The sequence below is a fragment of the Phaethon aethereus genome (assembly GCF_964289735.1).
Source record: "Phaethon aethereus genome assembly, chromosome: 3".
In the NCBI taxonomy this organism is placed as follows: domain Eukaryota; kingdom Metazoa; phylum Chordata; class Aves; order Phaethontiformes; family Phaethontidae; genus Phaethon; species Phaethon aethereus.
The window spans coordinates 27,035,962-27,108,050 of record NC_138576.1 but is presented as its reverse complement, the minus strand read 5'-3'; the positions used below and the strand labels follow the sequence as shown (position 1 = coordinate 27,108,050).

The window sequence follows — 72,089 nt, the reverse complement described above, 5'->3', positions numbered from 1 at the left end:
CACTAACTGTTCCTTTTAAGCAAACAATTATGCAAGTCATTCTACCAAGAAAGCTGCTAACCTTAGCATAAAGGACAAAGCTTTAATAAATAAATAAAATACTAAATAACACACGTAACATTAATTTCTGAAATCCAAGCTGTTTTGCAAATGTATATATGCTTTTATGTTTTTCTCATCTTGGACAGCAGGAAAGACAAAACGGGAAAGCTATTTTAACATCTACAAAAGTTTCCAAATACGCTGGCACACATTCCAGGGGAATTTTCTTGGATTAAAAACAATCAAAAGGGACTCTACTGTTTTCTTTCTTTAAGCAAAAAACCTTGTGTAAACACCACGTTTTTGAAATTCTGACCAGCTTGGCTCACGGTTACTGAGTGAATCGGGAGCTGAACTTAGCAGCTGGAAAGTGTCTACGGCTGGTCCTACTGGTCCTATTGCTCAGAGCGCTGAATCACACAGTCTCTATTTCCTTCCCCCATCTACAGCCCAGAATTATAAACCAAGGTTTAACTGGTGCTAATTTCCAATTAGTCTGAGTCAAATCAGCATAACATTTGATCATCTGAGCATCTTCTCTCCACAAAACTGTCCGCTCTGCTGTTTTTAATCCAAAGTATGAAAGAGATTTACAGCTTGGAGAACCACGTTTCTGTCACCTCTTGTAGTCCTCCTTCCATTTTTGTGAGTGAAATTGTCTCAACTCATACAATAAACCCTTGGGAAAAAGGATTGCATAGGTATATACCTTATCCTTGTATTCAAGTTACTAATATAATTAGTAAAGGACAATTTCCCAGCAGTAAATTAGTTACACCAAACTAATGTCTTTATACGGTAATTAAAAGGACAATAAAACTAAATCATAAGAACATAGAGCCTCTAGCAAGTAAAACCTTGGACTATCGAAAATCACTAGATAGAATGAAGGAAGAGCAACTAGTCACCCATTTCTTTGCTAACACAAGTACTATTTTAATAGCTGCACGTGAACAGACAGTAATAATATCTGCTGATAAACCATTTCAAAAGACAAAACTAGCCCAACTTTCTTATATCGCTAAATGCAGAGGAACAAGCACATTAATCACAGCTCAGTCTCACAGATAGAAGGCTCACATAATTTTCTTGGTGAAGGAGTATTTCAGATAATCTTAAAAAAAACATTGCCTGAGACTTCTGTTAATCAACATCTCAACTTATAAGAGGACATTAGCTAGCTTTTCCATTATGGCCAGAGTATATTTCAAACACACGGCCAAGGCAAGAAGAAACAAAAGCTCGAAAGCAGCAGGTAAGTCTTGGTATGAAAACAGCTTTGAATTGAAAGGCTCTTTTATTACATCCAACTTGATTACTGGACAAAACTATACCTAAACAAATGATCGGTACCACCTTCTGATTCTTGTGACAAAAACTTTTGACATTTCTCAGCAGACGGAATCAGATCCTTATCTTCTACCCTCAACAAAAGTGTAGGTAACTAACATCTTTCTCTGTTTGCAAACTTGGCAATATTTCAAAACATGAAGCTGATGCTCTAAGCAATCATTTTTCCTTCAGCGATGAGAACACAATACGCTCCTCATTAAACCTTCTGTTGTATGATGTAATAATGCAACTGCAGTCTAAGGACATAGGCCAAAGAAGGGTTGTAGGCAGAGTCTTATTAGATGAGCTAGAAAAAGCATGACGTTTCAGATATACACATCCTTATTCAGAACTCATGTACCTGAAAAGCTTCTCTACTTTTCTCAGATAATGACTTTTTATACTACTTACAGGTTAAGAGGTTAATTCTACCTGTCAAGATTGCCTAGCACGTAGTTTATGCATGGCAACTCCTAACAAATCATCTTTAACTGTATGAAAATAAGGATTTCTTGGCAAAATAAGAAATTGCAAGGGATCGCATGTTCAAAATCATGATTTATTGATGTTTTTTTAATCATGTAGCTCCTTGCAAAGATACACTTTATAAATTATGGAACAAGTATAGTTATTTCCACAGCTTTCACATTTTAGTCCTCAAGTCCAGGTCAGTATTTTGAAACGAGATGTTGAAAGGTAAATTATGCAAAATAGCTTTAAAAAAACTACACTAAAAAGCTTCAGTTCTTTCAGAATCCAAGATACATATATAATAAGCAGCATTACAGTGTCTGCACTACACCCCCAAGCGACATATGCAGGAGAAGCAGCGTACAGTACCTGCATCAAACCTCAAGGTACACTTCATGATTAGCAGTACACAGCACCTTAACATCTACAGCAGCCTCAAAATTTATCTTAGTACAACAAATGCTCAAAAGGTTTACAGCATCTGTAGCAAGGTTAGATGAAGGGTTATAACAGATTACAATCACGTCCAAGTGAGCCCTGCTTACCTGTGCATTCAGACCTGGCCAATGCACAAGCAGTACACACCAGCATCTCACCGTTGCACTGTGACACTTCCCAAGCAGAGCACGTACCCTGCAAACTCATCCTACAGTACAAGGGAACAACTCACTGCTTATATCCCTCTCCCCTTCATGCCCATCCTGTCGAGAAGGCAGGCTCCACTGAACATCTATCAAGACCAAATTACATTTATGACTGACTGACATCACTGCATTGGTGGGGATGTACCTCTGCGGCTAAATTTTGTACATCATGCTTGCTTGCCCTTGATTGTTTTTTCTTAAGGTTGATGTTGACAAAATGCAGGATCTTAAAGGCAAACAAAATAAGTTTAATTTAAAGAAAACATTTATTTGAAGTTCTTTTAAGTCACACAGTTTAACAGATATAAGACAACTTTCTCCCCTTCACATTTCAAGCCTTCACCAGAGACCACACATGCTGTCCCATGGACAGTGACGTTTTCCTATAACAATTCCTTTTGGACAAACCAGTGTCCAGGCAGATGAAGACTCACGTTTTTAAGAAGACTAATTTATAAAATCTGTTTAAAAACAAAACAAACAACAAAACTTTGTTATCAAATTCTTGTCACAAAGTAAAGGTGTTTAATATGCCTAAGCTTGATGTCAAAACAAAACCCCAGCCATTCATAATCAAATAGAACATACTGCCTTCAAAAATTTCCCCAGAATTTTAAAATGTTCCAAATATATACAATTTATAACTTAAGTGCTCATTAGCTACAACCTTTTATTCATGCAAGAGTTGTGAGAGGATGAGATGTTTCTTAGAGCGGCTTTTCTGAAAATGCAGTAAAACTCTTCACTCGTGCAAAGAACAAAGGGGTGTACATTTTGTCGATGTCGAAAGTAGTAACAGCTGTCTCACCAGTCGATCTGCAAAGAGTATTGCAAAAGTTAAATCAGACGCAAGTTGCTGTTTAAGTCCCTCAATAATGCAATCATGTTCCATAGTACAGTGCATGCACCAAACTACAGCTGGAATGTAAGCATCTTTCATACTGCCTCCTTGTGAAAGTATTCCATTCTAATCATTAGCCCCAAGACTTGAAACAGCATAGGATGGCACTCAAGTCACCATATTAATATTGAAGTAAAAAATCCCTTTTAATTTTTTTCACTTCAAACCCTGAATTCAGAATACAGAGTGACAGCAACAACTCGTATGTTTACAAAACTTTAAAAAGAAGAAACACAAGTATTTCTGAACATCAGTGACAAAAAGCATATATCTTCCTAGCTGTGTTTTATACTCATCTTTATTCTAGTTTCAAAAGGACACAATCACACTGAGAGGTACAGCAGACTCTCAGCAGTACAGAAACTTCCTGCTGAAAAGAATGCCTGTGTAACTGCCACTTCTTCATAAATTAGGTATGAATATATTAGTTTTTATAAAAGCAATTTTTCTGTTTATGGAAGCTACCTATACTCCCAACTACCAGCAGTTTAATTCCTAGATTTTATATACTTATAGCTCAATTGCTGAGCTATGTCCCTATAAAATCTGAATTTAGGGATTAAGAAGACCGGAAGACAAGGCCTAAATCTACCCTAAATTCTGACATCAAACATCCGGAGAGCTAACTTGCCAGTAATTTAGAGTGACAGGTGCAAGTACAGTGGCCATGGCTCTTGCTTGGTTAGTGATCAAAAGAGCTGATCACATACCCATTTTTGCACTGCTGGATTATATAGTTTGTAAGCATTTCAGTTCTCACATGATGGGTGCAGACACTTCTAGCTTGCACATCCACAGAGGAAAAGAGATATACCTTAATGAACATACATTCTCCACACCCCTTTACTAGCACCACACTAAGTCATTCAACGCCGATTCAGTTCTGAAATCATTCAAACACTGTGCATAAATCTTTTAAAAGGCTAAAATAGTGAAGTTCTACTACTTAGGAAACTTCCCATACCATTATGAAAAGTTACTAAAATTTTGAGATTTCGTAAAGTGAAAGTTCATCATGACATATCAAATCACGACCAGTTACTGTTTTGAGGACATTCTGTTAAAGCCTCGTAAGTCTCACAGCCTTTACATCTTCTGTACTTAGTACTGGAGAAATTAATGTCACCCGCGTTTCTATAGTGAAGCATCCTTCTTGGATCTTATTCTCCATTTACTTACTTGTAAGTTATGTGACAAGAATGATGTATCCAGACAAGTTTGTTGAACCTCTGGCGCCCACTGGAGCACAACTGTAGTCCTACATGAAAACTGTGATCTGTTTCTTGCGCAGGAACACGGCGGAAATACCTGTATTTGTGGTAGTCCATTGGTTTCTGTACAAAGAGAAAAGAAGTTTCATGACCTACAAACTACTATTTATCCTGAGGCCTAAATAAGTGTGAGGATAGACTGTTAAACTCTCACAGTTAAAAGCAAGTACTGGTATTCCTTGAAAATACATAAATCTAGATGTTCATTATGGAAGAAGTTTTCACAGAAAGGTAAGCGTGGAGGACAACACCCAAACTATGCAAACTCATTGTAAAGTAATGTAACACTTCCAACTCTTCACAAGTTTCTCTTGACAGACACTTTGTTAATCAGAAAATTTTGTGATGTAAATAAGTTGACCAAATCATTCAGAGTTCAATTAATGAATACTCTTCTTTAGTTTTATTGAATGCCGTGGAACATGACTGCACACAGTCAAAACTGATCTTAGAAAATGACCTCTTCATCCTTCCTTTCTGTTTGTTAATGAAGTTAGGTAGTATTAGGTAGTGTTAACTACCTAGTAACACCACTCATGGCAATTAAGCCTAAGGAGGAGAACCATTACTCAAATGTGAACCAGATATTTATCTGTCTTAATAAAAAGATTACTACAGATTTGGGAAAAAAAAGTAAGATAAATCACCATGCTTATTTATATTTTATTTTTGAACCATTAAAAAAAATAAATTTAATCTTCTGGTGTAATGTCAAGTCTTCAGGTGCCTTAAAATATTCAGTGTGAGGAAAAAATTATTTAAAAGCCCCCTCCTTAAATTATTTCCTCTATTCTATTTTGCTACCTACCTCTTCCTTTTTCTTCATTATTACAGCAAATACTTTGGTTTGATTGTCTATTTCCTGGGAAAGGCGATAATGGCCAAGCAAGATTGCATCCGTTCTGGAAAGTTAAGAGGAGGATAGTGTCAAGGACATAAAAATATCCTCTGTCTCAAGAGAGTGATTTATAACACAGCAATGAAAAGAAGACTGACTGCATATCACAATCAAGGAAATAATTATTTATTTCCATTTAGTAAAGTACCAGGCTCATTGATGATACGAAATGATGAAAACATTTTGGAAGGTTGCTTTTAATTTCCCAGATAGGACAGTAAAGATAAGCTAGTCAGTTCTCCCTGGCCTACTGCTACATATTTTCAGACTTCTGGTGAATGGCTTAAACCTGTTCTGAAGTCGCAAACAAATTTCCTATCTTTTGAAATGGTTTGTGCAAATATCACGAAGAAACCAAGCAATAATTTAGTCATATCCCACCAAAATCTTCACATTTCTTCAAACAGCCCAGGAAGTGTGAGAAGGCAGTCAACAAAAAAGCAGTATCCTTAAGAGGATTCTAAAACCACCAAGCTAATAGCATGTATTATTTCATCTACTTCCTTTAAAAGTTTAAAATCACATAACCCACACAGGAAATCTAATTACAATATCAGGACCTTAAAATGAAAGGTACCTTTCATAAAGACCACATTTTTTTTAGTTCTCAGAAGAGAATTATAGATGTCTATAACACAATATAAATAACATTGTATTTTTACTCTTGTTTAGCTAAGCCACAATATAGAATCCCAGACAAAAGGAAATAGAAATTGCCAGGTAAAAACAAGATGAAAACTGTAACCAAATATTTTATTTCAATAACCTTGTATTTTTAGTCCGTAAGCGAGGAACTATAGATGGAGGATCTTCAGGAGTTGTTAGCATCATAACTTGACCATCTGGAAAGAATCTCAAATACCTGCAAAAATATAATTACACAATACAAACCTAGAAAATATACCCTTCTTCTGTTGTGTTGTTTTTTTTTTTTTAAAATCACAGGATGTCTCCCAGAAGGGTACAGAACTTAATCGGTAATAGGATTTGAAAACACATTTCTTCACACATAATGTAACAGAAAAAAAGAGACCAGAAATCAAAAGAGAGTTTTGAAGACTAAAAGATCAAGTTATGAAGAGTTGTGAAAGAGGGCAGAAATTGAGGAGTTTTGTCACCTCTAATCAATACAAGAAGGATATCCTGGAATCAAGACTGACCTTAGGTAAGTTTCTCTATTCCTAGCATCGATTGAGACAAATGCAACAAAATCTTAGTTACAGTATCAGTACAGAATGGACAATGTCATGGCCTTTTTCAGGTTCTGGAATCTGATCAATTTTTACAGTACTCAGATACTGTGCTGATGTTTGTGAGACTACAGAAATAGCCACAAGATTCAATGATTTCTATTAACAGTTTCCAGCCTCAGAAAGGACTGCTGAATGGAACAATAAATGCTGGGAACAGAAAGATGAAGAACAGCAGAGGAAACAAATGGCAAGGTATTTATAGTGAGCTGAGAAAACCCAGCCTCTGGATTATTTACAATTGCTTACAAATAAATTAAAAGACAATTCTTGTATAATTACTTGTTTTACCTCTGCTGAAAACAACTATTATATCACAAATGTAAAGCAGAAGTGATTTGGGGAAAGAAATCTGTGAACGAGTATTACTGTTGTTACTCCTTAAGTTTTATCCACATGAAATGGTATAACTGAGGACGAAATGTGTTTCCAAGCTCATCTCTAATTATCATAATAAATCCTACTTCTTAAGACCTATTCTCAAAAAACATACATAACTTTATACACTGTAGTAAGTTTTACAGAACGATTAATGTTTGTGATACCAAGGGCTGGATTTAAAGAACTTAAGAGAGAAACACTTCACTCACTCATTGTACTACAGTTCTACCTGTAATATTCCACTTGGTGCCACGCTCTATAGAAACCATCAAGAGATTGTTCTCCTTGACGTATGTATTTTGTCTTGCTGATATATACACCTACAGGAAAGGAAGATATAAGCATACAAACAAAAATTAAGTACACAGAATATTTAAGGTGGAAAAACCAATAACCTAAAACTTTTGAGTTTACTTTTGTTACTTAAATACATGAAAGATTTTATTTTCATCCCTTGCACCATCCCCTCCTCTTTACAAATACTCTACAGATTCAAAAGCCCAAACAAATTCAGATTAGGTCTAACAACAATATCATAAACATCAAACCCACCTGATTGCTTCTGTCACGGTTACACACAGTAAAAAAACCAAAACTATTTCCAAAAAGTACACCTTACCATCAAATCGCACGCGGGGCCTTTCCAAAAACATTTCCCTCCAAGAGGTATACGGAACAAGTTTATTGCAGCTCCTGCCCCATATTTTCAAACAGACTTGATGCCAGATTTCAGGATCTCTAGTGAAAATGAGAAAAAAAGCAAACCCCGTAACTTTTCTGCAAACCTTGTTTAGCTTTTATATATCAAAGTAACACACTCCATTACTTAGTTTAGATGCAACTGAAAGAAACTGAAAAACAACAATAGCTCATAATTTAAAATCATTGACTAATTTACTTAATCCTGGAGCATTAAAAAGCCACTTCTTCCCAGTGAAATTCAAGAACACAATGCCATTTTCAGCCAAGTACAGGACAACAACATTGCAGCAGCCTGGCATCTCTCTGTGTGGCCGTATGAGGATGACAACACAACAGAATTATTCTGGGGACCTTGCAACTCTGACTTTCAAACAAGGTACAGCAAGTGAGACTTTCAGCAATAGTTTTTATTACAGTGAAGTCATCTATCTAACATACCATTTAATGGTGTATTCAAAAGCTGATTAGCACTGTGAGGAGCATAACATGAAAATTGCCATGGGAAGAAAAAGCCCAACATAGTCCTACATGTACGATTTAGCAACCTAAAAGCAAAAAAAAAACCCAACCAACAACAAAAAACCCCACCATTCCAACACAAGCAATTTTGCCCTATGGATTTATTATCCACCTCTACATACTGTTTACATATGCTTGAGCATAAAAAAGCCTTTTTTTCTTCCTTAGAGCAGACAGAAGTTTCACTCTAGATAACTAATCTACAATACCTGGCGCAAATGTAAAATCCTCGACAAACAAGAGATAATTGCTCTAATGATCTGAGGTCCAAGTCACTCGAAACCACCCATCGGAAAATGTACATTAGTACTTCCATAGGCAACACTACAAAGAGAAAATAAATCCTTGTTAGACGGTAACCTGTAAATCAACAGGTTAGCTACAATTGCAGGTTTGACCATTACTGAAGTTCTGTCTTTCCATTAAAAAAAAAATCCTACTTTTCCACATTGCAGCCAGATGCCAGAGAACAAAAGAAATTATCTTTAATTTAAAAAGTCATTATACATTAGAAAAAACTCACATAACAAAAGACCATAATGTACTTTCAGCTCTTGATTTTTGTTAAGATGATAGTATAAAACATGGTTTTAGACTATAAATGTCCACAACTGTAATACCAAATTTTGTTATACCGAAAGTTCCACATGCACATTGCATATCCACAGTGCCTGCAAAGCAGTAGTTTCTTCAAACTGACCTCGCATGCAACATTATCTCAAAGCACACTGCTTTTGCATGACAAGCTAAATAAGCTCAGGTCAGGTTCAGTATGGGACAGGAGGTCCTAAGAACAACCTATCCACTATGAAATTGATAGAATATCACTCTGTATTTCGTGGTACAGGTCCAGTGATTGAAAATGGTATCACATAGCATTGTTGTGTTGAAAGACTTTTTCTAATGTAATGTAAGATGACAGAATCCTCATCAAAGCATGACAAGAACATATGGTAATTTTCCTAGCATTAAAAGTTCAGTGAGAAAACCTTGGGAAATGAAGCCAAAATTCTTTCTAATAACTTTCTGCCTCCCTAAGTTTTCTCTGTTGTTTCAGTTGGGTACAATCTTGTTTACTAATCTTATACCATCAGGAATTACACTTCATTTATTTTCAACTACTGCTGCTTTCTGGAGCCTATGGCTTGAACTGTATCACCACACGTACTGAAGACTTGATGATTTTACTCAGTATAACTGCTTTGAGATCAAATGGAGAAAATAGCTGAGCAGCACTAGGTGTAAATACCATGGTAGAGACTGTAATTTAATAAAATTCTGACTTTTAGTGAAAAAACATGCTTATAAAAACTGCATTGCTGCACTCCCACAAATGCACCAAGATAAAATTTGATGAAACTTAAGTTTCACATTTCAGAATACTAACATGATAAAAAGTACAGACACCTCATTGGGCACCAGTTTCTGTATTCATTTAACACACATCTCATTTCATGAATCTGACTTAATTCTATGTTTTATTATTGAGAAGTCATAAATTTGCTATATTGCCTGTATTTGCAACCATTAAATTAATGTTCCAGTATAAACAGAACTTGTGCAAATTATTACTACAAGGTACAAAACAGTCTCTGGCAACTTATGAGCTCTTCAGTATGTGAACTCTTAGTGCCTTGGAGAATGGGAGATACAAGGGCTTAAAAATCTCTTACAGTGCTACCAGGTATACATATTCCACTCTGATAGTCACCAGTCAGTCAAAGCCTTTGATTATCTATTTTACCATCCATATTCCCAAGTTTCTAGTAAACCTGGGATTGTTAAGACACTTTTGTTCAGATACTGGGCACACCCTGCAGGAAAAATATTACACTATTTCTGGTGAAGAATGCTATCTTGGTCCTAAGCTTTGCTTGTGTAAAAGAAAAAAAAAAAAACACAACTATTACAAAAAATTACTCGTATCCTAGGGAGGGGAAATGAATATATTCAGTATGTCAGTTACATAGAGGTCTGATCTTGTCCTGTACTAAGGGTTAACCAGTATTCTAAGATTATGAATGTCAATAAAATGTAAAATGGAACACAAGAAATCAATTCAGCCAAGTCTATTACTTCACATTGTTTCAGTTTTCCTTGGGCTGCTGAGGTCTGCAACTATTGTACTACTGTGATGACCAAGAGGGATCCTTTCCAGCCTACTAACTTCTGAAGCAGACATCATGACATCAGTTTTACTTCTGCTATAAAAGAGTCAGTAAAGATACTGTAACACAGGAGTGGCAGGAAGGCAGAAAATAAAACTAGAAAGAGACTAAGATCGCTGCTCAACAGAGATATCTCCTGAGATGATTTTATAGTAATATCTACAGCATCTTGACTTCACTGGCAAAAAACAGAACACATGCTTTCCCAGGTGTACAATGCCACAGTTGTTAAAATTAAAAAAAAAAAAAAATCCTGGTTTCTTTATGTTTTGACTTGAACAGCTTGCCACATTTACTTTATTCTCCTTCCTTGAGCAGAACAGAGAACAGGCCAAGATTTCCAAGAGCAATTGATAATTCAGGACACAAAACACACAAGCTTTAGAGGCATCTGATTTTAAGTGTTTATAGCGTATATACACTCTCTACAATTTAGATCTCATAAGGACTCTCAGGGTAACTGTCATAGAACTGAAGCACTCAAAATTGTTAACCTTCAAAATCCCTACTAGCTGTTATATAGTCTTGCTGAACCTGAAAATGTATTTGTTGTAAAAATCTGATACAGAACCAGATAAAAACAGGAAATGCAAAGACGCATATTCTTCACAGAACAATCGTCTCTTATTCACATTTAAGAATTGTAATAAATATTTGCAAACCAAAACAAAAACACCCACATTTCAGTTTTTCATACATTAACTGGAAAGAAAACTGGAATACACTTACTTAGCAAGTCTGTTCCTAGAAGTTGCTACCTTTAAGTATGACTCCGATCCTGAAAAATTCTACTTAGTAGTAGCAGTACATGGAAAAGCTTGTGCAATAGAGGCAAAATCATGTGTGAGGAAGAGATCTGTTTAGCTAGTTGATGATCTTTTTTCCTTTACATCTAACTATAAAAGTAAAGATACTGTGTACATTTCTTTAAAGGTGGCTTCAGAATGGAGACAATTGTTTTAATAGAGTGAAACATCTCTATGAATTCTGCCTCTGAACTCTTACAGTGTATCTTAACTCATACCTGAGATATGGGTCTGGCTGACATCAACCTCAGGTTGACAAAGTTTGACTGAAGATTCCTGAAGAGTTAATTGCTGCTGGAAATCCGACAGGAGATCAGCCATTTTGTCATCCTCTTTGTTATCCTCAACACTAGAAAAGAGGGAATGCCAACACTGTGATATTGGACAAAACATACCAACAGATGTCCTTACCTTGGCATCAATCTGCTGTCTTACCCTCCTTCAATATAGTTGTATGTTTTCAAAGCAATCTCATTTCATTATAAGATGAAACAACTACTACAATTTTATTAAGTCCATTTAGATTTTGCTGGAATCTACCTCACAGTAACAACTTTTTTTTCATTTAATCCCAATTCCAGTTTCTTTTTGGATTTGAGAGTTCACTGTTTTTAGTGAAGTCACTGAAGAATTGCTTGACCCCATGAAAAGATAAATCTCATCTTTTACTTTGTCTAAGATAAGCCGTATGCAGGAAATAAATTATCATTGATGGAAAGTTGTATTTTGTAATCCTTGTCACAATGTGAGATACTGAAAACAAGGATTGTTGGTTTTTTTTTTTTTTTACTCTTGTGTTATTACTGCAGAGTGATCCTCAGTGGGTTTATTCATCAATAATGAAGGAAAACTTTCCTTTAGGAAATCTACTTTTAACCAATTCTTTAAATAGTCAGACATAAAAAATTTCAGGAGCAAGAACAAGATAGCAGAACAGAAACAATATGCTTCCTACTCGTCAGTAAACTTGAAGGATTACTAAGTGATGAAAGAACATTAGCATATTAAAAAAAATGCTAAATGTATGTTGTATGTCATAACATGATCCTTTAATAGGTGCATGCTTGCTCGCACCATGTAACCACAAACTACACAATTCTCCTTGATTTCATCACAAAACACTCTTTCCCCTGACTTGGTATACAAGCTAGCTAAGAGACCGTCCAGTTACTTTTTAGTATTATTCAATTCGACTCTAAACAAGCTTATCAGAACGAGCTGAGAATATAAGCAAGCAACTAGGAGAACTACCAATGGGTTTTAAAGTATTATAGAGAAGACAATTATGTTTGGGCCTGTCATAACTAAGACAATAGTAAGATGTTACACTGAACATACCTTCCCTCATTTTGATGAATATGATGGCCAGTCCCAAGTACCTACAGGCCACACTGTAAATTGTTTTTCCAAATGTAATCGTGTAATTTGCTTTTTCTCACCAAGATTGTATGAAACATCTCCAACAGTAATTCAGAAAGCAAAACCACCACAACCAGAATCTCTTGAAAAAAACACACTTCTACAAATACTGCTTTTTTAAAACAACAATTAAGAGTACTGGCTATTTTTCCCTCACTGTCCCATAGTGCTGGGGACAGTGCAGCAATATATATAAAACTGAACAAAAATTCATAAAATCATAGAATCATTAGGTTGCAAAAGACCTTTAAGATCATCAAGTCCAACCGTTAACCTAACACTGCGAAGTCCACCACTAAACCATGCCCTAAGTTCCATATCTACACGTATGGTGTACATCAGGTACATCTACAAGTACCTCCAGGGATGGTGACTCAACAGCTCCCTGGGCAGCCTGTTCCAATGCTTCGTAACCCTTTTGATGAAGACTTTTTTCCTAATATCCAATCTAAACTTCCCCTGGTGCAACTTGAGGCCATTTCCTCTTGTCCTGTCACTTGTTACATGGGAGAAGAGACCAACACCCACCTCGCCAGCACCCCTTTCAGGTAGTTGTAGAGAGCGATAAGGTCTCCCCTCAGCCTCCTCTTCTCCAGGCTAAACAACCCCAGTTCCCTCAGCTGCTCCTCATAAGACTTGTGCTCTAGACCCTTCACCAGCTTCACTGCCCTTCTCTGGACACACTCCAGCACCTCAATGTCCTTCTTGTAGTGAGGGGCCCAAAACTGAACACAGTATTCGAGGCGTGGTCCCACCAGTGCCAAGTACAGGGAAACAATCACTTCCCTACTCCTGCTGGCCACACTATTTCTGATACAGGCCAGGATGTTGTTGGCCTTCTTGGCCACCTGGGCACACTGCTGGCTCACATTCAGCTGGCTGTTGACAAACACCCCCAGGTCCTTTTCCACTGGGCATCTTTCCAGCCACTCTTCCCCAAGGCTGTAGCATTGTAGGGGTTGTTGTGACCCAAGTGCAGGACTCAGTGCTAAGCCTTGTTGAACCTCATACAACTGACCTCAGCCCTTCACTCCAGCCTGTCCAGATCCCTCGAGCCTTCCTACCCTCAAGCAGATCAATGCTGCCCCGAACTTTCTGTCAAAGAGGCTTAATGAAGGCAGTAGAGAAAATGATGCTAAAATAAGAAATATTTTTAAATTCTTTTATTTTCATTTTTAAAAAATAATCCTAAGAAAACCAAGATTTTTATGTGACTGTAGTTTATCATATGGTATTTTCCCTAGTGCACAAATGCCCAGCAAATATTTCATGCTAGCAATGCATTCAGTAAGGGACGTAAATAAAGCACTTAGCTCATCTTACTCTCTTTTATAGTCAACCACTGGATTGAAGCTGTACTGTCCTGGGGCAACAAGACTGAGCTAGTAATACCATATGGACATGGCTGTACTTTCCTCTTCTATTTTCAGTTTTAAAATTCTCAATTTCTTGTAGCTACCAGCAGCATCTACGGCTGCTACCAGTAAGTAGTGAATTGGGAAGTTCTGTTTCGTAAGCTTGCCTTCACTACACTGTCTGAGCTATAACAGAAGTTTTGGCCCTAACCTGACTCCTGTCCTCAAACATAAGTCTTGGGCTCAAGTTAGGCCAACTTTAAGTGGCTATACATCGGGCATGTTGAGGCAAGGGGTTTTCTGATGCTTGTAATGATGAAAGACTAGGCTACTCAGACTACAATCTATAAGCTTCTAATGTATTGCTCTACTTATTGGAAATGCTCCCATTTGGCCGTGTTAGCACAAGAACAGTAGTATATTCCCTTGCTTAATTATGATGCTTATTCCATGGTACAAAACTTTTACCAACTGATCTTTTTGCCGTCTACAATTTTGTAGATGATCCTAAATGTATAACCCATAAATCTGAAAATCAGAAATCAAAAGGAATAAAGCAACTGATGCTTTTTACTTTAAGTAACAACATAACTATTTGTAATCCTTCCACTCCAATTTAACTAGCTCCAAACAAGCCTGTTACCTTCTTTGAACTACAGTATAGAAAAGACCTCCTTGGATTAATGCATCTGTAAACTTTCTACGAAGCAGTTTATTCAAATGAAAGTAAACAAGTTTTCCAAATGTGAAGAGACTTACAACTGTGTATCATAGCAGAGCATTCATATGCTTTAGAAACAACACTTCAGGTTTCAGTACTCCTATGCACTTAAATAGTACAATTTTATACTCACCATCTCTTTCCAACTCCATCACCATCTGGGGACCGTGTATAGGTGATCTTGAACTCTATGTCAGGTACAAGCTGCATGGCTAGACGATAAAACTTGATGGCTGAAAATACAGGTTTAATGTTTAAACATGTCTGATCCCTAAACTAGCTTATCAAAGCAGAGATTTTTTTCAGAGAGACAGCTTCAGCTAAAAGCACTAAAAAGGTGGAAAATGCCTTTGCCTAGTAAATCTTATTTAGTCTAAACTGATTAGGTTTAAATTCAATACAGAGGAGAGGCACATTAAGCACCTATTTTCAAAACTAAAAACTTCATGTATTCTTTCAGAATCAAGAGCTCTCACAGACGTATTTCAGCTTTTACAGATTCACCTTAACTATTACAAATTCAATTATGGAGTACAAAATTTTACATTAAAACATTACAAAGTTCAATTTTGTTTGTTACCCAGCACTTACTAAGCTTTCTCAACAAGCTGTAAAGATTTATATATATAAATCTAAAAATATATAAAGATTATGTTCATAAGTAACCATAAGGAACATGAACAGAAAGATGATGCAGGTACCTTAAATCCCCAGTATAGTACAGACAGTCACTCATACACAACATTATAAGGGTGAGAAAGATCAACAAAATATGGTATAATTTTAAAACTTCAAAAACAGACAAAAAACAAGTAAATTTTACTGTCACAAAACCCTGGAAACTACAGAAAGCACAGAAGCAAGCCACTGAAAGCACTGAGGGTGATGAACCTGAGTGGATGAAAGCAGCCTTTTCAAAAAGCTATTTTGCAAGCACAAGGCTATGGGGCGTGAAGGAAAAACTGATAGATCTGGTTTCTTATAGCACACAGAGAAAGTACTTCTGCCTTTAACACTCCACAGATGCTACAAACACTGAGTAGAGAAACAGGCCCAGGAAAATCACCCTGTGGGAATGAACTGTTATTTAAGCTGCAGATTGTCTATCTTCTGAGTTAACTCTGTGGATCCTTCTTAATTTAAGTGGATTCACTGTATGTACGTTCAGTCTGTTTTAATACCGATTAAGTATTAAGATCATACATGTATTTATATGTCTCTCTGTATTCCCACATGGTGGTAACCAAGATCAGAGGCCAATTCTCCCTCAGTTTGGACCCTTAAAAACAAAACCCAAAATAAAACATCAGTGAGTGTGGAGCTCAGAATTCGATACATTAATGAGTCTGAGAAGCCTGAGTTTGGGGCACATAAGCGTTCCTATTTTCTTGAGTCCGTGTCAGGGCTGGAGACTGACAAGTAGTATCCTTTGACTGGTGAGGATGAGGAATAGCACCAGCCAGCTAAACAGAGATCCGTCTCTACTTTAGCATTTAACCTTGCAGCAAGGCCTGTAGCGTACTTAAACATGAACAAGCTGCTGCACGTAAGGTCTCACAAATGTCAGGTATCAGCAGATTTCAGAAGCAGGCTGAAATGCCACTTGGATTCTGGTGACCTGGGCCAGGTCAGCAGATAAAAGTGTGGTCTGAAAACAGATGATCCAACTTGTACTCAGTAATATATATCTGTGTCTGTCTTTAAGTCTCAAATCAAATTCAACTGAGAAAGAATGGATTCATACCCATGCAATCCAGATGCCTAGAACACCTTTGAGAATGAAACTGTTAGATACTACTACTTCTCTGCTGCTATGTTTAACATACAAGGAGTGCACTCAAGAAGATGAAGCTGTAGCTTTCATTTTATATACACAATGCTTATATAGACTGCTTTCCTCACATTTTTTTTTTTCATGTACTTGGAAACTGTTGGTATGAAAGAACCTTCAGTCTACTGCACAATTTCCTAAATGGTAGATTACATATCAGATTTAGTTCTGACATCTTTTTTTACTGTGCATTTAATTCCACACCCAAAACACAAAATACCGTAGCCTAAAGTAATTTTGCCCCGTAAAAAACTTATAATAAATTAGAAACTGAAACAACTTATTTTATTACCTATTGGTAACTCATATTTCTCTCAGTTCGTCTGAGATCTGGAACAACAACCAGAAACCCCTTGCAAGGGAAGGAAAACTCCCATAGTGCAGAGGAAATTCTGTATTCAACAGGTGGCTCAGTTCAGGAGCTTCCAGAGTACTCTCGTTTTGCATATCTTGATGTATTTTGCACCTGCACTTTAACCAAGTTGGCCAAAATCTCTAGGGGATGAACAGGATGGCACGTACATTCTGTGTTCCTTTTTTTTTTTTCATGAAAGAAATAGAAAACTGGTATCTCCACTACTGACCTACAGGACTGGAAGTTAGTACAGGCTTCTTACTCTATATATTCTGAAATCTAAATATAAGGAAGAAAACTTGGAATTTCCATTTTTACTAGTGCTGATAGCAAGAGGGCAAGCAAGCTAAGTATCTTAAATATTTATGTCAAACCTCATAAAACAAAACTACCAGATTTAAACAGTTACTTCAGGAATTCTTAAAGAAGCTGTCTCACCACACTGTGTAAATTAAAAAAAACCCCAAAACCAAAACACCACCACATTCCATGGGTTAAGTAGTTCTGTTCAAAGTGGAACAAAGAAAACTGTGAGCACAAGAAATACAGTATATTGCCCTCATGCTGCAAAAGTCATATAAAGAAGCATGCTATATAAAGAAGCAATCCTGTGCTTCATTAAATTGCTAGACTGCAAAATACTGTCATTTTGCCTGAAAGCTAGAAATTCTTTCCCTGATCTCGCTTTAGCTTCACCTCAACCTTAGAACCGTAATATGGTTCCTTCTATAACAAGTTTGTTTGCTTATCCATATAATCGAGCTCTCAAATTACTATTAGCCTGCAGTTTGAAGTTCACTGGCATCATGCAGTCTTGCACATAAATCAGAGAGTGTTAGATTCCTCTGCAATAAGGGTGTTCATTGTAGACTTCCATATTACCTTCATAAAGGGCCCCATTTTGTTCTTCTTCCACTGCCTTCAGGAAAAGTTCTTTTGCCTGCACAATAAATTACACAGAACACTTCTTAAATGCCCTACAAATACAAGAGCATTGTCACTTGACTTAAAATTATTTTTCATCGTACCTACTGTACCCCATGAAGGAGATGAATAGAATAATTCCGTAAATAGAGTGAGAAGACATATTCATGTGCTACAAGCCATAACTGAAATCCCAGTCAACAAACTACCCATGTTCCTGCTGTTCGCTTCTCACCTGCAGTGTTTCAGAAAGCAGACTGGGAAGGTGACGCAAAGCCAAGCATAAAACTAGAAAAATTGGTGTAGGATTATGGAAGGACATTAGTATGGAGACAACAGGTTAACCACCTCTGCTGTTTCTCCAGATTTAATTTAGCATTAGCTTTTAGGATAGTTACACTGCAATACTAACACACACACAAAACAATGCCAAAATTATACATCTATTTTTTTGTACCTTTTCCTCTTTTGCTATCTCCTGTTTCCCTCTGGCATCTACGGACTTTACTGCAGGTCCTCTTGACGATGCTCTGCATGGCAGAGGTTCCAACCCACTAGAACTCATACCTGGGGCAAGCTCAAACATCCACTGAGCTCTGAACATCTGGAGCTCTGCCTAAAAAGTCCAGTTAATTCTGATTTAGTGTCACATATTCAGACAGTACATCTCCTGAGGAGAAATTATAAAGTACAAAGACAAAAAAGAATTTAAAAACTTTTCTTTACATTTCCAAGTCTTAAATGGCTTCAGTGAGTTTCGACATGGAGAGTTAGCAATTGTTTTATAGTAAATTTAAAAAAAAAAGCGCACAAGTACTTCTTCAATCTCATTCAATAAAGTTTAGTGCTTTTATCCGGACTGTTCACCTCAGAAGAAAAACTGACGTTTCAAGAAGTGGTTGTTAGTACTATGGTTATGACCATAGTATTCTTTCTAGACATGATGTTTCTTCTTGTTTATGCAGAGTTATCTTAAGCAAGAAGTCAATTAGCTCCTGAATTAGAATTTAGAAAACCTAATTTTTTGTACGCAAGCATACTAAGCTTTCTGACAATCAAGGCTGCCATTTATATAATATACAAGTAAGACCTCACACTCCTTTCTCTTTTAAAAAGAAAGGACTATGCTCTGTGAAACAAAACAAGTTATAATTCTTGCCACACATTTTTTTTGGCATCTTTGAAGTTACACTTTACATGTCTCTTGAAATCATCATGACTTCTGCGGAGCAACTACACAGAAATCTAGTATTGTAAGAGAACACGCTTTTCTATTAGACTGCTTTTATCAGCTTTCTGCTCCAGAAAAAGTGTCAACTTAAACTGGAATTTGATCCATACAGAAACTGCTGTCCAATTTCTACAGTTCTTCAAAGAAATTCCAAATCTGCCACAAACTTTCTTTTCATCTACACAGATAATTGAAGACTGAATTTGACACTTGGAACACAATGCAAAATTTATCTATTTCACTTTTGGAGGGGCAGACAGATTAAGTATTTGTCAGATCAAAAAATGTGTGGTAACTAAATAAGCATAAGTAATGCAGCTTAAATCACAGCAGTACTATGTTTGTTAAAAAACACTAGCATGAGAGACATACCTGAAGATTTGCTTCACCAGATCTTTCATTGTCATCGGTTCTTACCAAATCGGAGTGACAATCTTCTTCAGCTTCTGCCTAGTAGAGAGCAGTCAGATGTGATTATAGAGTCTGCAGAAGTCCCTACAGCACATTCACAAAGCACAACTGTCATGGACACACATTTAAAAAAATGTAAGCGTACTCCTCTTTTCCACACCCTACCCACCTACCCCATACATCAATCTTAACTGATTATAAAAATTAATCTTAAAATTACTGTTATTGTTTGCACTTCCCTATTAACCCAATGGGTTTTGCATTTCAGTCACATCAATCCAACACAGATTAGTTATGTATCACTTGAAGGCTTACAAGCATCAGTACACTGACATAATACCTGAAAAAATACACTCAGTGTCTAAGTCAAAGCATAGAACCAAGGCTTCAGTATTAAACAATAATGTTTCAATAGCTTCAACAATAGCTTCTTACAAGAAATTAAAATTTAATCACTATCTTCTCAGTGTAAAGATAAACAGTTTTGATCTGAAACCAAGACAAATACCTACAAAAGCACAAAAAGACTAGTACTTTGAGTAGCAATAGATACTTTATGAAAACTATGGGACAATATAGGCAATCTCAAAAACTACATGTGAAACTAAACAAGAAATGTACTGTAAAAGAAAGTAAAAAGCTAGTATGAGAGCCTGACAGCTGGTGTTATTTACAGTACTGCTGTGAGACAGGTTAGACCTTAAATAAAGTCTGTAACTAAACTTACAGGGCTCTACACAAAAGTTAGCTAGTTTAAGAGCAAAACTTCAGAAGACGCAAATAAATTCTCATTATGACATATACTGAGATTTATAGAATCTATACTAAAACAAAGGAAAACTGATTCTGAGCATCAGTGACAAACCACTACAATGACAACAGCAGCAAGATGCCTGTAAGGAAAAAAAAAAAACTCAACGAAGACTAAAACATTTGTTTGAAGTTCTTCCTGTAGCTGAAGCATCCCAGTTTTTCTACCATTCTGCGCTGAAATTCACATCTATAGTTCTGCAAGTACATAATGCAAAGTGAGATTATAAGAAGGTAAACCTGACATTAAGATTACCACAGCCACTTACAGAAGTTTTGTTTCCCACTCCTTCCTATTGTAGATAGTACTCAAAGACTTCAAGTGACATTCTGTCAGCAGGCGTCTTCCAAGTTCTCATAAAGAAATCTCTATCTCCTGCACAATCCAAGTGCAGAAATCAAAGCATTCTTGTATTCAGAAAATTTATGTAATTTTTATAGTATCTGGAAGTTCATGATCAAACTACAGAATACTGGCAAACCTGATGAGAAGGCAACATTTAATCTCTCTGTCTTGGTGACAAGCACCTCCCTGGAGTTCAGCTGTAGTACTTGGGTTCCCCAAACAACCACAAACTTACAGGTTTGTCATCTGTGAACATGTTTTCACTGATGTCTCAGTCAATTTATCTTTTACAATTGTTAACTCTGACTGTGTTGGTTGGTTACAGTAAACACATATTGCATCTGTTTCTACACTCTGTTTTTAAGGTTGTACATTTTTAATTTGTCGGTGGAGAAAACAGGTAAGCCAGAACACTCCAAAGCACTAGCAGCGTTAAATCTGAGCAAGGAGTAAGTAACTTAGAAATTTCATGGTTTTTGATTCCAAAATTTAATTGCAGGCAGTTAATGTCCGATGCGTTACAGCAGTCCCATCACGTTCTTTTAGCATCCAGGGATTACATCTATGCTGGCCAAACAGATATAGCCTAGGAATAAGCTATGAAATGGATGTCTGTAAGTGCATTGTTATGGCACTGGGCTCACAAAAATAAGGCCTATCTCTGCCTGTGCAGAGTGCAAGGCTTCAGGTTTGCAGCTGAATTGTGCCCAGTCAGCTCTCTGTCTGGGCAGAATAAGCCTGGTTTTATCTGCAAAATGCAGAAACTAGTAATAGCTAAACTAAATCAACACACTATCTTCTTGTGCATAAAAGCACGCCCATTAAAACCTTCAACTCATCAAGTCTGTAAATAAACTAATTTAAGAGTTAAAATTAATTAGAAGGTTATGAAGCTGGCTGAAGTTTACCTCATGTTAAAAAACTTCCGTTTCAGTAACCTGTTCAAGAGTCCTAATTTTCCTCCTCTTGTCTCTGTTCCAACTGTTCGACTTCTCCTTCATTTCTGAGTCACAGTCAGTGATGGTTCTGGACCAACTGCTTCCAAAATGTCATTCAGTGCTCTTTAAATCTTAAACGTTCTCTCAATCCAAACAAAAAATACACCATACTATGAAGACCTAGTCCACAGCCTAAAAGCTGTCAAAAAACATCATGAAGTTGATTACAACCAGTTTTGATTTTCATCATTACCTCCTCTACACTGAGTGCATGTGTGATCTGAAGTCTCTCCCATCAAAGGTTTCTCTTCTGGCAGCAGTGGCAGCATAAATGACCATACCTCTAAATTTACCAATAAAGCAATTCATTAACATTGCTACAGCATGGCTAACTGGACCAGAACACTCATCTGTTAACAACCTTTCAGCTATTTATTTTTGCTGCTGAAAGTGTATGGTTTTGCTAGAACAAATGAATAAATACAGGTATCGCTGAAGCAAGGATCTTCACTATCAGACAGCTCACGAGACCACACCTAAAGCAGGTTTCAACTTGTAAAAATTGGCTCCTTGCCCCTCCTCTGACAATACTTAAATTGTAGTTATTGTTTCTGAAATTCACAGAACATTGTACCGTAACTGCAACTTAGTGGATAAATCTACCCTGTTCATCTTTACGCTGTTGGCCTTCCTCCTGATACAAGTCAGCTGTCATATGCAACAGTAACTTTATACTGCTTGAAAGTGAGACATCCTTAGTGTGTACTGATCAGCTCAAATAATTTTCCATGAGAAAAATGGTAGCCAGTCAAGCCACCAAAAGGTCAACGTGTCAAAAGCAAACATCTGAATTAGACTGCAACCTGCAAAGAGAAGGCAGCCAAGTAGATTTCATTATGATTTGTTTGCAAAGCTTTAGAAATAATTTGCCAAATGCAAAACTCGACTATTTGCACAGCTTAGTTTTAATTGTTTTGCAATCAATAATTGCATGCTGATTTCCTCAGAGCACAACACTTACTAAACTGTCTATAATGTCAAAGTCCTTTAACAGTTCAGATCTTTGTTTCATCAAAATAAAGCCAAGATCAGAAACAGCTCAAAGTTGTCTGTCACCAGTTGAACAGGGCTATGTGTGAACTGCACAGAACTAAGGGAGAAGCAAGAACAACATAGCAAAACAGTCACCAATGGCTAACATTCTTCTTGGTTTTATAAGAAAACGAGAAAATTGCTCAACTTTTCTGTCAATGTGGTACAAGCAACATTGTGTTCAAAAATAAGAGTTTTAATAATGGTGGTAAGGTGTTTTTAAGAGCTCATGAATGATATAAATGGTTTAACTTTGCATGATCAAGTTCTCGTCACGGATACTTGAATCCATATTGAAGTACAGTCAGAAAAGCAATACTGAACCAAACAGTATTTCTGATATGTTAAATCACAAACTCAAACAGAGTCCCTGGCCAACGGAGCCGTTTAAATTACCAAGTGACTTTATGCCACCTGTTTTCTGAGGGGAGAAGGGGAGAAAGAGAGGGTATTTTTTCAGGTGTTTCTACGGAAAGCTGGACCGGTCCTGAATCAGGCAGTCCCACTCATCATCCCGAAACCCCTTGCGGAAGGTGGCCGTGTCTCCTTGCGGCGCGGTTACCCGGGGTGGGATCATGGCCCGCTTACCACAGGCACGACTCGGCGCCCGACGGCCGCGGGCCGGGCTGCCCGGCAGCAGCAAGGCTCGGGGGCCGCTCCTCCCGCCCCCGGACACACACTCCTTGCCGCTGCCATCGCCCCCCCCGCCGCTCCCCGTCCCGCCCCCCTGGCAGTGGGGCGGGGCCGGGCCGCCCTCCGCCCGCACCTGTCCCGGCGGCCGAGCCCCCCCTCAGGCCGCGCTGCGACGGGGAGCAGAGCACGGCCAGCCCAGGCCCTCTCACCATGCTGCCAACGCTCGGGCGGCGCCGTCCCGTCCTGGGGGTCTCTGTCCCCCCGCGCTCGGTCCGTGAGTCCTCCCCGCGGGGGGAAATTAGCAGAGTTCTCGGTCGGAGAAGCGCACCACGCAGCGGGAGTAACTGCGGGCCCTGCGTACGGCAGCCATCTTCCCGGCGAGTGAGGGGCAGGCGGGCTAGGAGCAGCGGAGACACGCGACCAGACAAACCCACAAGGTCAGAGCGCCGCCTGACGCACGGGCCGCTCCGCGGCGCGGCCGCTGGCCGCGCGGACTACCCGTCCCAGCGCGCACCGCAGCCCCGCAGCGGTTCTCCCGCCTGCACCAGTGCGACGCCTTGCCTGCTGGGAAATGTAGTCCCCCCAGCGATACTCCGTTGGGTTGCGGCCGCGCCGGCTGGGAAGCGGCGTTTTCCCAGGCCAATCCCGCCCGGCGGCGGAGCACAGGCTGCCGGGAAGTGTAGTTCCCCCGGGCGGCGATCCCGGCAGACGGCACCAACGCACCGGGGCACCTGGCGGGGTCGCTGCCCCTTTGCTGCGGCGCTTGAGACCCGGCCAGGCCCGGCCCAGCACGTCGCCATTCCGCTGCGGGAGCCGAAAGAAGACGGCGATGTCCGGAGCCCCCGGGGCGGCCTCCCGCCCTCTCGGCGCGGCCTCTCAGCCCGCTGTCAGCAGGAGCAGGGCTCAGTGTGGGAGCCGCCATTTGCCCTGTGACTCCAGTCAGAACGGGGCCCTTGCTACCGATGACTTAAAAACCACAAAGGAGTGGTTAGTACTTGCGGCTATATAGATAATAATGTTGCTGAGGTCATGTACATCTCATGGCTCCTGACCTTTGCCCATCCAGTTCCGTGAACAGAGTTATTACGTGCTGTCAGTACACCTCATCAGGTTTTCTAAAATAGGACTAAAACCATTTCTTCAACCTGTATTACACCCTTTTTTTTTTGTTCTAGAAGAAAACCATGTGTATGGGTCTTTACATGTGACTTGTGAACCTGTACCCATATCTACAGCCCTGATTGTTTTGGGGGGCAAAAGGAGGTGTGTGCGTGTTCTGGAGACGGGCAGGTGAGCACTGAGACATGGGCATCAGGAGCAGGCAGTGGGGAAGGCAGCTATGGCTGGCAGGGATGTGAGGGGTGTGGGAGCCAGGCACCAGCAGTGGGTTTCCAACTCGGGTGATGGCTGAGCCACTCTGCAGAGGAGGGCGTGAGAGAGGAAGGGGCTGTCTGCCAAGGTGGGAGCCAATCCCTGGCAGGGTGGTTGGAGGTGGTGAGGGGCTGCAGGACAGTTGGGATCGGAGGGCTGGGAAGCACCGGCATGCTGGCGGACCCTGTGTGAATAGCTGAGGTGGTGGCAGCGCAGCTGGGGTTTTGAGATGGGGTGATCTTGCATACTACTGTTTCAGGTGAACCTCAGTCACAGCAACCCCCGGCATCAATCCAGGCTGGGGGATGAGAGCAGCCCTGCCCAGAAGGGCTTGGGAGTACTGGTGGATGAAAAGCTGGACATGAGTCAGCAATGGAGCGGGTCTAGAGGAGGGCCACAAAAATGATCTGAGGGATGCAACACCTCTCCTCTAAGGGCATGCTAAGAGAGTTGGGGTTGTTCAGACTGGAGGAGAGAATGCTCCAAGGAGACCTTATTGCAGCCTTCCAGTACTTAAAGGGGGCTTATACAAATGATGGGGACAGACTTTTTAGCAGGGTCTGTTGTGATAGGACAAGGGATAACAGTTTTTAACTAAAACAGAGTAGATTTAGACTAGAAAGAAGGAAGACATTTTTCACAGTGAGGGTGGTGAAACACTGGCACAGGTTGCCCAGAGAGGTGGTAGATGCCTCATCACTGGAAACATTCCAGGTCAGCTTCGACGGGGCTCTGAGCAACTCGATCTAGTTGCAGATGTCCCTGCTCAGGGCAAGGGGTGTGGGCTAGATGACCTTTCAAGGTCCCTTCCAAACCATTCTATGATTCTATGATCTTTAATGCTGCTCCTCATTTGGGGTTGGAGTTTAAAGCTGCCGGGCTTTTCTCCTGCCTGGGTGTGCCCCTTTTGGGAATGAAGAAGTCCTGCCTCTAGCAGCAGCAAAACAGGGTACAACAGGTGTCACTGACCTGGGTACTAATAGGTGTTTATGCATGTGGGATGTAATAGGGATGGCTTAAAGCTGAAATATTTTTTGAGTAAGTGTGCACAGCTCCTGCTGGCTTCACCGGGAGTCATGCATGTCTGTAGGAGGGAATTTAACTTTTTTATTATTATTCTTTTTTCAATCTGAGAAATGTAATTGTAAAGGCTAGCCTCTCTTTAGATTTGGGGGAAGGGGCTGGGCATCCAGAGCTTTTCTGAGTTCCTTCACACCTTTTTTAATGAATGAATGTCATGTCAAATAAGTGTATTTCACTGTAAAATCCCCCCTGAGGTGAGGAGCCGTGTGCACCATGCTTCTGAACTACAAGGCCAGCTCACCCTGTCTTGCAAACCCCAAGAAATAATACTATGCTTTACTTTTAAAACCTAAATTAAGAAATGTAAAAAGAAGCAAAGACTTACTGAATCATTATTACAGTCAAATATGATGATTAATTGCCAGCTTTTTGTTCCTCATTTCCCTTTTTCTGTCATCCCCCCGCCCCTGCTAGAGCCTGGGAGAGCTTCTGATGCTTGGGTGAGGAAGGCTCAGGCCCTCCAGCAGCGGTTAAAATGCAGATATTCTGGCCATTTGTTCACAATTTGGTATTTCTGTGTTCACGTTTTGTTATTTAAACTCCTCTCGCGGATGTGAGAGAGGCCAGTCATCAGGGGATTTATTTTCTTTTTTAATTACGTTAAAACCCAGCTCAGCCATCAGCCCCTCTCCGGCAGCGGTGGTCCCCGCCGTCTCTTGCCTCTCCCCTCCCCCGCCGGTAGCCGCCCGCTTTTGGGGGGGACCCCTGAACGCCCTCCCCGCGGCTCAGGCAGCGCCGGCGACGCCCGCGGGCCCTCGCCCCTGCCAGGGGTCCGGCGGATTAGCGGCGCGCGCGGCCGCTGTCGCGGGGCGTTATCCCCCCGCGGGGAGCCCCGCCGCCGGGGCGGGGGGCGCGGCGGGCCGCGCCATGGGCTCGGCGGCCGGCGGCGCCCTGAGCGAGGCCCGCGGCCGCCGTGGGCCGCAGCTCGTCCGGGGCGGCGCGAGAGGGCCGCGGCGGCAGCCGCCGGGGGCGGCGGAGGCCGAGCGCCGCCATTAGGGGCCTCTGGCGCGGCTTTGGCAGGCCGGGGTTCGGCTGAAGGAGGGAAAGCCCGCACGCCGTGAGTACCGCTGGGCACGGTGATCGCCGGGGACGGGGCGGGGGGAAGAGTAGTTTTTCGGTAAAAGAAATGACTGGAGGGGGGTTACTCGCGTGCGTCGTGCTTGTGAGGCTGGAAATCGGTCACTGCCTTAGCGCGAAGGCCGGGCGGGAGCCACCACCTGGCCTGCGGCTGCGGACCGGCGCAGGGGCCGGCGGCTCGCCTCCTCACCACCGCACAAACACCCTGGGCCCTGCCGCCGCCGAGGCGCCGGTTCCTCCCGCTGCGCCTGCCTCGGTTTTCGGTTCGTGGGGCACCGCCGAAGCCCTCGCTAACAGATCTAAACAGTGGCTGCTGCGACAGCATGGGTTCAAACCACGCCTTTCTCCGTGCATCCTGCTAGTAACACCTTCAGGTTGTTGCCGGAGCACTGAACGAATTTTACAAGGTGCTTGCTGATTGTTTACTGTTGGCGTTTCTCGGCTTTGGCAGAGTGAGCCAGTTTCGCTTTCAGTTCTCGGCGCTGCAGCCCTTCAGACGGGAGAGGATACTTATTTAAAGCATACGTAAGCGAAATAGTAAATACTTAGAGTCATAAAGTAGCCTTGATGCATTAAATTAGGCTTACTTCTAAAGGGGCTTTGCTGGTTGATGTCTGTGGGAAAAGAAATGTTTATAGGTGAGGTAGAGCCTGAACATGGTGTTACAATATGGTGAAAATAAGGCTTTTACTTTTTTCTAGTTAGTATCAACACACTTACTCCAAGGCAGTTTTGCAGTTTGTATCTGCGTCCTCTAATGATGTGAATTTGCCTAGATTGTAATTCTAGACTAGAATCTAAACTAGATTATACATGTTGCACCTCTGCAAACTGTTTGACAGAGATTTCAGAGTGACTCAAGGTGAAACAGTCTCCAAGCTAAGGTTTAGTTTATTCTCATAGCAGTGGGTGAGAGATAGCAGAAAGTGTTAAGGACAGAACATAAATCTTGCAAATTAAACTACATTTTTAAAAACAGCTTGACTATTAAGCTCATCAAGAAATGGCACTGATTTAATTAACCAAAGAAGACTTTGTGTAGGTTTTGTTCAGTGGATTTTTATACAGATGGATTTGTGCTTCCATAGGAGCCATGTTAACTTCTGTGCATCCTGGCATGTTTTTTAACATGCATTCCTCACTGAAATCTGTATTTTCTGACTCTTTTTTTTCCTCTCTAGATTCTTTGCCTCCCCTTTATATCTCAAAAATGTTTCAATTAATTTATCTATTGTAGTCACATTTGGCAGCAGAGCTGGAATCACAAAGGTAATTTCTTGTAAGTTTTGTGAAAATCAGTCGCTGTGGAAAGGAGACGGGCTTAAATGAATATCCTCAGTAAGGAATAGGCAGTTATGTTCACCGCTTCATCTATTCAAGAAACATCAGGAAAATGATCTGTCTGTGATAGCCAGTGGTAATTATTACTAGCAATGTCATTGTGCTAGCAGTGTTACACATCTTTTGGTTTGCTGTGTTATCAAACACGAGGCAAGGATGTCCCTCCACTCTGCAGTCACAGTCCCCTGGAAAGTGATACGTGAACGGTAAGCCAGGGGCAGCATGATGGTCCATGAGTTGTAAGCCGTTGCATCTGTTACAATTTCAGAACTCTGTCATTAGGGGGGGCACGTGTCCACAAATCCTATCTGTTTCGATTTGAAGTTACTGTATAAAATTACCTAAATTATACTAACAAATACTACATTTTCAGACTAGGAGACCATGGCTTTGTTGTTGTTTGACATTTTTGCCAAGGACCTGAATAAAGGCCTGGGAGCCAAGGCTTCTGAGTTGCCATCCAGTCATTGACCAGCTGGAGTACCCAAAGCTTTTTAACCTGGATGCAGAATATAGCTTTATGCTATGCAGGTGCACCGCCTGAAAACTAGCCAAAAAGAAACTGGTACTCCAAAGTGCCACTCTTATGGACAGGCTGTCTTGTTCCTTGGCAAGTGGTACAAAATGTGGGATGAGGTCTCTAACTTAAGGTGCTTGGTCGTGGTTCTCTGTAAGTAGTGTGTCGAGAGAAAAGGGTACTGCTAGAGGGTAATTCCTCCTGCCTGTCTGAGACACTACCCAGTGTCTAAGATAGTATTAGAGACATGCCATTTTTTTTCATACACAATGTGTGAAATTGTAGGAAGGTATATTAACATCGTATTTCCTAATTTGGTTTGTTTGTTCCTGTATCAGTGTTAGTGGGACTAATAGGCTTAGAAGACTGAAAAAAAGGAACTTCACAACATCTTGCATCTGCAGGATTGTGGTTCTGCATTGATGTCAGTTCAGAGTTCAAGCAATGTAATCGCATTACTTTTAAAATAATAATTTGGCTTTGTGAAATAAGGCAAGATGGAGGAGAGATTTAAGGCTGCTACAAAAAGATTGTGGAAATGTAGTTTAAATGCAGGTTACAGAAGGCAAAAGTCACCAGCCATGAGTATTGCTGTCCTCTTGGAGTTGGAGAAAAAGAGAATACAGGGACCAAACCTTCATTGCAGGGGAATTGTTTTATTCACAATGTATGGTTAATTTGCATAGGATAGATCACATTTCTTCTCGGGTAAAGTGTAGGAAATACTAGCAACAATTAGATTAAATGAGGGAATAAGAACTTTTTTGCTTTATTATATCTAGCATTCTGTTGTTCATGCAGTGTCAGGGATAAAGCTCGACTAGGTGATCTGATGTAGCCACTACTTCTAGAGACTGATTCATGCTTAGGGCTACTGTAGTAAAACACATTTGGTCTTATCTAACATGACTATAATATTCTTCCTCTGAAGACTTTGTTTAAGGCAATACATATGGGTATATCTCTAGCATAGGACCATGTGGACAGTCAGGAAATTGGTTTGCTTTAACCGATGGCAGTACAACTTGGGAGATGGTGACTTACATGTCTGATAATTTGGCTAGAACAGATTCCCTCCTATCTTACTATAATGCTGTAATGCTTCATTTTTCTGATAGCAAACTCTTTTCCCTCCAAGCTATGAGACTTTTTCCTCTGCTTTTAGTAATAATTGCTCCCATAAGGGCTGCCTGCAAGCTTGCTTTAAAGTACCTCTAGCTTTAGTGTAAGAGTGGATTTGGGGACCATAGCCAGTTATGTCCAGGCACAGGCTAGCCCTTTCTGGTGAGAGAACAAGACAAGTGTTTGTGTACAGCTTAAAAGGAGTGTCTCTTGGAGGAGAATGGAGTCTGCAAACAAGCAATCTCAGAAGGGTACAGAAATCAAACGGATTATGTTCTGTGCTTTCAGACCAAAGGCTAAGTCTTGAAAACATGATTCCTGCAACTGTTCACACTGTCCTGAGTGCTCTATATTTATGCTGCCACAGAAAGAACTGGTTACACTCGGAGGAGAAACACAAGAAACACTAAGGACTGAAATGTGCTTGCAGCGAATGTTTCCTCATCATGAATAGGTACACAACTATCAGACAGCTTGGTGATGGGACCTACGGCTCTGTTCTCCTAGGGAGAAGCATTGAATCTGGAGAGCTAATAGCCATTAAAAAGTAAGTATTTTCATTTGTTATCTAACAGTGGATGGTCCGGGTTTTTTCATTCTATGGTCCTCATTCACTTGGTCATGCTGGTTTGAGTACTTCACATTCAACACAACGTTTGTATTTGGAGTTGTATTGGGGCAGCATGCAAAGCTCAAGTTCCTTGTATCCTCCAAAGCCTCAGCAGAACATAAAGAGGGTGAGATATATAGGCTTACTGTAACAGTGCTCTGCTACTACGTGCAGTTGAACATGTATTATGTATATTATTGAGAATGTTCTGCAATGCTGCTTTAGAGTCTGCAGCCTCTTCCCTGTTGCTTACATGGAACATACTTTTCATGGTCTAATGTCCCGTATAGCATTAATCGTGCACTGATAATTAACACAATGGATCTCATTGTCCATTATGTGTATCTTTATATGCTATTACATATTGGTCTTTTCAGCTTAAGATTTTCTCAAAATTCCTTGAGAAATCCATTTGATTTTTCTCTGCCGCTTCAGTAGTGACCTCAGTTTGTAAATGGCTTATTTGTCCTAGTTGTGGTAAGAGACGGCTGTAAAGCATTGCAGGCACCTTCCTGAAATACCAACCATGACCCAGGGACATACTTGTCAAAAGAGCTTTCAGTACAATGCTGTTCTGTATGCACAGTCAATGGCTGGCTTTAGAACTTTCTAAATCCTCTGTGCTGAGGGTGTTTTTCCTGTATCAAACCTTGCAAGAGGCACCTTTGATTTTTACTTTGCAACACGGTAGAAACTCAAAAATTTGAGAACAAACCAGAAGATGGTACTCTCTTAGCTTACATGTTAATGCCAATCCATTATTAAGGATGGAAATGGCCTGGTGGCTGAATGCAAAAGACACTAACTGCAAAAACACTGCTTAAACAAAAAAGTTATCCAGACTTTAATCAGTGAGGTATTTTTGTAAGTTTCATCAGAGCTTTTCGGTGTGTGCACGTACATGTGAGCCTTTGTCCTGTTGGTCCTAAAGCATAGAGTTATATATAAAAGAACTGAGTCATAATCAAAATGCATATGAACAAATAGGACCATATGTTACACACGGATACTATGTTCAGAGTTTTATTTTGGCTTAGGAGAAAGCAGATCTGCCGCACAGTTTGTTTCTGTTAGCACAGAATTGCTTAGAAGCTTGAAAGGAAAGGCAGAATTTGAAAAGAAGTTGGCATGATAGATGCAAGTCGCAAGGGAAAGAGAAACATGGAGAGCAGTGGACACTGAAAAATGAAGAAATGCAACCTAGAGGGGAAAGGTATTGAAATTACAGAGAAAAAAATATAGAGAAGAGGATCAAGAAGAATATGATAAAATTGGAGACCCAGTGAAGTGATTTAATTTGGTCTTCATTAGCTTTGTTTCAAAACTTAAGTCTGAGTTCTCATAACTGTCGTGACCCTTGTCCTTTTTACAGTTAGACTCTATTCCACCATATTGTATACTGGAAAGAAAAATAGCATTGTCGAAGGCTCTGAATTTTTTGCAGCAAGATACATATACATGAAAAAAGGCAGTCCTGTGTAATAGTAATGCTTTTAAATTCTATTAGAGTGTACCTTGTCTAGAGATGTAAAGTTTTTTGACAAAGGAGATAACACGTTATATTTTGATGGAAGAACTGGATTGTTAAGATGTAATGAGACTGTGAGTTTAAGAACAGCTGATGTTGACCATGTATTAATTGTTTTTCCCCTCTACTATTGTAGAATGAAGAGAAAGTTTTATTCCTGGGAGGAATGCATGAACCTTCGAGAAGTTAAGGTACTTTTTTCATTCAATGGTTGAATTTAATGTAGACAATCTCACATTTTGGGATAGCCTCAAATTCTTTCCACCTTTTTATCAAAACTGCCACCAACATGAGTTGTGGCATATGGCACTACAATTCTGTTTCCTGGCTCTGCATTTGAATGGGGTGTCTGTAGTCTTATAAAAAGTCTTACTAAAATTCTGTAGTCTTACAAAAAATCATTTTGTTCTAGAGAGCTGCTTCCTTCTTGCAGTGAGTGGTGAGTGAGTGAGAGATCTTTCCTATCACAAAACCTGGAGTTGATGGGTGTTTGCTTTTCAGAGCTTGAAAACACATGCCCTTTGCTCAGCAGTAACCTTTGTACATGCAGTTGTTTCTGGATAGTTGGTTTGGGGACAGACATTTAGCATGAAATTCTGACACCAGCAAAGCTTTAGGGATATGTTCTAAAGGACATCCCTTGATTTCTAGTCCTTACTGTCACTGTTGCAAATATGCAGAACACCTAGGTCACCTTTCTTACAGTACTGCTTATTGATACTGTGTTGCTGCAGAAAGAATGAACATAGAATACACTGAAAATCTAAAAAGAAGGTAGAATGAAGACCCTAGTATGCTGGTTTTGGCTGCGATAGACCCATACAAGCTGCTACAAAGAAAACTAACTCTATGGTTTGTATTTGTGACCACAACAGTGTTGATAACCCAGGGATGTTTTAGTTACTGCTGAGCAGTGCTTGCACAACCTCAAGCCTTCTCTGTTTCTTAAGCTTCCTCATCAGCAAGTGGGCTGAGGCTGGGCAAGAGACTGGGAAGGGACACAGCCAGGACAGCTGACCAAAGGGATAGTCTATACCGTATGACATCATGCTCAGCATATAAAGCTGGGAGCAGAAGAAGGAAGGAGGAGGACATTCAGAGTGGTGGTGTTTGTCTTCCCAAGTAACCATTACGTGTGATGAAGCCCTGCTTTCCTAGAGATGGCTGAACACCTGCCTGCCAATGGCAAGCAGTGAATGAATTCCTTGTTTCGCTTTTCTTGCGTGTGCAGCTTTTGCTTTACTTATTAAACTGTCTTTATCTCAAACCATTAGTTTTCTCGCTTTCTGCCCTTCTCATTCTCTCCCCTATCCCACTGGCAGGGAGTGCAAGCTCAGCTGCCCACCAGGGTTATTCCACAATACCAAGGAAGAATTTCCAGGGTTACATTTAGTCCTGAGTCTAACCTGACTATTGCCAGGGCAAGTACAAGAAGAGTGTGAATTGTGCAAGTAGGAAGTTGCTTACGGAGAAAATGCAGTTGTTTTGGTGACTACTGTGATGCCAGATAGCTGGCTTTTGAATGACTAGCGTATTAAATTGATACATATACTGCATGTGTATCTGGTAATACTTGGAGATCTGGTCTTTGTTCTCAGACCTGTCTGATTATTTAAAATATTGAAGAATTTTTGAAGCCAAGTCTTCTGCATCAGTGAAAGTCTTTTTTCATTTTCGTTAGAGTAAGTACCTTTTAAAATCCTGTTTGTATTTTCTGTTTCTAGTCTTTGAAGAAATTAAACCATGCCAATGTAGTAAAGTTGAAAGAAGTTATCAGGGAAAATGATCATCTGTATTTTGTGTTTGAATACATGAAAGAAAATCTCTATCAGTTAATGAAAGAAAGGTATGTAACAGCATCACTCATTCCTGATATAAATTAATTACTTGCGTAATGTGCTTTTAACACACCTGTTACTTTTCAAAGGACTTTGGATCATTTGTTTAGGCTTAGATCACTGTGGCTTAAAGCTGTGTGCTGCATTAGGAGCTGTGGCTGTCACCTTTGAGCATATCCCAAACAGTTTAGTGAGAGCTTTCGGTGGTTCTTCCCAGATTAGCCTGGCAGATAAGTAGGGCACTCTTTTGAGAGTTAGGAGCTGTGGACTTTTAACAGCCCTCACGCTGAAGAGGCGTTGAACCTAGAACTTTTAATTTCTACGTAAGTGCTCCAACTAGCAACGCTTTTTCTATTAGAGGGTGGTATTACCACCTCTTCTGTTACGGCTTCCTCAAATAAATGAATAAATAAAAAGTGGTTGAAACGGTAATCAGGAGGAGTCAAATTCTGGATTGCTTCTAGGAGGTTTTTTTCCTTGCAATTTGAACTGACATGTCCAAAGACTGCCTCTTTTTGTCAGCGTTCTCAGTAAAATCTAGCTTTTTAGTATTTGCTGGAGCATTAATAAAGTCTTGATTTTTAGCCTTTGGACCATGGTATAATCCTCCAGAGGATAATTTGGGGCAAAAGAGCTCCCTGCTTTGAATTGTTCTCTGAGGTGGCCATTTTCTCTCTATGGACAATAGAATCAGCCTGGGAGATGACCGTAATCTTCCTTGATTTAACAAAGTAAGGTTATTGTTATAACATAGGTCTGTCGATACTACACAAAAAACCTTTTTAAGCATAAAAATACTTATTATGCATGCACAGGTATGGAACAACTTCAAATTGGACACATATATGGATGCTGATTTTTAATTATATGAAACGATGTACTTTGAGAAAGTGGTTATAGTGCATGACATAGAAACCAATCTTTAGGAATGTTTGATATATCCTATCTCCTTAGCAAAACAAAAAGGGCAGATGTCTGTAAAAGTATGCTACACATCATACTCTCTATAGTTTAGCTAGGCCTTGGACTGGTCAGACATTGTATAAATCAAACCTTTAAGAATGTGATTTATTTGCTTAAGTCTTAGTTAAAATTGCCAGCCTTGCTGGAAGGGACTGTAGAGGAAATATGACTCCCTGCTGTAATTAAAAAAATAAGCAAGCAAATATGAAAAGCTGCCTCTAGTAGCTGATCTCACTTCTGAAATATGTGATGGTCAAGATTTTTGAGAGGTATCAAGCTCAGGAAATTGAATAAGGCCCAGACCGTCATCTTCATTCACTGTTAGGCTCTTTCTGAATAAAATTGTCACTGATTTCCACCCCAGCCCATCCCTACTGTGTTTTGGCATGTGCAGAGGCAGCTGGTACAAAGCTGTTTGATCAGAATCCTCTCTTGGTAAGAGGGGCTATCATTGACTGGCCTGCCGTGGCTGATCTTCTCACCTGAACTTCATGAGGAGAAGAACCTCTTGTTTTCAGTGGTAGCAGATGAGACTGTTTTTTCGGATAACAGAAGAGAAAGAAGTAGCATGTCAGCTGTTAGACAGTAACAAGGCAGAGTCAAAAGTACGGCTTGTATATGCTCTCGAAGAGAGGCCAGAAGAAACGGCATGAAAAGCACTGAATTAACATGAGCCCTTGCTGTCTTGAGGAACATGTCTTATGACTTGTATGTGTTAAGGTTTGTTCAGTTTGTCCAATTTTCTTTTTTTTCTTTTTCTTTTTTCTTTTTTTCCCTTTTTTAAGTCACTGTCCCACATAGTCTTACCATGATGTCACACTGTCTTAATATAATGTAATATGCAAAATGCTGTGTAAATTTTGTTGGAGAAATAAACTACATGAGAGAGCTTAAAATATATCTAGCAGTTTTATTGTCATTGTTACGTTTTATCTTTGGTTTCTTAGATAGCATAATCTAATGTGTGAACTTAAGCATTAACATTTATTTTTTCCCTTCTCTTTTATCCCACAGAAACAAACTGTTTCCAGAGTCTACAGTTAGGAATATTATGTATCAAATCCTGCAAGGGCTTGCATTTATCCATAAGCATGGTAGGTTATGTTTTAGCTGTAAACATTTTGAATTAGAGCAAGATGGTATCTGTGTAAATTTTTAAATGAGTACACTAACTATTGCATTACTAACTTTAATAAAAGGGAATGATCAAAAGAATTACACTATATGAGAGATTCAGATTACTGAAAATACCCATATTTTATGGTTGGCTGGTATTTTAGTCTGGAGGTTTGCTCACTTCCTTTTCTGTAGATTTCTACTTTCTCAAGCTGGCAGCTGGTGACTTCTGAAATTCTTTTGATATTAATGGGCACATTTCTTGATAGATTTAGAGATCCCTTGAGACTGAGAATAAAGGAAAAATTACTATTTTCTCAAGGTGAACACAGATACCGGAATAAAATGCATATTCTCTGGAAGATACACTTAAAGTAATAAAATATGAGTGACAAACAGCTTTCATTGCATGGCCTTCCAACGAATTTTTACGGTAATGATAAAAGCTGAAGCTGGTGTACCAGCCGGTAGTAACAAGACCCATGTAACTGAGAAAAAAATTACTTATTCTAATGATAACTTCCTCACCATGTTTTGCTGCCCTCTGCAATTCTGCCTGCTAAATGCGTTGTAGTGTATGTTGCAGCTCTTAGGTTTATCAGAGGAGAACTAACATCAGTGGCCAAAGTCCTGGAATTGAGAGGCTTGTAGGACCAGCTTTTCAGTTCACTTGAACACTTTTAACTTGGTTTTGCAAAACATTTTCAAGCTGATGGCTTTATTCTCTATTCTAATGGGGCGTGGATACTCTTCTGAAACCAAACTAGAAATTCCAGTCTGTTGCAGTGAGATACAAAATACTTAAAACCAGAAAAATAGTATGATTTATTTGCAAAAATCTAAGCTACCTTTTTTTTAATAAATTATCAGATGGATCACAACCTTTCAGAATACCTTTTACTTCTATTTAACTTACTATAGCTATAAAGAATGAAAAATTTTGTGTGGAAACTGTCTTGTTCACTGACCTGCTACACACTAGGCTGGTATTTCTGCCAAGATGTTGCAAATCCATAGTTCCAAAGATCTGGAAATTCATGGCAAGCCTGACAGGATGGTCTTGATGGTCTTGTGACTCACAGTGTAAGACTGGGTGTCCCAAGATTCTCTCTGCAACAGTTTTGGAAAAAATCACATGAATTCCACCCACCCCCCACCCCCCCGCCCCTTATTTCTCTGTTCTTTTCCTGTATGGCATAGAAATGTTTGTCAAGTCAACTTTTTATGTTCTTTGTCCATTGAAACTCGAAGCATCTTTTCATATTTGAATACATAATTGATTACTCTTTTTACAAGTTTGCCATGAAGTAAATTGTACCTCAAAAGTGTTCTGTTGGTGCATTGCCTGTCTTTGCAGCAAAATACAGAAGTGATTGTACTAAATGCTAAACACAGCCTTGATTGCTCTGTTTGCTGTCTTCCATAAAGAGGCAGTAGTTCAAGCTGGCACCAGAACGTCTACTTAATATCCCTAGGAAGGACATAATCTGCTAGTGGGTAGAAATCTACAGCTCTGTGTCTTCAATGCTGTCATGCATTAATCTAACAAACAGAAGTTAATAGAGACAATGTAGACACATCCTATGTGAGTGTTTATTCTGTTCTCTGTGGGAGCATATTCAAGGCCATGGAAAAAACTAAGCATGTTGGAAGGCCTCTGAAAAGGAGGTCCTAGAGCTATAGTAAGTTACTACAGAGGGAGCTGTGTATGGAAAATAGTGGTCTCCAATGCCTGCAAGGAAGAAGCGTAAGGACAAGTTTTCCAGACTAAGGGTGGAAACAAATTCCAGAGACAGTAGTCAGTAATATTCTAGCTCTCTTTTCTTATTTGTATTGAAAGAGCTCTTGCCAAATGCTCATTTGTGATCAAGTTTTGGTGAATGCGGAGAACACTAAAAAAATATGCTGAGATCCTCTGTCTGATAGGGCGATGAGTAACTGAGTGCTTGCAGATTATTGCGTTCTCAGGTTTAAAAAGAAGTTTCAAAGTGCAAAATAATTATACCTCATGTTTCAGTTTGTATTCTGTTTAAAAGAACTTTTCAAGTATTTTTTTTGATGTCTCCATTGCACTGTTTCCAACACAATTAGAATGAAACTAACATTAAAATGGTGTAATTTTTTTTTGTTAAAGAAATGTCACTTAGCTACCTGACTGAATGGTCTGAATTATTATAAGATAGTCAACTTGTGTATACTGTTCTTCACGGTCTGACTGAACAAGCTCTATACTCACTAGTTCTGTTGATCACGTAAGACTTTGTGTTGTGCTAGTCAAGCTTCAGCAATAAGAACTAAAGCAAAACAATCCAGGTGGAAAATAAAGGCTACAGCTAGGGATGGCATTGCAATACACATCAATATTTCATTTGAATTTTAGGATTCTTTCACAGAGACTTGAAACCTGAAAACCTCCTTTGCATGGGACCAGAACTTGTGAAAATAGCAGACTTTGGCTTAGCCCGAGAAATCCGATCTAGACCTCCTTACACCGATTATGTATCTACAAGATGGTAAGTGCTAGTATTTGCGTGCATTGTGTAAAACTTATAATCAAACCTTTAAAGAAGTAAAGTATTAAATTTGTGCTGAATGTAATAACAGTTTTGATGCCGCCTCTTTATGAAACTTTTATTTAAAGTTGGCGTAATTCAAAAAGTTTCAGTTAGTGCAAGACAGTTTACAGATGGCAGCAACACAGGAACAAATAGGGAGGCTGATAAGGCAGGTGGGACATGCTGGGATTGCTGCATGTCAGGAAGGCATAAGAGAGCTTACAAGACCTTATGTAGGTTTTAATTCTTCATTCTTGGAAAAAAAAAGTGAAGTCTTACGTATAGGATGGGAGAGGATAGGAGGTTTTTAAGGGATGTTTGCTTTTAACAGCAAAGAATGAAAAGCTAAATGTTTTCATGTATGCCTGTTTGAACTGTGTTGATTGCTGGGATTTGTTTCTTTTTTTTTCCTCTCTTACAGGTACAGGGCGCCTGAAGTCCTTCTGAGATCCACCAGCTATAGTTCTCCAATAGATATTTGGGCTGTTGGTTGTATAATGGCAGAAGTTTACACACTGAGGCCTCTTTTCCCAGGCGCCAGTGAAATTGATACTATATTCAAAATCTGCCAAGTCTTGGGGACGCCAAAGAAGGTAGCTAAAGTGACATTCCACACTGCAGTAATACTAGAGGTGTTCTGCAATACAGAATGGCACATATTGGCATGAAAATGGCACATACAGAATGGCATGAAAATTTATTATTTTTATGCTAACTGCTATTGTATGGTATTGACCTCAGATATAGTAAACTAATTTAGAACTCATTTTCTGTGAAATAAGCATTATGTAATTATGCTCTGAAAGCTGACATTTAGAGGAGGAAAAATAGATCCCCAAACAGGAACAAAGTCATTAGACTGATTTCATTAGGTGGAAATTTAATTTTGTCTTGCATATTGTATATAAACCTGTTGTTTAAGAGACTAGAAATTGGTATCAGGGCAAGACTTCTATCTCCTGAGTCCGTTTGTGCCTTTGACTTGGAATCATAGAATCATTAAGGTTGGAAAAGACCTCTAAGTTAGATCATGAAGTCCAACCATCAACCGAACACCACCATGCCCACTAAACAATGTCCCGAAGCACCACTTACCTCTCATCAGAGGTTTGAGGTGAAAATTTCTTGGTGAAATCTTTAATATAGTCTAGACTAAGATGGACACAGTCTATTACTGATAGGAGAATATATGCTTGTGTACTTAGGCACTATGATATTTGACAGCTGAACTTTCTTTGTGATTGGAAATCTCATTCTTCCAGAACGACTGGCCTGAAGGCTACCAACTTTCAGCCTCCATGAATTTTCGATGGCCTCAGTGTGTACCTAACAATCTAAAAACCCTCATACCTAATGCTAGCAGTGAAGCAGTGCAGCTCATGAGAGACATGCTGCAGTGGGACCCCAAAAAGCGGCCAACAGCTAGTCAGGTTTGGTTTTGTTTTCTTTTTCTCACATCTGCATATGATGCTTCCTTTCACTGCAAGACACCTTTTACAGTCATTTAACAGTTGCACAGGGGTGCACTTCTTAGAAGGGAGAAGAGCAGAAGCCAAGAACAATTTGCAAGACAAAGGGGAGTAATTAAAATAGAGTAATCAATCTTACGCATGCAGCATCAACTGCATGGGGTGTGTGGTCAATGATCGAATGTGTGACTGCAGTGTGTATAAGTACACCTGAATAAAGTATAATCCAGTCACTGTGAAAAGCAGCAGAGTGAAGGTAGGATGTATGGCTGAAGGCTATGCTGCTGTTCCTTCATTGCTATTGATACGCGCCACAGAGTCATAGAATAGTTGAGGTTGGAAGGGGCCTCTGGAGATAATCTGGTCCCACCCCTCTGCCCTAGACAACATGTGCCAGTGCTCAGTCACCCTCACAGTAAAAAAGTTTTCTGATGTTAAGAGGGTACCTCCGGTGTTTCAGTTTGTGCCCATTGCCTCTGGTTTTGTCACTGGGCACCACTGAAAAGAGCCTACCTCCATCTTCTTTGCACCTTCCATGTGGGTATTTGCATACTTTGATAAGATCGCCCTGAACCGTCTCTTCTCCAGGCTGAACAGTCCCAGCTCTCCTAGTCTTTCCTCCTATGTGCGATGCTCCAGTCCCTTAATCATCTTTGTGACCCTTTGCTGGACTCTCTCCATTATGTCCATATCTCTCTTCTGCTGGTGAGCCCAGAACCGGACACAGAACGCTAGATGTGGCCTCACCAGTGCTGAGCAGAGGGAAAGGATCACCGCTCTCAACCTGCTGGCAACACTCCTGCTCATGCAGCCCAGGATACCGTTAGCCTTATTTGCAGCAAGGGTGTGTTGGTGGTTCACATTCAACTTGGTGTCTGCCAGGTCCTTTGCTGCAAAGCTGCTTTCCAGGTGAACGTGGTTGACCCCAGCATGTACTGGTGCGTGGGGTTGTTCCTCCGCAGGTGCAGAACTTGGCATTTCCCCATGTGGAACTTGTTAAGGTTCTTGTCAGCCCATTTCTCCAGCCTGTCGAGGTCCCTCAGGATGGCAGCACGACCCGCTGGTGTATCAGCCATTCCTTCCAGTTTTGTGTCATCAGAAGACTTGCTGAGAGTGCACTCTGCACCACCATCAACATCATTAATGGAGATGTTGAACAGTATTTGCACCAGTATTGACCTGTGGGGTACACTGATACCTACTGGCTTCCAGCCAGACTTTGTTCCACTGATCACTACCCTTTGGGCCTGGCCATTCAGCCGGCTTTCAATCCACCTCACTGTCTGCTCATCCAGCCCAGTGTTGCCTGCATGAAGCTAGCTTTTGCAAGGCAGTTTGTAGGGCAATCTCAGCTCAACTGCTACTGTAGATACGTCCCAACACTCTGTACATAAGCATAGCCTGAGTCATCAGTATTGCAAATAAAATGGTCCAGTTGATGTTGACGGTAGCCACTGATTTCAGATATCAGTACTGTAGTGGTAGCACATCACCTTCTGGAAAACAGATGGGATTCTGGGTTCAAATCTCACTTCACTTCAATAGGACCATAGCTGAACCTTTGTGGTTATATCAGACCTTCAGTACAAATTGTAATAAAAAGCTTTAAAGCTGATTAAAGCAATTAAAAAGTACAAATAGACAAAGAACTCTCAAAGGTAACGAAAAGCAAAAAAAACTGACAATAACTTGATATTAAGAGCCATTAACAAATGTTTTGCAGTAAGGTACAAATATGGTGAGGAATCTGAGCTTTTAGAAGCTTTTTGCAGTGAGAGGTCTTTAGGAAGGGAAGATGAGTATACCTGAAACAGCAAGATGGGCAGAGATTAATTGCCTTTGTGACAACTCCTTAATACTTGTAAAGCAGGATAAAGGTATTTTTAACAACATGTCTTCCAAAAAAGAGAGAGGATAATATTCATAAGGGTTGTATTTCTTTAACTTGATTCAGTCTTGGAACTGGAGAATGGAAGAGACGGGATGTCTCTGGGGTCATTCAAGGCTTGATGGCTGCATCTGTGATGACAGGAGTGCATGTGTTTGCACATGTGCATGCACACACACACACATGAAGAGACAGCACATAATGAAACATGCTTCTAGATGCCATATACCTGGTTAAGTATCTTACTTCCGCAGAACCTTTTCCTTTCGTGCAAGTCCACAGAGGATTTGATAACTTGGTATTTGTTGAAACTTTTCTACTATTGCAGCATTATTCTGAAGTGGATCGTGCTCGCTAGAATGTAGTGTCGAGAGATGGGTCTTCTGCTGTTTTTCCCACCCCAGAACAAAGGAAATTAAATTTGTACTGTCCCACAGGGCTAGGGTAGGTTAGAATCTTTGGTTTCCCAAGTTGGATCCTAACATCTTCATTATGTTTTAGGCACTTCGATATCCGTACTTCCAGGTTGGCCATGCCCTGGGTGTTCAGGAACTGGGGAAACAAAAAGAACTGCATAATAAATCATCTCTGCATATTAAGCCTGTCCCTCCAGCTCAACCCCCTCCGAAACCTCATGCCCGCATTTCATCAAGGCCTTTTCAACAAAGCCAGTCTTCTCAGCATTTGATGTACCCATACAAGACAGACAACTCTGGGGCTGAGCACAGTAACTACTTACAGGAGGACAAGTCTAACCAAGTTCTTCTGCCTGCAATTCACAATAAGGTTCCTCAGCAGGTAAAGGTCCATCTAGCATAAGATACACTTCCTGATATACTGCCTGATTTTTCCTTAATTGTGTTCTTTTTCTTGTTCTCTTTCAAGGTTCTTATACTTTACTAAAAGGACAGGAAATGGGAATAAAGAATAGTTATAACTTACTGATGGAAACTAGAGGTTACTCTTGTTGAAATCTAAATCCAATTGCTATAAAACAAGCAAGTCGATTTCTCATTTCAAAGCCATTTTATGCTTCCCTTTGTTGTAAAGCACCACTTAAAGAATGTCACTGTGATTTCATACGAGTAAAAAGGATGTACAGTGGCCAGCCTATTAATGGGACTGATGCCAGAGAGAAAAGTATTAAGCCAAATAGTGTTGAAATGAGTGGGGCTTTTGCCTTCATCCATTTCAGGCATCCAGTTTATTTGACTGAGAATAATAGTCCCTTTGGGCTTGGCCATGGAAAACAACAGATTCTTCTTTCAGCATAAAGAACCTACCGTTTCTGTTGATTATACAGGGAGTCTGGATTCATAAGAGAGATTAGAAGAGCAGACAGTGTGAATGCTGATGCTAAGAGATTGGTCTTAAGTAGGGTCTGTACTGGCCGTGTACAGAGTTGCACAAGGTTGAAATGTGCTGATGAGCTTAAATGGCTGGAAGAGACCCAAATTTGTACGTATGCTGTCCTGCAAGAAAAATACATTTTATAAATGTGCATGCAGTTTTGTACTCCCAAGATGGGTCAGGAAATAAAAATTGAGCGTGAGCTAATTGTTTGGGAGGTATATAGTAAAATATAAATAGAATTGGAATCAAGACCTAAGAAATTTATTCTTCAGTCAGTGCAAGATACTTTATTACAGGATGAAATGCAGAAGATAAGTAATAACGTCTACAGACTACAGATTGAGTTCTTAGCATGTTTAATGAAAGATTAGGATTCTGTTGTTACAGCTCTACTACCACCATTACTCTTTGAGACAGGAAAAAAAAAAGAAGTCCTCTTTGTTCCTGTCACCTGGCTTATGATGTAAGTGCGTGGGTTTGTTTCTTTTCAATCTTTATAACAGAAAACATGTGCTGGGACTGAGAATATAAATGGTGAACTTAAACCAAAAACTAGGCGAAGATGGGGACTTGTTGCTAGAACAGTGAAGAGTTCTGAAGACTGGGATGACTTGGAAGACCTTGATTTCAGCTCTTCCGTCACAAGGGTGGACTTGAAAAGCAAGAAGAGGCAGAGCGATGAAACTGTTTGTAGGTAAGTTGGTTTCTTTTATGTCCATGTGCTGTTTGGTCTTCTTTCCCTAGGCTTTGCCTCTTTTTTCATAATGTTGCTCTTTATGCTTTCTGTGGATCTAGAAACATATATCCAGGCCAGTAAAGGATATGCAGCTTGTTTCTCTCCTGCTTTGCCTTGGCTGCTTGTTGAATGCTGAACTGTGAATTTCAAACACCTTTTCTAATGGACAGTGCATCCTTCTGTACAATTCGTTGTTCATTTTCCCCCACTGAAAATGATGCTTAGCTTAAGTTTTCCCAAGTTAATCTTTGAATTAATTTTCATGTATGAACCATTTTGACATATTTCATGCATATAAAATGTTTTTGGTGACTCTAAAATGCAGTTTCCATGGATCATACACAGTAGAGAAAAACTTACTGATTGATTTATAAAAAGTCTAAAGGAAATATATAAGGGAACTAGAAGCACAAATCTGATTTTCAGGGTTACTTGTATGGTTTCAGGCTGAAAATATTCCCTGTTCTCTGTGTTTATGCTGTAGCAAACACAGTATGAGGAAATGATTCCTGGAGATGGGAAGGAAATGAGAAGGACAACTGTGGATAAACATATGCTATAAGAATTGAACTAAGTGTAGCAATTTTTGGGTTATAGATTTGAAAGCATTTTGGACCTGAAGCCTTCGGATGCTGTAGGTTCTGGCTGCAGTGCACCTTCCCATGCGACCTTTCCACGTGAGGACACTCCCACATTGCGAGTTTCTGCAGCAAAGCAGCACTACTTGAGACATTCTAGGTATCTACCTGGTTAGTAAAAAATGCTTATATCTTTTTCTTCCTCTTATTCCAACAGCAATATGAAATAGTCATTGGTGTCATTGGTACATTTAGGCTTTATCCTTTGAGCTTGAGGAGTGGGGTTACTGCTTAAAGAAAATGAGGAGAGCAAGACCTTTGCTAGTGTAGATGGCCGTGATACAAACTACATTCTAGCAGTCTAACAGCTGAGATAAATCCTGGTTACAAGAATTATTGGTACTTCTTCCTTCTGCTGGATACTCTTTTATACTTTGAAGTGTGTTAGAAAATGCTGGTTAATGTGCCAGGCTACACCCTGTTTCCCTAAGAAGGATGAGGCTGGTCTTCTAGACTGGAAAAGAAAATGCCTTACATTTACCTCATGAGTATATAATACCATGAACAACAGAAACTAACTAATAGTGTGAATATACTGTGCTGTAGTTTGGAGTTAAATGGAATACAAATGCATGACTCTATCAAGAAATTGCATGCCTATCTTCATGTTAACCTCTGCTGTACTGAGACCAGCACTGGGGCAGAACAAAGTACAGGAGGTGGGCAGCATGTCTGTCTGTATTTAAAATGAGCTGAATATAAATGTATCCTCTTTCATAATTTCTGTTTATAAAGGCAGTGTTAGCTGTTCATTCACTTGTAGTACTAATACTTCAGAATTAATTAAGTAAACTACAAGGTATTGTGATGGTAAACTCAGTCTTTTTTCCTGAAACAATTAACGTCGGTGACCCAAATTGGATAACTATAGTAGAGTTTTGGTAGCTAGAAGTTGCATTACTAGAGAAGGTTGTAAAATACATTGATCGCAAGCCTCCTTTTGCTTTACCATGAATTGTGAGCGCATCCTTGCATGTTAGGTACCCTGCTTAAATATGGGATGTATATTAAATACAAATAATATGTGACATATGAACTCCACTGCAAACTGTGTGCACAATCTGTGGTTTCAGTAGGTACACCAGAGTACAATATTATGACAAATGTAATCTACCATAATTTACTCTCAGGTTATCTGGTCACTGTCAGGCTAAAAGCTGTAAAATGCCATGTTTGACACAAAGCAGAGATTTCAGTTAGGTAGCAAGCTTCACCTCCTGTGACTTGAGAACATTTGTGGCCTTCATGTAAGGATCCCGTCCCTTGACATAAGCAGCCATTGATGCTAGTGGAACTACTTAAGACTATTATTGTTGCAGGACTAGGGCCTAGTCATAGCATTGCTTTATGAGAGGGTGGGAACTAACCCAGAGCCATGTTAAGAGCAAAAAGGTTTTGCTTAAGTTCACTGAACTGGACATCTGCTCTAAGGTTGTGCATCAGGTGGAATGAATGCAAGCCTGTGTAACAACAGAGATTTCAGCATGGTAATTTTTGCATTTCTGCAATAGGAATAAGCACAAGGAGTGGCATAGTCTCCACTTCAAACAAAGAGTCTGTTCCGTCTAATCCTTGGCCCAGTTCTGGATTCCCCGGGAAGGCTTCTGGTTTGGGAGGAAGTATTAACAGGATGAATTCAGGTAAGAAGCTGTGCTTGACGCTATGAGAAAGGATAATAGATGAGGTCTCTGCAATTCCAAACAGCCATATTTTGGGGTCACCCATTTCTAATACATTGTCAGTTCTGAAGATACTTGCTACTATGTTTGTTCTTTTTGTCTAAATAGTTCCGAGCACTGTTCCTTGGATTTGGAGAGTACCTTAAACAAAAACATAATAATTTCTTCTAATGAATCGCCAAAAGTCTAGTTTGAAGTATCACATGCATAGAAGATTGGACAGCTTAGGTCTGTTAAACCTGAAATACTTCATCTTGCCTTCAGTTTCCCTCATCAGATTTTGTTATGTCATATTTTCAGGTTTCCATTATTTTAGCCCAGCTGATGCATAAATGACTGTCATACAGGAGGGTGCTGATTGTGGTGGGTTGACCTTGGCTGGACATCAGGTGCCCACCAAAGCTGCTCTATCACTCCCCTCCTGAGCTGGACAGGAGAGAGAAGATATTACAGAAGACTCATGGGAGAGATAAGGACAGGGAGAGATCACTCACCAATTACCATCTCAGGAAAACAGACTCGACTTGGGGAAATTGGTTTAATTTATCACTAATCAAAGTCAGAGTACGATAATGAGAAATCAAATCAAATCCTAAAACACCTTCCTCTCACCCCTCCCTTCTTCCTGGGCTCAACTTCACTCCCGATTTCTCTCCTGCCTCCTCCCGAGCGGTGCAGGGGGATGGGGAATGGGGGTTGTGGTCAGTTCATCACACGTCGTTTCTCCTGCTCCTTCCTCCTCAGGAGGAGGACTCCTCACACTCTTCCACTGCTCCAGCATGGGGTCCCTCCCACGAGAGACAGTTCTCCATGAATTTCTCCAATGTGAGTCTTTCCCACAGGCTGCAATTCTTCATGAACTGCTCCAGCATGGGTCCCTTCCCGGGGGTGCCATCCTTCAGGAACAGACTGCTCCAGCCTGGGTCCCCTGCGGGGTCACAAGTCCTGCCAGCAAACCTGCTCCAGCTGGGGCTTCTCTCTCCACGGGGCCACAGGTCCTGCCAGGAGCCTGCTCCAGCGTGGGCTTCCCACGGGGTCACGGCCTCCTTTGGGCATCCCCCTGCTCCGGCGTGGGGCCCTCCCCGGGTGCGGGTGGAGATCTGCTCCAGTGTGGAGCTCCATGGGCTGCAGGGGCACAGCCGGCCTCACCGTGGGCTTCACCAGGGGCTGCTGGGGAACCTCTTCTCTGGCACCTGGAGCATCTCCTGCCCCTCCTTCTTCACTGACCTTGGTGTCTCCAGAGCTGTTCCTCGCACATGTTCTTACTCCTCTCTCTGGCTGCAAATGCTGTCTGCAGGTTTTTTTTTTCCCTTCTGAACTCTGTTGTCCCAGAGGTGCTACCACTGTTACTGATGGGCTTGGCCTTGGCCAGTGGCAGGTCTGTCTTGGAGCCAGCTGGCATTGACTCTGTTGGACACAGGGGAAGCTTCCAGCAACTTCTCACAGAAACCACCCCTGCAGCCCCCCTGCTACCAAAACCTTGCCACATAAACCCAATACGGCCTAAACTGAACTAGCCGTACACATCACTGTTGTTATGTGAATAAAGAAAATAAAATCTGTCATCTATCATGTCTTTTAATTGATGCTGTTTAACATAGTGAAATAATTGTGGCTTTAAAAAAATTCAGACAAAAAGCAAAACTCTCCAATTTTTCTTCTTCAGGTCTTTGGGGCATTTGGTATTTCAGGTATTTAATCCCTCTTACTTGATTTGAAGTAAATAATGTGTAGATTTTTACATTAGATTTTACCAGATGTACTTAAACATGTTGATGTTTCTAGATTATATCTATGTATTTCCTCTCTAAATCTTTCTTGGCTTCAGGTTTTCATGTGATGTTCCAGATCTGCAGTGCAGTACTTGTTTTGCATACGTTGTTATGAAAATGTTTGAGAAAATTTCTGTGTAATGTTGGCCCAAAGAAACATTCTGGGCCTTTAGAAACTCTTGGTTTAAAAAATAAAAAACTTAAAATTTTGGATATAATTTAATCAGAAAATTGTTCTTTAAAGATTCAAGATGGCAAGATGTTGTAAATGGCTAAACTACATGAGAACCTTTATATACATAGCACGTCTCCTTCGTGGCTCGTCTACAAGTTCTACAAGTTTTTGCTTCTTTTGTAGTTGTGTAGGATATTGTTAGATTTTTCCCTTTTTTACTTATTGCCATCATTTCCCACAATACGCTTTGTCACTGCTTGACTGCTCTAGTACGACATAGGCATATGTGCGATGGATCTGATCCGTGCATGCTAACTTGTTTGCTGTCCATCTGCGCTATGACTCTAGACTGCTTTATTTATAACTATTTTTGTTCCAGTTTCTATGGCTTATCCTACAGGTCAGTGAGATCTGTTCCTGCTCAGATTAGAGGCAAGTTTTGTAGCTGACTTTCCAAACTTGGAACATGAATCTGTCACAGTTTGTTAAGATGCACTCTTAAGGGCTTCAGTAAGAGCTTTTTCTAGCACCAGAGCCCCAGACTCACTGCATAGAAGTCAACAGTGAGTATATTCATAGGACCCAGGTGCTGAAAATCAGACAAAATAATTGCAACTGAAATGCTAAGTTTTGAAAGCTTTGAGAAACCTTGAAAAAGCTGAGGTGTCACGGAGAAGCAGAAATTGCCCTTCTAAGAGTACAATTTGTACCTGTTTTCCGTTCATCTTTAATGCAGTCTGATGCTGACAGTCTCCTGAATGCAGGTATATATAGGATCTGTGAATTTCTAATGTTTGCAATGAAGTTCTTGTTTTCATCAGTTCGTGATGAGGCTTGATCTTGAATGCAATCCATCAGTGCACACCTTTGTTGTCTGTTGATAGTATGGAGATCCATTGTTTTGAGCTCAAGCATTCCCTGCCATTTCTTTCAGGGCCCATAGGATCAAGCGGTCTAACCAGTGGTTATATCCCTTCATTTCTGAAGAAGGAAGTAGGCTCTGCTGGGCAGAGGGTTCAGTTAGCACCAGCTGTGGATCCGTCTTCTAGTAAGTATAGTACCAAAGTTGTCTTGGTCCCTTGCTCTGGTAATGCTGTATATATGCAGCACTGAACTAAGTATCTTTGCTTTACTTTATCTGTAAATATTTGACTGACTGGAACTACAGTTTGTAACCTTGCAGAACTTCATATGGAGAAGGATTTGGTTTATTTTCACTTTGTTTATGAAGTATGTGGTTTTATCCACAGCATATTTCAGTGGGACCTAGAGGTTGATGTGAGAGCTGGCACAGAATTCACACTTGTCAAATCAGTGATACAAATACTCCTTGTCTGATAAGGTTTTAGGGATTGGATGCACTGTTGTTCACATCAGCAAATTCTGCTAAAAAGGGAGGCTTATTTCCTGAAGAAATAAGGATCTAGACCTGCATCCAGCTGCTGCTCAATGTCAGCAGCTACTCACTGAACCTTTATCTCATGGCATTTTCTTTTGTCCCTCAGATTATGCTTCTCTGAAGTCAGTAAGACCACATCTTGGACAGCCATCATTCAGTTCACCTACGAAAAGCACACCGAGGTTAATGTCTTTCCCACCACCAGCTCAGCCAATCCATGGGCGTGTTGACTGGTCTGCGAAGTATGGTGCTCACCGGTGATGTGTGTAAATAATGCTCTGAACCAGTGCGTGTTTCCCATGAAATGGTGGCTAATGTGAGACAATTGGATACTGTTTTATATACCTGTAAATTTAAAAGAAACAGATTTTCTGTGAATGAGGCATTTTGAAGTTGGGGGGTTTTTTTTACTTTTATTGTTGTTAATTTGAATGCAACCTTGTACCTTTTTGTATAAAATTGTTTTGTTATATAATTGGGTCCAGGTATTTTCATAAATCTGACACATTTTGTATATATGGCTTAGGGGGGTTGGCATTTTTATACGATAAATTTTTATACGGGACTTTTTATTAGATTCAACTTTTATAAAAAAGTGGATTAAAAAAGCAAAGTGGTGCAATATTGCAGTGGAAGAGAAGTACTGAGGAAGGGGCATTCATTAGACATTTTCTGAAGTTTATGTACTAAATGAGGCTGTGTAATTTCAGCGATGCCACGTCTTGATGCCACACTTCTGTTGTCCTATACTCACTTGCTTTGTACTGACATCAAAGGAGTGAGTGACTAACAGTCTTAAACTCTCCTTTGCAGTCACCGAGGGACTGCTAGAAGTCAGCAGGAGGCACTTTTTTAAAATTTATTTTTGCCTTTAAAAGGTTTTTGTTGGGCTGCTGTCCAGCTTTCCAGCTCCATTCTTTTGCTTTTACCAAATTTGGGGAATCTTCTTGTTTGGTGAAGGGTGAATACCTGTTTTCGGACACAGCACTCTTGTCCTGCTTTAAAGATGCTTCTTGGCATTGTTCACTATGAAATAGATTACGGACCTACCTCTTTTAAATTCATTTAAATGTTCTAATGATTTCTAAGGAGAAAAATCAGATTCTGTTTCTTCTTTTTTTTTGTTGTTGTTGGGAATATAAGGTCTGAAGACACATTTAAGATGGTATTAACAGTTATAAAGCTGGCTTCAGAGTAACAAAGTATTAGTAATACTCTAGCAGCAGAGTTTAAGGAAACAATATCTATGCAGCTGACTTAATTTTCGCAACTGTTTTAAATTGCCTTTGGAAGACAAATGCAGAGGAAATGAGTCAGTTTAAGGTTACTTCAGTTCTTCTTCACTTCAATACATTTTTACTTACAATGTGAAGAATATGTCAGCTTCCGTAAATTAGGCCCCCAGGCTCTACTGGAAAAGATGGGACCTTACCTGATCCTGCTAAAAAATGTTCTAAAATTGTAGTTGATTTCACAGAAACTGATACAGCTCTTTGATGAGCAGTTTAACTAAGTTTGTAAGAGAAAATGAATTGCCAGGTTATAGAGAAAAGAAAATACCCCCATAGTCTGGTTTAATTCTGCACTGGAAAGGAGTGCCAGAGTCCAGCCATCGGCAAAAGACTGATGTAGATCATAGTCAGCATTTGTCTGTTCCTGCACCTCCTTCCACAGAAGGAAGGCAAAACAGTACAGTGCTGTGGGAGAACATCTTTCATAGCTGCGTTTTGGAACAGCACCACCAAAGCTGAAGTGTGTTGTGAAAATGCATCTTCCTACAGAAGTGTACAGAAATGCTCACCTTTCTGAGCTCATCTTATTAACAGATAAGGCAAATTGTACAGTTATGAGACGTAAATACTGGCTGAAGGGGTCAGAACACGTATGGTTCTCAACATCCGACTGTTTCGAAGGAGCTGAATGGCCAATGTGTCAGTGAGATCCTCTCTGTGGGATCTGCCAGGACCCACATGGGGCAGCCGCTGTGGGCTGGAGACTGGTAACGTGTGCTGGCCTTCTCAGTACTTCCCATGGAGAACGTGTAGGACTTCAAGGAAACTGTACCCTGGAGTAGGCTGCTGGCTCAGTGCTACGGGGGGAACTGTGAGGAGCGCTGGTCACTGTTTGCTTTTATGGACTCAGTCCACTGCGAGATAGTACAAAACAAAAAGGGAGCAAAAGGGTCTGCATTAAAAAAAAGTACGCATGTAAGACTTACATGTGCCAAGGACACGTTATGTGTCCAGCTACTCCGTTACTTGTTCCTAGCGAGTACTAACTCCAAACCATACCCAACTGCTTCCAAAGCAGTGATGCCAATGCATAGCAGTAAAATAAAGCAGCCATTTGATTTGTAAAGCACATGCTGATGGTGTTTTTGGGTAGGTGGAAAGGGAAATATGTATATTTGTGTTAGAACTGGAAAGATAGTTGTTTCTCTTGGTGGAAATAAATATCTGTATTTATGTCTAGATATCATTTAATTTATTTTATCATTGAATAATTGGTCTCAAGAGGGAACACCCTGAACCTATCCTAAGTATGCCTAGACCTAAGTAGGCAATTTAACTAGTCTGTTCCATACACTTAATCCCTACTAGTGGAAGCAGGAGACGAACAAGTCCTGAGAATGGGCTGCTGAGGCTTGGATTCATCCTACCTAACTGCAGGCCCTTAAGCATGAGCTCCTTTGTGGTGAGCTGACTCTTTAAACCCGTGGTGAGTGAGAATCATCTCAAGAGAGATTCGGCTCACCTGAGAACTCAGTAGCCCTCTGGAGATGCCTGGGTCTCTCCACTAAGGATGGGGACTACTTCATGTGTTTAAAGTAATATAGGATGAACCTGAACCTGGCCTGTAATCTCTGAGCTTTTATCAGCCCTGTAGTGATTTTCTTGACCATAGCATTCAGGTTTTGGTCAGTCCAGTGAAAAGATTTTAAAAAGTAGTAGTACCTTTTTTGGCATATCTCCTCCTTTCCCAAATTAAAGCCTTTATTTTGGGAAAAAAACTAATAATCTTGATATCCAGAATAACTTCTGCTAGCTTTAACTTAGTGGGACAGAAAATAAGCCACATATAATGGCAACACCTTGTAGCCTTTACTTGAGCAATTTCCTACTTATGATGGAAAAAGTTCTTCTTGAGTAAGGAATGAGTTGACTGAGCTGTGTATTTTACTGTGCTGTCTCAGTGTGCAATACAGATACGGAAGAGATGTAGGTCTTTATTATACTGAAATCTGGACAAGCAGCATGTCTGAGAATTTATCATATGTAACCTACTACTTTGTGTTTTAATATTTAGCAGCATCTTTATGCAAAATATTTTTAGAATTCTACTGTTTACGTTTTCTCAGGCTTATGCATAACATGTAATAATGACCACTGGAGATAAAGGAGCCTGACAGTGGACTCATTCACCTCTGTAATCCAGATCTTCGTAAAAATATTGTGTAAGTGCGTGCCATGATGTTAGCAAAAAGAAAAAAAAAACAAGCCAGAAACCCCACTTCCGTGGTATTTCTATATCTAATAAGGCTGTTGATGTGAGTACGATGTTTCATCATGCAAGGAGGAAAAGATATATTGAAAGAACATTTTTGAACTTACCTGGAAGGAGAGGGTGGGATTGTCAGAGCAAATAAAGAAATAACAGTTGTTGTTTATTCAGTGTTTTTGTTCAAAAATGTTATAAATGTTGGTTTCATTCCTTCTGTGTCAAGTCTCCTGCCCAGAATAAAGTTACTCTTGAAGAAATATTGACTTACTAGAGTTTTGATCTTCTATTCAATTTTTAATAAAAGCACTTTAGTTTGGCTTTTGTTTGTTTGTTTAGTTGTGGTTATTTTTTTTTTTTAATAAGCCTCACCTTTGCCTTCTTGGGGGGGTACTGCCTTGTGACAGCTGTACTCTTTCTGCAAGTTCATTGGCCATGTGATTTGAGTCTAAGCAGGTCATTTCCGCAATGTACTGCAAGCTCTGCGCAGAGCTGACAGAGTAGTCCTTGGATGTCAACTCTAACCGCAACGCTGAATTAAAGCGGAAGGTGTATGACATCTCAGAAGAAGGACAGGCAGTTGGACTAGATTATCATTGTTCCAACTGAAATAGTCTTGTCTCTCCTCCTCCTCTTCTCCTTCTCTCTTGTTCTCAGTGTCTTGTATCACCTCGCCTCAGCCTTCTTCCCCTGCTTTGAAGGCAGTTGCTAACGTGCAAACCCAGCCCTTTTGCTGACTGTTCAAGTGGGCTTAAAATGAATTGCATGGGTGATGGACTGGGTGGATAACGCATTTACAAGTGCAAAGGTGCTAGATGGTAAGGGGTGTGTGTGTGAGGAGCTCAAGGATTTGTAGTGTGGGGGTGGAGGTGGGAGAAGTGATCACAACCGAGCACGAAAATAAATCGTATTACATGTTCCCCATCCCGCTGCGAAGGCGGGGTCGGGGGGAGGCGTGTGGAAACACGTCTAGATAAAGGTCTGTGTTCCGCAGCGCAAAACAATGGCAGACTGCCCCATGCAGTGCCTCACTTGGATGTGTCTGCAGTCTTGGAAGCTTGACTACCCTACGTTCTCCTACAAATGGACCTTGAGCTTGTTTGGAGGTTCTAGCAGGGGAGCGCAGCTACCGTATACCCTTGACCGATGAACGGTACGCCTCTATCGGGGAAGGTCGTCCTCTTCGACCGAGCGCGCAGCTTCGGGAGGGACGCACATGGAGCGGTGAGGGAGGAAGGGGACACCCGCCTAGCCAGCCAGATCAGCCGAATCAACCCTGGCGATCAATGGGGTGACAGATGTCGCAGCCAGATCGCCCTCACATCCAGAACAGAGATGCGCCCGCGCGGCTATATAAGGGCCCCGACGCTTGATACTAGCAGGTCATGGTGACGCCGCCAAAGCTAAAAATTCAATGACAAATGTCAACGAACCACATCTCTGTAACGACAAAACGCTTCGGCCTAAAACAGTTCAAAATTTTTAACGTTTTTTTGCGGACATTTTCATTCCCTCCCACAAGCCTTTGCGAAATATGCAGAGTATCAGCTTCCTATTGGCGGCCGTCCCGCCTCGTTGCGCTGAGGCTGGAGGCGGGGCAGGCGGGTGGGTGCGCGCCGGCCTTCGGCTCGGCTCGGCTCGGCTCGGCTCGGCTCGGCTCGGCTCGGCTCGGCTCGGCTCGGCTCGGCTCGGCTCGGCTCGGCTCGGCTCGGCTCGGCTCGGCTCGGCTCGGCTCGGCTCGGCTCGGCGGCGTGGCAGCCAACTGCGGGCGGGCGGTGCGCCGAGGCCTGCGGCGGGGAGCACTGCTGCCTCGCTAGTTAAAAACCCTGTATGTTCGCTTGGTTTTTTGTGAGGGGTTTTTTTTGTTTAAATTCTCTGTGTGAGTAACGTGGGTTTCTGCGATTCCTCTTGTCCCATCGCCAGGCTGGTATCTCCAGGCTCGCTTGGCCCTCGTGGAACGGGGGCCAGGGAGGGCTGCGCTAGACTCAGGCTGGCGTTGGGGTGCCTGGCCAGGACGTGACCTCCTTGGGCACGTGGCGAGCGCTTGGGCAGGCAGTGCATGCTCCTGCATTTCTCCTCTCTTCGGTGCGAGCTTGCCCTCCTCTGCTGGTGGCCTCCAAGCCCTCTCCCCACCACCGTCAGCGTTTTTTTTCTTCATCTGTGAATTTAGCTGTATTACAAGAACTCCTGTTCCATCCTGTTCTTTCACGTAGTTCACACCAATACTTTTCCTTCGTCTTTTTTTCTGTTTCTCATGCACTGTTACGTTTATTAGCAGTATAGATACTACTCTGCAATGCTTCAGTTCCCAGGGACCGCCCTAAGAAGAAATGGAGGCCCCCAAGCCAGCCTGAAGGGCCAAATAGCCCGGCTTGTTTCAATTCCCGTGGTCAGACGCAGCCTCGTATTTTGCGTTTTGTTTTCGTGCCTGCTGGCTAACAAGCTGATCGCTTGCCTCGTGTATGCTCAAGGTCTTTCAAAGATCACTTTTTCCCTCCGCTTACAAAGCTCTTGCAATATTGGGAATTGGAGGTTATTGTTTGCGTGCCAACAGCCTGTTTTCCAGGATTACTTGAACTGTGGATTGGAGTGACAAGAAATCACCCCAGAGATGGAAAACATCTCTCGGTTGCAGCAAGGAGTTCTCGTTACGGAGTCTGCGTATGAAATGCCAGTATGATGAAACCTGATGCTCCCTTGTCTTATGGCTCTACTGTGGAATCCAATTCCTGCTGAGGCCTAAACAGGAGTCTATTCAAAAAATGACAATTAATAGCCTCGTTTATGAAGCCATTCAAGAACTAGAATGCCGCTTGCAGAACATGGTGTATTTGATCAACTGAAAAGTTCTGCTTAGAAATGGGGTTTATTGATAGAAAGAAATGTGACCAGTAGAAGGATAAGCAGTGGAACAGCCTGAATCTTTATATTTTAATCTGGATTATTACAGGAGAAACTAGTCATTCTTTTGAAGTTTCTACTGATTCTGGATCACATACTTACCCTGGATCACCACAGCGAGAAAGAAAAGTGGGAGGCTTTGAAAAAATGTCCCCATACTTCACCTAAGTATGCATAGAATTAATATTTAGATACTTGTGGCATTCTTTGATATAAGGACTGCCAGATTTGAGAAACCCATCTACTGCTTCTTCTCCCCTTTAATTGAAACTTGGCTTTCTGTGGTGATTGAGTAACTCTAGTTAATCTAGAACTTTTATATTTCCTAAAAGTTTTAAGGATTTCCTTAGTGGTGACTACTTTTTTCTCTTACTTCCCACTTAGCAACTTGATGCTTACTTTTACTGAATTTTAGGGGAATTAAAAGAGTATGAAATACTGTGACTTGACTGTGCAGCAGTAAAACCAAATCAGTTTAGACTGAAACTTTACTGAAGTGTTTTGTCAAAAATTAACTTAAATTTTTGTCATGTGAGTGACCTGTGAACCGTTATTCCAACTGCCATCAAATTTTTGTATCATTATTAACTTCTTATCTTTTATAACTATTTTAGGTCACAGGAAGTTTGAAGTCATGTCTGAAAAACCAAAACTTTACTACTTTGATGGAAGAGGCAAGATGGAGTCAATTCGCTGGTTGTTAGCTGCAGCTGGGGTCGAGGTTTGTTTTAATGTTTTTAACTTTAAGCTGCACATTGGTAAGCTTGTCTTTGAGGCAGATCACAGGTTATTAACCAAAGAAGAAAAGACATCCCAAGAGGCAATAGTCAATGAAATTACTTACATGAGGCACACAAATGTATGGCTTCAAGTTATGTGTCTTCTGAGCAATGACACTGTAAACCAGTTTCTTGCTTAATGCAAGAATACGTAATGCTTAATTAAGCATTTGATTACTGACCCAGAGCTGTTGAGCTGAATGATAGATATGTTCCTGGCATAACAAGTATTATCTGTGCCAAGTAAAACAGCAACAAATTTGCTTTCTCTAGTCTTTCTGTTTTCAGTTGGATGCTCACAGATTTTGATTTTATTTTTCACTCCACTGGCTGCATCCTCCACAATAAGCTATAGCACAAAATATATTTTGTCTTATTTGTGTCATTTAGATGAGGCTTAACAGGTTGAAGTGAACAAATTGACACGTGTAGGGAAATAAGAAATCTCAGAGCAGGAAGAAAAATATTTGGGTAAATCAGAGAAGCAAGACACCATTTTAAGATAATTGTTTTTGACAGGGTATAATTTACTTAATCATTTGCTGTCTATCTTGGTGATAAACTGATAATTCAGTTTGAAGACAGAAAGGACTAGTAGTTGCTCTGAGTGTCCTCTTTTATATAGTAGGCTGTTACATTTCATACGGTTACCCCTATACTGAGCTGAGGAATCCAAGTTTTTCAAAAAGACCACCAGTCTTTGCTTGAAGGCGTTACAGAAGACATAACTGGCTGCTTCCCTACATTGTTTGTTCCTAAGTTTTAATTCCCTCTCTCTTTTCTTTTCTCTCTCTCTTTTTTTTTTTTTTTTACTTAAAAAAACCCAACAACTATTGACAGGTACCAATTATTACATTTTTCCTTGGGATATTCTCTTCCTACCTTTTCATCAGCAGAAACCTGGGTTCTGAATTTTAGACTCTGTGATCACACTTACTATGATTGAACATTGGCACTGTATTAGTATTCCTAACCTTCTGGGGTTTCCCTAGTATAGCAAGTCTTCATTATTAACATAAGTTGCACACATGTTCTGAGAGGTTGACTGAGGAAGGATCCTTGGGAGTCCATAGCTAGGCATCTAGGGACTGGTAAGCTCAATCATTTTCTAGTCACCATGGTCTACATTGACTATAGATGTGTATAGCACATGCAAACACATACATGTAGACATCTAACTTTGGTGTCTTAATCTTGAACTGAATTCCTCCATAAGTAGCACTGATTGGATAGCCATCCTCAACCATATTGAATAAAATGACATCATTCTGATCACAGGCAATTAATTTTGTTTCTCATCTAGTAAATAATTCATCTTTAGGTGTCCTAAACATGCTTCTGTACTAAACTTCCTACTGGGCATAGTGCTTTTACATTATTTTGTAAAAACTTTGTTTTAACTTTCTCAGAATTTGTTCCTGTACAGCTCCCAAATGAAAATACCTCACAGCAGAACTTTTTTCCACATACCAGAAAGCATTTTAAGGACAACCTAGTCTGTATTGTTGACTGTCTCACTTTACATTGCCTGTTCAATACCAAACAAACCATCCTCACTCCAGTTCTTATTGCCTGGTTTTCTGCGAGGCTTGCCTTTAGCAGCATTTGTCAAATATGACAGTCCAAGAGATTTGCCAGTGCTTCTGCTCTTGGTATTTTCTGCCTTAGAGACATATCTGGAATGGAAGGAATCATGATGTATAGTCTCTTCCTTTTATGATGCTTAAAAAGTTTATCTGTTCTAGAAATGTGAAAAGACACTCATTTCTTCTTCTTCCTCATTCTCTTTTTGTCAGTTTGAAGAGGAGTTTTTGGAAACCCGAGATCAGTATGAGAAGCTCCTGCAAGGTGAGTCCATGTGAAACTTCAAGAAAAGTGTGACTGGACTTTATACGTAGCCTCAGAGAAGACATGTGAAGAGAAGACTTTGAGGATGGTGTGGGACTTTCTTTCCACAGAGCAAGAGGGGAGTAAAAGTGAGAGCTGTGAACAGCTGCAGAAACTGTTTTTTTCCCATATGTGGACAGATGCAATTGAAAATTGAATGTCTTTCCAGTCTGGAGACTTTTCCAGGCTCCTGAGTTGTTCTGTTCTCCGTTTGTCTACGTGTCCCACCTGGTTGCACAAACTTACCCTGCGCTTCAGTAACTTGAAAAAATGTGTCCTAAAATTTCATTGAATGTCCCGATTTAGCTTAAGATAATGGTTGTAAGGGAGAAATTTGGGAATCTGACATTTGCTTCAATTGTGTTTTAAATAACAGAACAGAAGTTTTTGAATATATTTAGAATTAGACACTTTTTACTCAGTTGATACGTTTAGTGTGACTGTCTCCACTGTATTTCAATTTCAGCATGAAAGCTCTGTACACAGTCGTGACTGCAACTTCAGTGAAATTTTTTAAAGGAAGGATGTTAATCCCCAGTAATTGTGTTTGGCAGTTTAATTTGTCTGCACCACTGTAATTTGTTGTTTGCATGGAAGAACTCCAGTTTAATACAAGGACTACCCATAGCAAGCTTACCATAAAAGTAACGATCCCTGGAAGACAGCAAGAAATCTGATGTGGAGTTCCTAGATCCCTTAGAATAACGTATGGTTTTCCCTTTAGGTGGATCCCTGCTGTTTCAGCAAGTGCCCATGGTGGAGATCGACGGGATGAAGATGGTGCAGACCAGAGCCATCCTCAGCTACATAGCAGCAAAGTACAACCTCTACGGGAAGGACTTGAAGGAGAGAGCCCTGTCCTGTAACAGTACTCCTCTTCTTGAATTTATTATAGTAGCTTAGATACATCTAGAATTAATTGCATACTTGCACACCCAGAGAATCACCTGTGTGCCTCAGTGATACACAACTTGCAGTGAGCCTAATGGTCCACAGTTAGATGCAAGTCAACTGATTTGTTCTAATTCAATTCCTTTTTTATATAAAAATATTTGAGGCAGGAGTTTATTGTGCTTTAGTAAAAGATTAATACAGCTTTACATAGGTATTCGAGAAGTGACTGGCATGTAAATGTTGAACTACTTTTGTAAACAGAAAACTTTTTGGGAAGCAATGGTTAGTTTTTAACTTCTGGCTGCAAAATAAGATCTCTCATTTATGTTATCTGTGATTGCATGATGTTCCACAGCATGGTTTAGGTCTTTGGGAGTTGGGCAAAGAACAGTTAAAAGCTGTTGAAAAAATTCTGGTTTCATGTGAAATTAAATCAAGGTCTTGGTATTGTGTCTCTGTGAAGGAAAAAGGATGTGATTGGGCTATCTCAATATGTAGCCTTTAAACGTCCATTTCCTATTGTTTTTCAAAAGAAGAAAAACTAAAGGTCAACTAGTAAAGCATCAAGCTTTAATAGATACTTTACAATAAACTGCCATTAAACAGTGCAAATGGTTGGAAGAATTGGCTGAAGCAGGTTCAGGGAAGTAAGAAAATGAATATTCAGACAGGAGCCTCAGTCATAGCTTGTTGGCTTCTTTGTGCTGTTAATAAGCCATCATTTCCTATAGCTTGCATTCCTTGCATACCTCTTCCTTCAAATAGAATTCTCTTCCATCAAGTTTTAGATTTAGCCTGGAGCCTATTCCTGCTCTCTTACCAGCAAATATAAATGAAGTATATTTTTTGATTTCTTCTTGGGCGGGGGGAAGGAAGCAGCAGTGTTTCAAGGAAGTCTTGCTGTGATTCGCTCCAGGTTTAAGTGCTTTGGATGGATGGTCTTGTACAGTGTGGAAGTGCAGTTTTGGAAGACCGAATAGATGGCAGGCAAGAAACTGGCACACATTAAGGCTTCCAGGAATATCTGATAGCTTCTTATTGTATGCAACATGTTTAATCCTTACGGAGGCTTTTTCAAGAAGCTGTTGCCTGACAACAAAAACTGCAGTTGGTTTGATTACACAACAGGAGCTTAAATCTCTTATGACCTAGGATGGCTAGAAGACTTTGTTGGACTATTTTACCAGATATTTTATTCATATTCATGAGGACTTAATTCACATTTGAGTCTTGTTTACAGTACAAAACCTGCTGTCAGAGCTCTGGAAAAATGCATAAAAGGGACAATCTGAAGAACTGTTGTACTAATAATTTAGCTAGATACGTAACCTGGTACACTTCAGCTTTCCAACCCCGTTATTAATCTATTTGGTCCCTGTTGGACTTTGGATTAAATTGTGAAGGTGGGATACATCCAGACAACTAAGCCAGTTAGGGATGACTTCTTGTGTTGTTGTGTGTTTCTTTGGTGATTCTGAAGTGATCTGTAACACCAAAGTTAAACTTTTTTAACCTCTGTACAATCCTCTTTAATCCTGCACAATGAGGCAAGGAGAGTGCCAACAACGCTACAAGTATGAGTGAGACTCAGACTGTGATATATTTTTTTTGTTAACTGCAAAAATAATTTTTGGTGGGGAGGTAGGAAATTCAACTTCTACTATCACACTGCAAATCTAAGAAAATTCTGCTTAAGAAGGTGACTTTTCATTTAAGGTTTTCGTTTGCTTTGGTTTTAAGGATTGATATGTATGTTGGAGGAACTGATGACCTTATGGGCTTCATTTTGATGTTCCCATTCTTATTGGCTGAGCATAAAGAGAAACAATGTACTATTATAGTTCAAAAGGCAACAAGCAGGTATTTCCCAGCATATGAAAAGGTATGTAGGAGAATCATTTCCTTCCATTGCTTTGGAAGGATAACAATGGAACACTGGGTATTTCACCAAAAGCAGAAGAAACAGAAAGGTGTTGGTGCAGTACTTCAAACCAAGACATCATACTGTCTGCAGGCTGGAGAGATGAGAGGGAGGTCAGAGACAAGTTGGGGTGGGTTAAATGCAGAAATTCCTAAGTGAGATTTCATGGTCTGAGCAGCATCAACATTCTGGCTGAAGGGTCCAAGTATACCCTTTGGCTTCAAACTTTAGGATCCAATGAATGTGTAAACACAGCTATATACAGTTAAAATAGCAACTTCCTGGTTTTAGAAGAAATGAAACTGTGGAACTTGTATTGCAAAGGCAATGCCGTTTTAGAAGACCTAATAGTCAGCCTTGTTTAACATTCCAAATACAGCTACATGGTTTTTTTAACCACAGTAATACACAGCTGTCACTACATCTTCTAGTCTGAGTGGCCTGCTCCTTAAACCATACTGGAATCTTGGTGTTTCTCTAACTGATCTTTTGAGAGATGGGACTCAAGAAGTACTCTCAGTGGAAATTAATATACACAGACAGGACAATCTGGCAGAAATAGCTGCTTTTCTGTTTTAAAGACCAAAGGGAAGACGGTTCCCACTTAAATACCAGCTCTCCTATAGATGGCTGCCAGAGTTCATTCTACCCTAGATTCTACTTGTTACATCCTAACCCCAATGCTTTAAGTTGATCACCTCTCTTTTACATTCTCTATTTTCCCACTGAAGCTGTAACCACATACAGAAAAAGTCAAGATTTATTAGGCTGGAAAGGAGTGAATACCAAGGAGGTATCTAACCCTGTAATCCAGTATGTGGGATTACCTAGGGCTATAGGAAGGAAGGGTGGGTAAGAGAAACCCTGGGATTCTAGATTGCTGCTGTGAGGACTGCTTGTAGATAACACCTACAATGATCAGTGACTGCAGGCATCCCCCACACTAGTAGTATCCCTAGTTGTATGGGAGAGAAAGGTGAAAAGAAGAGGCGTCAGTAAGTATTGTCAAAGAAGGTGTGCCTGTGTATTTTGAAAGCATCAACCCCAGCTGGCTATCCACATCTGAACATTTTCATTTATGGCACTTCTAGGTTTTGAAAGACCATGGGCAGGACTTTCTTGTTGGAAACAATTTGAGCTGGGCAGATGTTCATCTTCTTGAAGCCATTTTAATGGTAGAAGAGAAGTCGTCAGACGTGCTTTCAGGCTTTCCTCAGTTACAGGTACCTTACACTAACAATACACTCATATGGCTGGAAATGTGATAAATGATATTTTGAAGTCTGTTGTGTGTAGATAATTTCACAAAACAAGAGCATTTGTCGCTCCTTTTTCATTGTAGTCTTGCTCTTCTTGCTTTAGGAAAAACCTCATAATATCTAGATTCTCTAGATACTATACCTAGAGAATTTATTTTTTTCTGGAGTACTCCTGTACAGATCTGAAGAAATCCACTATCCCTTTTTTTTTCCCCTCCCTTCACCAGTTCTGTGATAGCTTTAAGCAGAAGATGTTTTCTGGATCACAAGGAGTGATTTGAGTAAAATACACATCTGAAACCACAGATAACTGTTTCCACTTCATCCTATATCAATACAGGACAGAAGGCTGTTTTATTACTGTTTAAAATAACAAGGTTGGAGTGAGGGGGAGTAAAATTCATCCATGGCTAAAACTATATTTCCTGTCTTGCCTCCACGGACAATTTGTTAAAGGATGTTACACAAATCAGTATTTTTTTTTTCTTGTGCTACTTTCTGTTCTTTAAATACCATGTACTTACTGTTTACCTTTTAGGCATTTAAAGCAAGGATAAGCAGCATCCCCACAATCAAGAAATTTCTAGAGCCAGGAAGCCAGAGAAAACCTGTTCCTGATGATAAATACGTGGAGGCTGTGAGGAGAGTTCTCTGCATGTATCATGACATAAAAGCAAAGTAGTGTGCCTGGCTAAAACAACAGCTGTGCTTTGTTTAAGAGAACTATCAGATTGCATGTGTACAATTACACTGCAGAGTGACGGTGAAGGGGTGTTCGAAAGGAGTTTCAGTGGGCGATATCTGATGTTCTCTCATACAAAATACGGTATGCAGGTATCTTTTATAACACTTTACTACTAGCCTATTTTTTTCTTTCATTCTTCTTGAGATTTTTCTGGTAATTTTAAGCAAGGGAAATGGCAGCAAGCGTGCTGTCTTCCTGTAGACTTTTTGCAAGAGCGAAAAAAAAAGAGAAGTGAGTTGCTGACTGACAGCTTCAGCATGTTTTGCTACTTCTGAGATCCAGATCAGATTTTTCTATGATGACTGCTTTAAATTCAGACCTTTATTGTTTTTTAATATCACTGTAGGCAAATGAAACAAACGTTTTTTAAAGAAAGTAGGAGGGAGGTGTTTCTCTTGCCAGTTCTGTTGGACATCAGTGACTTGGCTAAAACGTCAGCATTGCGCCTTTATTACTGAGTTAGGAAACAAATTGACTGCCAAATGGCATTTTTGTGTAATTGCTGTATCTAGAGGATCTGTTATAATCAAATAAACTTTTTATTTTTATGTGGTTATGTTGTCATGTTGTGTCATAAATGAAAGTTGGGGCTTGCAAACTTCATTTTTACTTTTCTTGGAGGATAAATTCTCTATAATTGATATGAAGGGGACCCCTGTTAACCCATATGCCTCCTGCAAAGGCGTTTCATTTTCATTTATAAGCCAGAGAAGGGAGTTGTGAAGGAGAGGTAGTAAACCATCACACAAACCTGGTATAGTTCCTATCTAAGGTCTAATACCTGCCAAATGGAAAAGGTTGTTTCTTTAACTCTTTTTTTTTTTTTTTTTTAAACTATGGTTTCAGCAGATGACTTGACAAAGGACTTTCAAATGGTTCTAATCACTTCGAGAAATGGCACATGCTTTGAAAAGCTGCTCTGTAGGATGTTGTCTTGGAGTTTCATACCTGTTATAGTTCTATATAGTTTACAAGAAAAGACTTGTGTTCAATCCCTAATGGCATTGTTTAATTCCTGTGTTAGCTATGGGCTGACAAACCCTTCCGGAGGGCAGACTTTGGCCTGTTCAGGTCACTGGTTGAGAGAGTCCCTTGGGAGACAGTCCTGAAGGACAAAGGGGTCCAGGAAGGCTGGACAGCCTTCAAGAAGGAAATCTTAAAGGCGCAGGAGCAGGCGGTCCCCATGTGCCGTAAGAAGAGCTGGTGGGGAAGGTGACCGGCCTGGCTGAACAGGGAGATTTTGCTGGGACTCAGGGAAAAGAGGAGAGTTTATCACCTCTGGAAGAAGGGGCAGGCAACCCACGAAGAGTACAAGGATCTTGTTAGGTCAAGTAGGGACAAAATTACAAAGGCAAAAGCCCAGCTAGAGCTCAGTCTGGCTACAGTCGTAAAGGATAATAAAAAATGTTTTTACAAATATGTTAACAACAAAAAGAGAGGCAAGGAGAATCTCCATCCCCTACTGGATATGGTGGGGAACAGTGTCTCCAAGGACGAGGACAAGGCTGAGGTACTTAATGCCTTCTTTGCCTCAGTCTTTAATAGCCAGTCCAGGTATCCACAGGGTATTCAGCCCCCTGAGCTGGAAGACGGGGATGGAGAGCACAATTTATTCCTCATAATCCAGGAGGAAGCAGTCAAGGACATGCTAAGCCACCTGGACACCCACAAGTCTATGGGGCCTGATGGGATCCACCCGAGAGTACTGAGAGAGCTGGCGGAAGAGCTTGCCAAGCCACTCTGCATCATTTATCAGCAGTCGTGGTTAACAGGGGAGGTCCCAGAAGACTGGAGACTTGCCAATGTGATGCCCGTCTACGAGAAAGGCCGGAAGGAGGATCCTGGGAGCTACAGGCCTGTCAGCCTGACCTCTGTGCCGGGGAAGATTATGGAGCGGTTGGTCTTGAGAGTGCTCACAGGGCACCTGCAGGACAACCAAGGGCTCAGGCCCAGCCAGCATGGGTTCATGAAAGGCAGGTCCTGCTTGACCAACCTGATCTCCTTCTATGACCAGGTGACCCACCTAGTGGATGAGGGAAAGGCTGTGGACGTTGTCTACCTGGACTTTAGTAAAGCCTTTGACAGCGTCTCCCACAGCATTCTCCTGGAGAAACTGGCGGCTCGTGGCTTAGACAGGTTTACTCTTTGCTGGGTGACGAACTGGCTGGATGGCCAAGCCCAGAGAGTTGTGGTGAACGGCGTTAAATCCGGCTGGTGGCCGGTCACAAGCGGTGTTCCCCAGGGATCTGTTCTGGGACCGGTCTTGTTCAATATCTTTATAGATGATCTAGGTGAAGGAATCGAGTGCTCCCTCAGTAAGTTTGCTGATGACACTAAGTTGGGTGGGAGTGTTGATCTGCTGGAGGATAGGAGGGCTCTGCAGAGGGATCTGGACAGGCTGGATCGATGGGCTGAGGTCAACTGTACGAGGTTTAATAAGGCCAAGTGCAGGGTCCTGCACTTTGGCCACAACAACCCCATGCAACGCTACAGGCTTGGGGAGGAGTGGCTGGAGAGCAGCCCGGTGGAAAGGGACCTGGGGGTGCTGGTTGACAGCTGGCTGAATATGAGCCAGCAGTGTGCCCAGGTGGCCAAGAAGGCCAACAGCGTCCTGGCCTGTATCAGAAGTAGTGTGGCCAGCAGGAGTAAGGAAGTGTTTGTGCCCCTGTACTCGGCATTGGTGAGGCTGCAGCTTGAATCCTGTGTTCAGTTTTGGGCCCCTCACTACAAGAAGGATGTTGAGGTGCTGGAGCGTGTCCAGGGAAGGGCAACGAAGCTGGTGAGGGGGCTGGAGCACAAGTCTTATGAGGAGTGGCTGAGGGAACTGAGGAGTCTGGAGAAGAGGAGGCTGAGGGGAGACCTTATTGTGTTGGGATCACTCTGCACGGCTCGACCTTAAGGAGAAGGAGCTGCAGCATTGAGAAGCTGGTAAACAGCTAGATATCTGCACGGCTCGGCCTTGAGAAGAGGGAGCTGTGGCACTGGGAAGCTGGTAAACAGCTGGACATCTGCAGGGCTCGGCCTTGAGGAGAAGGAGCTGTGGTAAACAGCTAAGAAGCAGCACTGTATAAGAAAAACAGGATGGAACCCGGACCACGTAGCAGTAAGCGCAAGCAGGAGGAGTATGATAATGCACTCTTTAGAGCTAAGCCAACGATTGTAAGACAAGTATGCATAAAGTAGAACTTAGTGTATAAATATGTGTAAGGTTTTGCAATAAAGTTGAAGCTTGTTTTATCACTCATATTGAGTCGACTGCATGCCTTCCCTCGCTCGTCGCAAGTGGCGCCCGAACAGGGACCCCCATCCTTGTTTTTCACCGGACAGCGAGATCGGAGAAGCACTGGTAGCAGCGACCAGGGAGCAGAAGATCGGTGGACGCTGCCGCGGCGCGCCTGATCCGTGCTTGAACCCAGGATAATTAAGAAGGGGTTCGCCGTCCGAAAGAAGGCTACCCAAGGGAAAAGGCTGCAAAAATAATTGACCGGATAATTAAGAAGGTCAACGTAGCGCGCAATGGAAATAGAGGTAGCATTCGAAATCTTAAAATGCTTTTTAGAAAAGCGGGGAGTAAGCCAATTAAAAGATCTGGCTGGGTTAATTGCGTTAGGGAAAGCGAAAGGGTTTTTTTAAAGACCCTGAAAGTATGTTTGAAGTAGACGAGTGGCGTTCTTATGGAGATTGTTTGTGGGATCTAGTAATCGATGATGATAAATCAGCAAAAAAATTAATGAAATCTTGGAGAGATGTTATTCATTGCATGAAAAGATATAAAACTGAAAAGCGAATAGCACAGGCAACAAAGACAGTATAAAATCTACGACGCTCTAGAGGTTGATCCTAGAGACATTAAAAGAACTAAAGGCAGAACGCATCGCATGAAGAAGGGGCGATGGTCAGACTCCTGCTGCATATGCTCTCTAAGAGAGGACTGAAATATGATGAATATACACTTAGAAGGCTTCTAATTTGGTGCCAAAAAGGGTACCCCCCCGATGCGTCTGTGGCGTTTAAGGCAGAGACGTGGGAGGAGATAGGAAAAATGTTATAGGAACATATTGGAAATGGAGATAAAACCACCGCAGAGTTAGTGACGACATGGAAGTTGATGTTAAACACATTAAAAGCCTTAAAGGCAGAGAGAAAAGCTGCAGCTGATATGGAGGAGGCTGTTAAACCACCTTCAACCAATCCCTTTTTAACTGAGTCAGAGGGTCCAGGACCTTCAGCGACTCCGACTGCACCTCCTGAGGTGCCAGATGCACCGAGTAAACCGGCTGCATAGATAAGTCAGAGAAACAGATCTACGATGATGTATGTGAGGGCAAGACGGGACAACGTTGCCCAGAACAATGTACTCAGTGTTCCCCTGTGTGCCCATGTGAAAGATCAATGGGGTGAGTCTCGAAAGGAGATGGGCAAGCAGCGGAGCTAGCAACAACATGGCAATTGCTATTGGAGACTGTTTTGAAGAGCCAGGGGCTAGCAGCAGACTCTGCAACAGCTTTTGAGTTACCTACCTGGGAGAAAGCAGGGAAATTGGTGTTTGAGGCAGCCTCTAAAGAGGATCATACGGCTGCGAAAGTGTTAACAACCTGGCGATTAGTCAGAGACTCTATAAAGGCGATAAAATCAGAGCGGATGGCGGCAGCAGCTGCCGCTGCCACAGCCTTGGGAGAGAAGGGAGGCCGAGCTGGGGATGGTGAGAACGAGCAACCCCCGCCCGCCCGCCCCCCCCCACCCTCCCCGCCCCCCCCCCCCCCGCTAACGCAACCAACGGAGGTGGCGAGTCCTCCTTGGCCCCCGCCTCCTGACCCGTGCCGCAACAGGAGGGGGCTGCCTGGGATGATCCTTCCCCCAAGTCAAGATACGACCCTGCCCAACATTGGCGAGGCATGAGACAAGAGACTTTGGCAGAGAGGGAGGGGACGGAGTGAAGCAGGTACCGGCCAGGTCGGTACGGCCGACAGTAAGACCTGAAGATCTTGTTACACGTCCCACGGACGCAGTCAACTCCGTCGTACCACCAGCTGATGCTTTCACTCTTTTGTATGCAGAATGATGGCTCGTTGACTGTCTCAGCGGCTCTCCCCGGACGGTCAAGAGCAGGAACTTCAATATGCCATATTTGTAAAATGGTGTTTTGGGTTTGTTCTATGTCGTTGTAATTATTGTCACAAATGTATCATTTCTTTTGCAGGGAATCGAAGAGTATATTTCAATTGCTTTTTTACCATTCCCTTAGCAGCTGAGGATGCGGAGAAGTTTGCCTTTACGGTACCATCGGTAAATAAAGGAGAGCTAGCAAAAAGTATCATTGGGTAGTGTTACCACAAGGAATGCAAAATTCACCTACGATGTGTCAGACATTTGTGGCATGGGCTCTAGAACCGGTGTGGAAAAAGTATCCAGATTTAATAATGTATCATTATATAGTTGATATATTAATAGCAGGGACACAATTGAATGCAGACCACATTTTACAGCACTTAGAGCACTATTTAGGAAAACGGGGTTTAAAAATAGCACCAAAAAAAAAAAAAAAAAAAAAAAAGGCAAAAGAAGGGACCATGGCAATATTTGAGCTGGATTATTACCAGGGCAGCGGTCCACTCACAAAAAATAAAGATTAAGGCGAAAATAGAAAATCTTTCTGATGTCCAAAAATTAATGGGGGATATACAGTGGGTTCGCAATATTTGCGGAATTACTAATGATGATCTAAGGCCATTGATGCCGCTCCTGGAGTCTTCGGTGGAGGCTCCAGAGCGACGTCAACTGAATGAGGATCAACACCAAGCTTTGCAGAAAATTACTGAGAAGATAGCCAGGTCACAGGATGTAAACCCCACGTTAGCCATTTTTCAGAATGCTACCAATTGGTGTAATTATACAACGAGCAACATCTCACGCTCTACTATTGTCCCAATGAGACTCCCTAAAGGAATATTCTTGATTTGTGGTGATCGTGCATGGCAAGGTGTTCCCTCCCGTTTGAGAGGTGGTCCTTACACATTGGGGCACCTAACATTGTTAACTCCCAACACTTCTATGATATTGAACCTTACCCGACGGCATAGAATAAGATGACAGATTTGAAAATATCAGGAAGAGTGCAATGACCAACTGGATTTTTGGACTGCAGACAAAACCATACTAACCTCTTTCCTTGCCCCTGGGGTCGCTGCTGCCCAAGGCTTAACCACTTTAAATAAATTGGGATGTTGGCTAGCGAAACAAACCAATGCTACTTCTGCAACACTCAGTGCTTTGTTAATGGAAACTGACTCAATAAGGCATGCGACATTGCAAAATAGGGCAGCTATCGACTTCCTACTTTTGGCCCAAGGGCACAGGTGTGAGGAGTTTGATGGCACGTGTTGTATGAATTTAACAGATACATCACAGTCGGTAACTCAACAATTACAAAAACTGAAGGACTTAACGGACAGGTTACAGACAAGTTCACTAAACCTCGAATCATAGCTGTCAAGTTTGGGCCTAAGTGGATGGTTACAAGACTTAATAAAAGGGGCAGTTGTTATAGTACTTGTTATCTTAATACTAATGCTTATTGTACCATGTTTATTGCATTGTCTACAAGGAATGGTTCAAAAGGTAGTAAAGAATGCTTGGCTAGCTAATAACTCAAACAAGTATCTTACACACCCAGTGAATGAGCTTTGTTAGATAATCACGCTCAAAACAAAAAGGGGGAGAGGCTACCACATTACCCTAAGAACGTTTGAATAAAGCCTTATATGTGTTAAATTATTTGCGGAAGGAGAAAGGACCTTTTCAACTGCTGACCAGGGGACGAGGTTGACGGTGGTGGCTGTTTAAAACCATGGGTAACCCACTTTGCAGGTGCCTCGAAGTGGGTGAGGCCATGGGTGGGGCAGTCGCCATCGTCATCGTTGGACACATCATGACACTATCAGGTGTCATCGCAATCTGGATGCCACCTCAGTCAAAAGAAAATGTAGGGGTAAATCACACTGAAATTTGCGGTATCATGAGATGAACATGGAAAGCTTTTGAGGCAAAGCGTTCTATAACTACAAATGCTTTGGTAAGATATAATATTGGTCTTCATAGCCTTATACAAGCACCTTTTTTCTATCACTAGGAGTAGTTTATATCACTAGAAGTAGTACAGCTAGAATTGTTTTGCTTTGTAATGTTCTGCTATTGACTTAAACATAAGTTGATATGTGACTGCTGAGTTATGAAAAAATGCCGTGTGAACAAAGCCTACGAACCAATAGACGGGATGGCTGTGGCGCGTGCAGCACGTCTGGCCAGCGGGCGCATACGCCATAGGCTCCCTGTGTTAAAAGGTGACAACTGAGGTGAGTTCTGACACTCGCTGGCCACGTGTGTCGAAACTCGTTCCTCTACAAATGTGTAATACCGGGATTTCCTGAAGGGCAGTGGGCTGGTGTACAGCAAGGCCACCGTTGCCTCCGTGGGGATGCCCACGTAAAGCTGGCACCTACCAACTGCTGGGCTGAGTTCGCGGCACAGGACGATACAAGAATGTACAGAGGGTCCATCTTTCTCACAGTCCTCGGGTTGCGAATGATCCATCAAGTTTTGTTTATACAAAAACAAAAAGGGGGAGATGTTGGGATCACTCTGCACGGCTCGACCTTAAGGAGAAGGAGCTGCAGCATTGAGAAGCTGGTAAACAGCTAGATATCTGCACGGCTCGGCCTTGAGAAGAGGGAGCTGTGGCACTGGGAAGCTGGTAAACAGCTGGACATCTGCAGGGCTCGGCCTTGAGGAGAAGGAGCTGTGGTAAACAGCTAAGAAGCAGCACTGTATAAGACAAACAGGATGGAACCCGGACCACGTAGCAGTAAGCGCAAGCAGGAGGAGTATGATAATGCACTCTTTAGAGCTAAGCCAACGATTGTAAGACAAGTATGCATAAAGTAGAACTTAGTGTATAAATATGTGTAAGGTTTTGCAATAAAGTTGAAGCTTGTTTTATCACTCATATTGAGTCGACTGCATGCCTTCCCTCGCTCGTCGCATTATTGCTCTCTACAACTACCTGAAAGGGGGTTGTGGCGATGAGGGTGTTGGCCTCTTCTCCCAAGTAACTAGTGATAGGACAAGAGGAAATGGCCTCAGGTTGCACCAGGGGAGGTTTAGATTGGATATTAGGAAAAATTTCTTCACTGAGAGGGTGGTCAGGCATTGGAACAGGCTGCCCAGGGAGGTGGTGGAGTCGCCATCCCTGGAAGTGTTCAAAAAACGTGTGGATGTGGCACTGGACCTGGTTTAGGGAACATGGTGGCGCTGGATTAATGGTTGGACTTGATGATCTTGAAGGTCCTTTCCAATCTGGTGATTCTGTGTGATTCTGTGAAATAAGATGCTGCTTGACCTTGGAATGCAGTGAGTATACTCATCTGATAGTTGATGAATGAGTTGCCCACTTGAGAGCTCCTCAATCTCTCCAGCTTCAGCGTGACTGAAGTTCTCAACACTATAGCTGTGTTTCCCTCGTTGGCAG

General features: G+C 41.1%; 3 protein-coding genes across 3 annotated transcripts; 2 read left to right on the top strand and 1 right to left on the bottom strand.

Moving 5' to 3' along the window:
* Positions 1-3,196: 3,196 nt before the first annotated feature.
* On the bottom strand, positions 3,197-20,771 carry FBXO9 (F-box protein 9; the record flags this gene model as incomplete). The annotated part of the gene is made up of 13 exons (XM_081997630.1): positions 20,712-20,771; positions 19,594-19,671; positions 18,448-18,606; positions 17,949-18,006; positions 15,014-15,113; positions 11,604-11,734; positions 8,621-8,735; positions 7,810-7,928; positions 7,420-7,510; positions 6,326-6,421; positions 5,470-5,563; positions 4,570-4,724; positions 3,197-3,305 (listed from the first exon to the last, which is right to left on the bottom strand). Exons 3-13 carry the CDS (start codon positions 18,592-18,594, stop codon positions 3,197-3,199), a joined length of 1,215 nt encoding a protein of 404 aa, XP_081853756.1. The 5' UTR covers positions 18,595-18,606; positions 19,594-19,671; positions 20,712-20,771.
* Positions 20,772-30,408: 9,637 nt separating this feature from the next.
* CILK1 (ciliogenesis associated kinase 1) lies at positions 30,409-50,158 on the top strand (the record flags this gene model as incomplete). Its single annotated transcript, XM_081998254.1, has 13 exons — positions 30,409-30,509; positions 32,237-32,291; positions 33,825-33,946; positions 35,916-35,995; positions 38,398-38,530; positions 38,994-39,165; positions 39,835-40,002; positions 42,431-42,727; positions 43,786-43,976; positions 44,616-44,767; positions 46,168-46,296; positions 49,217-49,330; positions 49,788-50,158. 13 exons carry the CDS (start codon positions 30,409-30,411, stop codon positions 49,940-49,942), a joined length of 1,869 nt encoding a protein of 622 aa, XP_081854380.1. The 3' UTR covers positions 49,943-50,158.
* A 6,556-nt stretch (positions 50,159-56,714) lies between these two features.
* LOC309403763 (glutathione S-transferase 3-like) lies at positions 56,715-63,502 on the top strand (the record flags this gene model as incomplete). Its single annotated transcript, XM_081998010.1, has 6 exons — positions 56,715-56,801; positions 58,656-58,707; positions 59,471-59,603; positions 61,381-61,522; positions 62,653-62,784; positions 63,359-63,502. 6 exons carry the CDS (start codon positions 56,715-56,717, stop codon positions 63,500-63,502), a joined length of 690 nt encoding a protein of 229 aa, XP_081854136.1.
* Between the last annotated feature and the right edge of the window lie 8,587 nt (positions 63,503-72,089).